Source organism: Hyla sarda, chromosome 1, assembly GCF_029499605.1.
Source record: "Hyla sarda isolate aHylSar1 chromosome 1, aHylSar1.hap1, whole genome shotgun sequence".
Classification (NCBI taxonomy): domain Eukaryota; kingdom Metazoa; phylum Chordata; class Amphibia; order Anura; family Hylidae; genus Hyla; species Hyla sarda.
Genome location: NC_079189.1, coordinates 402,749,346 through 402,821,434, shown reverse-complemented (window position 1 = coordinate 402,821,434; position 72,089 = coordinate 402,749,346). Strand labels below are relative to the sequence as shown.

Below are 72,089 nucleotides of genomic sequence, written 5' to 3'. Positions count from 1 at the left end.
GAGACTGTTACAGTGCAATATTGAATCAGAAACTAAAGCCGGAAGAATCTTCCCAAAAAATGTGAGTTGTATCATAATTTACTCAAGCACTATATTGTTTAAATGTTGGCGTGCTGACAGCACTTTGCCCTACATACGTGTTTAATTCAGTTGAGAGTGTGAAGTAAACACAGACAGTGAGGGAGCCCATCACAACAGCTTTAGATCTGCAGACCTGTCAATCATGAAGTGGGTCCATGACATAAGTGATGACGAGTGGACACAGTAAGGCTGGTATGTATCCCAGGAGGCAGGGAGGCAGTCTTTTGGCTGGCTTTCTCAGTATGAAATACTGAAATGTTTTTCATAAAAGCAATTGCAAAACCTATTGGTTTTGCATGCTTTACAACATATCAAAAGTTTTTTTGACTGACAGTGCCCTTTAATGTTGGGCCATTTACTAGTATATGATCGATCTTGGAAGCGGTTTTATAGGATGCATTAAAGCAGGAAAAAGCCTTCTTATTTGGATATAACCCCCACCATGCGTCTTCCCACCGCACCTCTTGACACCATTTATATAGGAGGGACTTACTACTTCCTAAATCTCTCCCCTGCCAATCCATCACTTTATCCATAACGCAATTCATATCTCCAAGCACATATAAATCTAGGTATTCTTTATCTCTCTGAAAAACCAAGTGCCTGGAGCACATTCATTGTGAATGGTGAGAAGAATATATGTAAATGCCAGTATAACCAGTCTCCCCTCCCATTTCTCATATAGAAACACAAATCTCCCTCTATGGTCTAATTGGGATTGGATTATCTGGATATCAATTGCCCTATGAATCAATGCTGAAACTCCTGAGGAGAACTCTGAAAAGGTAGAGTGAAACTCTTTCTTTGCCCACTTCTACTCAGGAGTTTCTGTGTCTCATTAGTCAGATGTGTCTCTAAGAGGCAGACAATAGCCGGAACAAATTTATTAAACAGTCGTACATGGCAACCTGTTTATTTTTAGTTTTTTAACCCCTCTTATGTAACAAGCTAAGAGTTTATTCATCATTGCCTCAAATTGTTCTAAAAATCCTTTTCCTCGAGAAGACTTCATTAAACTTACGCGTAGCCCTAGCTGGCTCCCCTCTCCCCCCCCCCAGCCCTCCTATCCCTCCCTTTACCCCCCAACGCCCATCCCACACGTCATGATCCATGCATTTGACACAAATCTCTACACTACACTTTACTCCCATCTCCAGGCCCGTCCCCCCTGACCATCAATCATTCTGTCCCTATATCCCCATATCCTCCATTCATTTATTGATCTCAGTATCTGAGGAGAAAAAGAGAGTCTTGTCCTTATAGATGATTCTAAGTCTTGCAGGAAACAGAAGAGAGAATTGTATGCCAGCGGTGTATAGCCTCTTCTTCACATTACTAAAAGTCATCCACTTGGGTTGTGTGTCCCTCAAAAAGTCGAGGCATATGAGCGCTTTGGAATTCCCATGGGGAATGGCTCCCTTTTCTCTTGAGTTTAAATAACTTATTCCAATCCTGGGAACTTAGAAGCTTGACCAATAGAGTCCTAGGGGAAAGTCCCGGGGTTATTATCTTCATAGATAGTCTGTTGGCTCTCTCCACATGAAATAGCGGAGAGAGCATCTCCTTCCTGAAAGTGTCTCTAAACCATTTGTCCACAAAAGCCACAGGATTCTCTCCCCACTATCCGTACATTGTTACGACGGGACCTATCTTCTAGGTCCACCACTTTTTCCTTTAAGTATTTGTTGTCTTTCTTCATGTTCTCCCATTCCTTTATCATATCCCCTAGTTCTTTCTCCATTCGAGGCTTTTTCTATTAGTTTAACTCTACCTTTGATTTTATTAGTGTCTTCCCTTATTAAGGAGACATCGGAGCTAACAGACCCAAACTTCACTGGGAGCTCATCTAAGGCCTTATTACACTTCTCCTCTCCACTCAGTATTGTGTTCAGCACTTGAGCATAGCACCTATCCCTCTCCTTCCACCACTCCTCCACTTGAAGTGCCGCGTATCTTGATTGACTAGCTGCATTGACATTCTCTAGTTCAAACCCATATGGGGATTTAAGAAACGTATCCATCTTTACGCCATGTGTGGATTCACTCCCTCACTCCCTCCCCCTCCAGATCTTCTGGCATCTCAATGTGTTCCTGACTGAGGGTTTCAATAGGTGCTTCAGTAGAAGCTGATTTTCAATTTAATCCGACTATACTTGTCACGGTACTTGTGACCAGCAAGAAATTTACAGGAGAGGGGAGATGTATGAAGAGTCTGCCGATAGAACAGATAGGGGAAGAAGGAGTCTACTTAGTGGATTCTGGCTGGGCCCAGAGTATTATGATTAAAACTGCCGTTATCAAGCCATAGTCAATCGCTAGATTACACAGTAACAATATTTAACCCCTTTTGCAGTGCCCATATCCCCTAGGTTCATCCTCCTCATATAGAATTGTGGCGCTTACAGTTTTACTGTGTTATCCAGTCCTATATCCCAAGAGATGCAAAGGCATCTGTGTCTTTAAAACGTGTCCATACACAAAGGCTGCAAAAATAAATGAGACAAATGAGTCCTATGTCACCTTTTCTATAACCTCCTTCTGGTGAGTAACAGACTAGGAATAGTTTGGCACTATATAACCGTGTATTTCTCCATTTCTGTATCCTTTTTTCTCTTTTCCCCCTTGCAACGTCTGATAGGTTCCTCTTCAGGGCCCCCTGTTGCAAAGAAGTACCAATTCCCCTCTATCCTGATATTCCGGCATACTGACAGTTTTATCAAAGTAAATGTCCTCCATCTTACTTATTTTATAATTCCACAGAAGACTTGAGAGGGGTGAGAAATAGCAGGAACTTGTTTAACCTCTTAAGGACGTAGGGCGTATGGATACGCCCTGCATCCCGAGTCCTTAAGGACGCAGGGCGTATCCATACGCCCGTGGGAATTCCGGTCCCCACGGCTAGCCGGTTGGGGACCGGAGCCGGATGCCTGCTGAAATCGTTCAGCAGGCATCCTGGCATATCGCCCAGGGGGGTCATTATGCCCCCCCATGTCGGCGATCGCCGCAGATCGCTGGACAATTCAGTCCAGCGATCTGCGGCGATTCCAGGTCAATCGGGTCTCCAGTGACCCGGTGACCCGGAATTACGGCCCCGAACAGCCAGAGCCTGCAGGGGTGAGGTGGCACTGGTGCCACCTCACGATCGCCCTGATTCGTCGGCCGGAGGGCGTGAGCGGGTGCAGGAAGACGACCCCGGGTGCTGGGGACCCCGATCCCCGGCGTCAATGTTGGGATCGGGGCCCCAGGAGCGACGGCGGCGGCGAGGGACAGTCCTGTGATGAAGCAGCAGCAGGAGGTGAGTTACAGCCTCCTGCTGTTGCTTAGCAACAGCTCCCAGCATGCAAAAAGGGCATGCTGGGAGCTGTAGTTATGCAACAGCAGGAGGCAGACCACCACAACTCCAAGCATTCCCTTATGGGCATGCTGGGACTTATGGTTTTGCAACAGCTGCAGGCACATTTTTTCTATGGAAAAGTGTACCTTCAGCTGTTGTATAACTACAACTCCCAGCTTGCACAAACAGCTAAAGTGCATGCTGGGAGTTGTAGTGGTGCATCTGCTGGTTGCATAACTACAACTCCCAGCATGCCCGTTGGCTGTCGGTGACTGCTGAGAGTTGTAGTTTTGCAACAGCTGAAGGCACACTGGTTGTGAAACTTAGAGTTTTTTTTTTACCTAACTCAGTGTTTCATGACCGGTGTGCCTCCAGCTGTTGCAAACTACAACTCCCAGCAGTCACCTTACACCATGCACCGTACATGCTGGGAGTTGTAGTTTTGCAACAGCTGGAGGCACACTGGTTTTGAAACACTGAGTAAGGTCACAAATTCCGTGATACATAACCAGTGTGCCTACAGCTGTTGCAAAACTAAAACTCTCAGCATGTACAGTCTGTCAGCGCATGCTGGGAGTTGTAGTTTTGCAACAGCTGGATGTCCCCCCCAATGTGAACGTACAGGGTACACTCACATGGGCGGAGGCTTACAGTAAGTATCGGGCTGCAAGTTTGAGCTGCAGCAAATTTTCTGCAACAGCTCAAACTGCCAGCGAGAAACTACTGTGAACCCCCGCCCGTGCGACTGTACCCTAAAAACACTACACTACACTACCACAAAAAATAAAATAAAAAGTAAAAAAACACTACGTATACACATACCCCTACACAGCCCCCCTCCTCTCCCCAATAAAAATGAAAAACGTCTGGTACGCCACTGTTTCCAAAACGGAGCCTCCAGCTGTTGCAAAACAACAACTCCCAGTATTGTCGGACAGCCGTTGACTGTGCAGGCATGCTGGGAGTTTTGCAACAGCTGGAGGCACCCTGTTTGGGAATCACTGGCGTAGAATACCCCTATGTCCACCCCTATGCAATCCCTAATTTAGGCCTCAAATGCGCATGGCGCTCTCACTTTGGAGCCCTGTCGTATTTCAAGGCAACAGTTAAGGGTCACATATGGGGTATCGCCGTACTCGGGAGAAATTGGGCTTCAAATTTTGGGGGGTATTTTCTGCTTTTACCCTTTTTAAAAATGTAAAGTTTTTGGGAAAAGAAGCATTTTAGGTAAATTTTTTTTATTTTTTTTACATATGCAATAGTCGTGAAACGCCTGTGGGGTATTAAGGTTCACTTAACCCCTTGTTACATTCCCCGAGGGCTCTAGTTTCCAAAATGGTATGCCATGTGGGCTTTTTTTGCGGTCCTGGCACCATAGGGGCTTCCTAAATGCGGCATGCCCCCAGAGCAAAATTTGCTTTCAAAAAGCCAAATGTGACTCCTTCTCTTCTGAGACCTGTAGTGCGCCAGCAGAGCACTTTTCACCCCCATATGGGGTGTTTTCTGAATCGGGAGAAATTGGGCTTCAAATTTTGGGGGGTATTTTCTGCTTTAACCCTTTGTATAAATGCAAATTTTTTGGGAAACCAAGCATTTTAGGTACATTTTTTTATTTTTTTTTACATATGCAAAAGTCGTGAAACACCTGTAGGGTATTAAGGTTCACTTTACCCCTTGTTACGTTCCCTGAGGGGTCTAGTTTCCAAAATGGTATGCCATGTGTTTTTTTTTTTTTTGCTGTCCTGGCACCATAGGGGCTTCCTAAATGCGGCATGCCCCCAGAGCAAAATTTCCTTCAAAAAAGCCAAATGTGACTCCTTCTCTTCTGAGACCTGTAGTGCGCCAGCAGAGCACTTTTCACCCCCATATGGGGTGTTTTCTGAATCGGGAGAAATTGGGCTTCAAATTTTGGGGGGTATTTTCTGCTATTACCCTTTTTAAAAATGTAAAACTTTAGGGAAACCAAGCATTTTAGGTAAAAAAAATTTTATTTTTTTTTACATATGCAAAAGTCGTGAATCACCTGTGGGGTATTAAGGTTCACATTACCCCTTGTTACGTTCCCCGAGGGGTCTAGTTTCCAAAATGGTATGCCATGTGGGGGTTTTTGCTGTTCTGGCACCATAGGGGCTTCCTAAAGGTGACATGCCCCCCAAAAACCATTTGACGCTCCTTCCCTTCTGAGCCCTCTACTGCGCCCGCTGAACAATAAACATAGACATATGAGGTATGTGCTTACTCGAGAAAAATTGGGTTTCAAATACAAGTAAAAATGTTCTCCTTTTTACCCCTTGCAAAAATTCAAAAATTGGGTCTACAAGAACATGCGAGTGTAAAAAATGAAGATTGTGAATTTTCTCCTTCACTTTGCTGCTATTCCTGTGAAACCCGTAAAGGGTTAAAACGCTTACTGAATGTCATTTTGAATACTTTCGGGGGTGCAGTTTTTATAATGGGGTCATTTATGGGGTATTTCTAATATGAAGACCCTTCAAATCCACTTCAAACCTGAACTGGTCCCTGAAAAAATGCAAGTTTCAAAATTTTGTGAAAAATTTGAAAATTGCTGCGGAACTTTGAAGCCCTCTGATGTCTTCCAAAAGTAAAAACTCATCAATTTTATGATGCAAATATAAAGTAGACATATTTTATATGTGAATAAAAAAAAATTATTTGGAATATCCATTTTCCTTACAAGCAGAGAGCTTCAAAGTTAGAAAAATGCGAAATTTTCAAATTTTTCATAAAATTTTGGGATTTTTCACCAAGAAAGGATGCAAGTTACCAAAAAATTTTACCACTACGTTAAAGTAGAATATGTCACGAAAAAACAATCTCGGAATCAGAATGATAATTAAAAGCATTCCAGAGTTATTAATGTTTAAAGTGACAGTGGTCAGATTTGCAAAAAATGGCCAAGTCCTTAAGGTGAAAAAGGGCTCAGTCCTTAAGGGGTTAAGTTACTTGTTATCAATAGAGATGAGCGAACTTACAGTAAATTCGATTCGTCACCAACTTCTCGGCTTGGCGTTTGCTGACTTTAGCCTGCATAAATTAGTTCAGCTTTCAGGTGCTCCAGTGGGCTGGAAAAAGTGGATGCAGTCCTAGGAAAGAGTCTCCTAGGACTGTATCCACCTTTTCCAGCCCACGGGAGCACCTGAAAGCTGAACTCATTTATGCAGGCTAAAGTCAGCAAACGCCAGCCGAGAAGTTCGTGACGAATCGAATTTACTGTAAGTTCGCTCATCTCTAGTTATCAATATAAGTCTGCCTTACCACATTACGTTTATATCAAGCACCATTTCTTGCTCTAGTCCTCTTTACATTATCACCGGAAAGGAAATATAGAGTCTCACTCACTTAAGCTCCTCATATGGTACCTTAACAACTGAGTTGCTTGCGCTTTAGTTGTACTCCATGCCACAAGAGTACTCCCGGCGTCTTCCTGGTGCGTTCGTGCGGCAGTGTCACGTGGCCTACCTCCACCAGTCATGATGTTCCTTTTCAGGGCCCCTTATGCATTGAGAGGAGGGCTCCACAGTGTCGGTGGCGGCCTCATGCCGAGCCGGCCAATGTCTCCTAAATCGCTGGTCTCTGCCAGCCTTAGCCGTCCAGACCCAACTTCTCTCCGCCCGCAACGCAATCCAGGAGAGGGGGGAGAGACAGAGACGGTACCAGCCCAAGGATCCATCAGGCGGCCATGAGGATGGCCCGGAGCAGGAGCCGAAGGCGTCATGTCATGCCGTCATGTGACCCCACCGTCCATCAACATCATGTTTAAGTGGAACATAATCCAAAATCATAAACTTCAAATCTTTTTCACTATGTCCCATCTCTGAAAAATGTTTGGACACAGATAGATCTAGTTTTTTCTTCTGTATAGTGTATCTATGTTGGTTCAATATTGTCTTGAGGTCCCATGTGGTCTCCCCCACATAGAGGAGGCCACATGGACACCACAAGACATGCACAACAAAAGAAGTACTGCATGTGAGATAAAACTTAATCGGATAAGTGATCTTAGTTGTTGGATGAGTAGAACTATTATCTTTAGCATTAAAGAACAATTAATACAGCTCCTACAAGGGAAGCTGCCCTTATTCACAACCTTAAGATATTTCTGTGTGCTTGTATTCTTAGTAGAAACATCAGCTCTAACAATTCTATCCTTTAGGTTAGTCACCTGCCTGTATGACATTAAAGGAAAATCACGGAATTCAGGAACATCATAGCTATCTTTTACTATATGCCAATATTTATGTATCACATTACAGATTTTCACTGATGAATCACAATATGTAGTCACAAATGGAAATTGCATCATGTCATTTTTCTTACTTGATGCTGTAAGATGTCTACCAAGTGCTGTCACTCTGTCTCTCTATGGCTGTATAAGGTCATTCGGGTAAACCCTCTGTCTAGAACTAGAAGTAATTTTTTTAAAGCAAGTTCCAACTTATCAGTAGTATCAGTAATTCTCTGTGCCCTGAGCATTTGGCTAAAAGGTAATGACAATCCAGAAAATGTATAGAATCTGTGGAATGAGTAAGGGTAAAGAAAATATCAGGATCATTGCTGTCTAAATACCTCTGAAACTCATGCAACTCCATCAACTCCTGCCCAAATGAGGAAGATATCATCTATGTACTGCCACCACCCCAAGACTTTCCTGAAGTGAGGCGATACATAGATGAATCTCTCCTCAAGATGCACCATAAAAATATTTGCATAAGTGGGTGCTACATTACTTCCCATCGCGGTACCCCTTTTTTGCACAAAAAATTGATCATTAAACATAAAATAATTATTTTCAAGTACCACTCTAAGTAGGGAAGTAATTAAATCAATCTTCTCAGGGTAAAATTGTGCATCAATAAGACATTTCATGACAGCCTCCACACCCCCATCCTGTTGTATGGAGGTATGGAGGCTGACAATGTCAAAAGAGGCAATCAACACACCCTGTGAAATAACAACCTGTGAAATTTTATGGAGGAAATCTCAAGTGTCCCATACATAAGATTTACTATTCATAGCAATGGGGCTCAATAATTGAGCCAGAAAAATGGAAAGTCTAGAAGTTATAGAATTCCTCCCCGAAACGATAGGACGTCCCTGTGGATCCACCAAACTTTTGTTGATTTTGGGTAGTAGATATAATAATTATATATATATATATATATATATATATATATATATATATATATATATATATTATAACTACCAGAAATCTCTTAGTTTCCTCATCTATCAAACCAGCATTGAAACCCGCCTCATACAGTGACTGAATCTTTCTTTCAATGATCCCCCTTGGGTCTTGTGACAGACATAAACAGTTTCATAATTCAATTGCCTCTCAACTTCTTTGACATATTGAGCCCTGTCCATGACCACGATTGACCCTCCCTTGTCTCAGGTTTAATCACGCGATCACTGTCATGGACAAGAGACTTTAATGCATCTAATTCCGAATGGGTCATATTTGGATGTGTAATACAGCCACTGGAGCTTTTCATTTTACACCACTCCCATCTAACACAATCCACAAAAGTGTCAATGTTATGTGTATCAAGAACTGGGTGAAAATCGCCCAAATCCTGTAACTTAATACGTGGAGAATGTCCAAAGTCCTCATTATGTTCAGTTGGTAATGTAATAGCAGGTACATCTTTCTTAGTAGAAAACTATACTTTCAATTTAAGTTTTCTGATAAATTGGAACCAGTCTACTGCTGTACTTGGACAAAAATTAAGTCCTTTCCAATAGCTGTAACCGTTCAAAAGTGAGTGCCTGTAACGAGATGTTAATTACTGTATTACCTATTTCCTGTTAAGACCCTTGTTCCGGGGGTTCCTCTGCATTATCTTCTGGCTTCTTGTTTTTTTTCCATCTGCGGTGCTTCCTGCCACCTCTCCGTTATCTTTTTCTGGTTGATGTAGTTGTCCTAAAAAACATTAGACTGTTGAAAATAATTTACATCCTTAGAAAGATTAGTAGTTTCTGAATTCCTTCTTTCATCCATTTTATTAGTGAGATTCCTATTGCGTTTATTCCTCCTAAAGTTCATAGAGGTAGACCCCCAGTTGTAGACACTCATCTTGGAGGTCCCTATGCCATTTGCATTTTTTTTTTACAGTCTCTAATTCACTTCTGAACTTAGAGAGGAACTCATTTTGTTGAGTAATAAAATTCTCAAAATCAGTATTCGACAAAGTGCCCTTGAGTACAGTCTCTAATTCCAAAACATTTCTCTAACTATTGCAAAAACTCTATTTGCAGCAAAATCAAATCAAATGCATACTTATTCGAAATAGATTCAAATTTATCCGGTAAATTTGTGAAATATTGGGATAAATTTGAATCTATTTTGGATAAGTATGCATTTGATTTGGAAGGCACACGCTCTATTTCTTCACTATGGGAGTGCTGGGGATACCAGAGTAAAGCAGGGAGATTCTGGGCCCTCTTCTAGAGATTGCAAGGAGTCCCAGAGGTCGGAATCACTGCGATCAGGCACTTATTTCCTATCCTGTGGATAGGGGCTAAGTTTTTTTACTGCTAAAGTACCTCTTTAAAGCTGAAAGTCTATACTTCAGTTACATGTTGATGGCGTTATTTTATATCCTTTGCGGTGGTGAACAGAAGTTTAAAAATGTTGTCTATTATACAAATTATGCAACAAGTACACCATAACCCTATTCATTCTATTCAAGTCCCTCTACTATTAGTATGCCTTGCAGCTCTTTCTTGCATCAGAGGCATCACTTTATATGCAAATCCATGTTTGGAGAGGAAGCCTTTAGATAAACATTAACATTTTGCAAATCATTTTCCAACAAAGATTTATACAAGAGACTAAGGTAGTCTAAGAGCCGATGTCACCGAGTATGTTAGGTAATAGATTACCCAAATATCCTCTGAATGTCTTCAGAAGTCACCAACACTGAATTACTGCTTACACAACTATGGGTGATATGAATTGCAGTTTATCAGTATTAACCCCTGCACAGTATCATTAGACTGACACAGTCACAAAGTCCACCTAGTTAAGATGCGTAATATATTTATGTAACATCAGTAAGAAGTTCTTGCAGTCAATATCACAAGTAAATAAATAAGCGGTGCAGAATTGTGCTGCCTGCAAATATAAGTTTTATATCAGTTATCATGTAATGAAATATAAAAAGTTAAGTTTCAGAACTCTATCTGGTTTTTCCAATAATAATCAGTGACAAATAGTGCTTTATTGATTTGTCTGCCCATCTGAATTTCCCTGGAAGTTCCTACAGGACTGACTGCAATAAAACTGTATGTCCAGAACTATATCAGCAGTAGTGTAAATAGCCTTTATGTCAGAAAGTTAAAAAAGGTCTAGGAGCTTAGGCTGTCTTGCAATATGTATAAGGTCTTCCTCAAGCAGTGGTGTAGCTATAGTAATCACTGAGGTTGCAGTTGCGACAGGGGCCCTAAGCCATGTTAAGACTGACTGCTTCTGCCTGACTGGCTGTTCTAATGTTATGCAGTATAATAAGGTACAGCAACAGACAGGTAAGGTGTGTATTATTTGATTGCTCAGGCCCAGAGTACAACTCAGTCATTGATCGGGGTGGACTGACATTACTCAAGGCCCCTGGACCAAAAAAAGCAAGGGCCCCTGTGAGGCTCTGCCGCTGGTCACACTTATGCCTCTATTCCATTAAAATCTCTCCACCACCCCTACACACAAAATAAACTAAAAAAAACACTTTAACAATGTAAAATAATTTTCCATGACCAATAATACCAGTATACAAGAAGGTTATGAAATATATATATACCACCACACAATAACTGGAGAATACCACCATACTGTACTGAATAAAACCACTATACACTGACCAGTATACTATACAGGATCTGTATACTATATATGCGATTATATACAGTGCCCATATAGTGGTAGATACCAGCAATTATATAAAAGATCATATGGTGATAGATATCAGCTGTACACAGGATGTGTTTACCATATAAGTGATTACAGTTACATCTAGGGACTCACAATTACGTATTTTCTGATCGTCGGTGTCCTCTTTCCTTTTCTTTTCCATCTGGATAAGACCATGTCGATCTCTTAACATCTGCAGAACAAACATGTTAGACTATACATTTTTCCATTGCCCTCCCTCTTCTATACAATATTCCCCTCTATAGGTAGGCCCACTCACTTTAAAGATTCCCTCCTTAGTGTCATGCACAGTAAAAGGGCAGGTAGGTGGGTAGTCAGGTAAATAGGCAACTAGGTAGGTAGATCAGGAAGCTAGGTGACTAGCTAGTTAGGCAGCCATGTATGAAGTCAAGGTATGTACGTAGTTAGGTAGCCAGGTATGTAGGTAGGTAGCAAGATATGTAGGTAGCTAGTTAGGCAGCCAGGTATGTAGGTAGGTAAATAGCTAGGCATGCACTGTAGGTAAGTAGTTAGGCATACATGTATAAAATTAGGTAGCCAGGTAGTTAGTCAAGTAGGTAGCCAGCACCCCCCTCCACTCAGTGGCAGATCCAGTCTCTAGTCTCGGGGGCACTATAAAAGTATTTTATGTTTGCAGGCAGAAATTAAGGTGTTGCTTACAGAACTTACAGGTAGGTAATGCCCCCAGGTAGGTAGTGTTCCTGGAAGGTAGTGGTCCATAGTGGGTCATGAACCCAGGTAGGTAGTCATGCTCCATGTAGGTAAATCCCCGAGATAGCTGCCCCCTGTATGAAAACCCCCTTATGTAGGTAATAGGTAGTCCCCTATTAGTTTAGTAGTTTTTCCCTATATTAGCTAGGCAGGAACATAGTAAACAATCCCCCACATTAGCTAGGCAGCAGAGTTTCCCACATTTGGAAGGTATCAGAAGTCCCCCAAATTAAGTAGGCAGCAGTTCCCCCAAATTAGGTAGAGGCAGCAGTTCTCCCCCCCCCCCCCACATTAGGTACAGACAGCAGTTCCCCCACGTTAGGTACAGACAGCAATTCCCCCACATTAGGTATAGGCAGCAGTTCCACAACATTAGGTATAGGCAGCATTTCCCCCACATTAGGTAGGCAGCAGTTCACTCCACATTAAGTATAAGCAGCAGTTCCCCCACAATAGGCACAGGAAGCAGTTCCCCCACACCAGGCAAATAGGCAGCAGTTTCCCCACGTTAGGCATAGGCAGCAGAGTTCCCCCACATTAGGTATAGGCAGCAGAGATCCCCTACATTAGGTATAGACATCAGAGTTCCTCCACATTAGGTATAGGCAGCAGAGTTCCCCCACATTAGGCATAGGCAGCAGAGTTTCCCCACATTAGATAGAGGCAGCAGAGTTCCCCACATTAGGTAGGCAGCGGACATTAGGAAGGCATCCATGCCCCCCCCCCCCCCGGATCCTCTACTGCCTCCACTCCAGCCCCAACACCCCCCTCACCCCCAGAGTAAAATTCTTTTTGGTCATCTGATTATGTCCTAAGCAGCGATCTCCTCCTAAGCTCAGCTGGGGACCGCATCTTCCATCCTCCACAGGCAAGCACCGATGAGTAATGTCATCTTTGCAGCAGGGGCGGTGGTCACGTCTCCTCTTTGCGTAGACCTCAGATGCAGCTTACATAGAGAGGAGGCTTTTTAGCTATATGCATGCACTGTCTGCCTGGGGAAACACAACCAAATGTACCGGCCGATCAGGCCAGGCAGCAGTATTGTTGCCTATTGAGAGGTCCAAGAAGCAAATTCATAAAACAAGGGGCTGAACCGAAAGGAGCAGAGAAGAATTGTGTCTTTTCTGTAGAATGAATTATATATTTTATTATAGAAAAGAGTAATGGCTGCAGCAGGGGACCACACAGGTTCAAAACTCTGCAGGGGCTTTTACTAAGATTACATATGTATAAAAGAAAAAATGGATGTTGGGGTGGGGTGGGGTGGAGGTGGAGGCAATCTGAACTTTTGCACCAGGGCCAATTGATCTTTAGCTACACCCTTATCCTCAAAGCCAGCATGCATATGTATGCAGAAGCACTAGTTACTGGATTACAAGGTACACAGAGAGTGACATGAGTTAACTGGAAACAGAACAGAGTTTGAACCTGTTCAGAGCCACTGTTCTATGCATGGGCATTTGCAGGGAAAGGGGCGTGGAGGGGTCATGAAGGAAAAAAGCACACTCCTGTTACCCTTCGGCAGCCTATACATGCTGGAATCAGTGGGATCCTTTAAGCATGCATAGGCTGCCTGAAAGTTATAGGACTCAACCTACTGGAGGCATCTACCTAATTTGGGGGATTAACTACCTACCTGCACACTTACTAGGGGCTTCTACCTAATAAAGGAGAAGGAATTCCCTAATAGTGGGGGATTACTTACTTATTGGGGCATCTAACTTATAAGGTTGATTAACAACCTACTGGTGACTTCTACCTGATAAGAGGAATTGCCTACCTATTGCCGGCATCTACCTAATAAAGAGGGAATCATCCACCTACTGTGGGCTTTTTCTAATGAGGAAGGGGATTCTTTTCCAACTGGGGCATCTACCTAATATGAGTGAAATTACATATCTACTAAGCACATCTACATTAAGGTGGTGGTGAAATCACCTACTTACTGGAGCATACATCTAATGGGGGTGTTTTATAACCACCACTCCCACAATCTTTTCACCCAACACACTTACCTACTTATACCATTCAGGGCCTCTGAGGAGGCATTATTTTGGGCACTGACAGTAAAAAAGGGTGAGTAATGTGCTAAAAACCTTAATTTTTGTCAGAATTTTGACAGATTTTGCCGAGACGAGACAAGGTTGGAAGAAGTCTTCATGGCTGTCTGAGTCAGATAGAGAAAGGAAATAGAATGACTCCAAGAAGACATCACCAGAGAGTACAGTGTCTTCATTTCAGTATCCGTATGGTAGTGTTTTTCTAACAATATGTGTCGGTAATGATAGTTGTCATGGTGTGGCAGTATTTTTAGTCCCGTGTATAGTGGTGTTATTGGTCTGTCTATAGTGTTATTTATTTCATAACAGCATGATGACATTTAAACACTGTAGTAGGAATATTTTGTCCTGGTGTGAAGGTGTTATTTTATGTTTCTCCTTTAGAAAATGCTGTGTATATGGCAATGCATACACTGTATGCGCACACTGCTTTGCCTTGCCCTGAGTGTCACCAATCACTGGAGCTGATTCTGATTAGAACATGCAACACTCAAAGCGCAAAATGGGCAAAATGGCAGCTTGATTCTTCTGGTAAGCTTTTGCATCAGTTTCCCAACCCTTTGCATGCCAGTGCTTCATGTGATACTAACTATGCCCCACCCCTTAACTACATTGTCAAGAAGAGGCAGAGCATGGATGAGTTTAAAATTATGCCCCTCCCCTAAAAAAATCAGTGGCCCCCCATGGTTTTCTGTACTGACACTGTAGATAGCAGGTCAATGCAATATGGTCATGAGTCTCTATATGTCTCACTATGCTACAGGGGCTGTAAAGTAAGTGTAGTTCATAATATAGTGTCTGTACCTGTGTGTGATGGTTTTCTCACAATTCTTATGTGATTTTCACCCCAATATTTATTTTTAACAGCATACAAAATGACTGTTGTCTCAGGTTTTTCCAAGGGTGCAATGCGTCCTAGACCTGACTCACTAGTCAGCTGATAACAGGGAGCCTGTCTGCTTCAATGGGTGGAGGGATCGCTTGGTGGAAGAGTGGTCAATCTGCAACTAATGCAATAGCTGTAGGCACCCTGATTGAAAACCATAGGTCTTTTGAAAGGATGCAGCTCATTTATGTTTCAATGGGTGGGGTGGCTGATGTGTGGGAGGGAGGGAGGAAAATGGAATTATGAGATTTGTAGGCAAAAAATAAATACCAGTTCACAAAAAGCTAGCCACAATGTTATGGTAATCTCACAACATAGCCATTTAGCCCCAAGACAAGTGCAGATCCTTCCTAAGCATTAGACATGTGCAATTCGGTTCGGCACGAATGTTATATTTAACGAAAATTACCGTTTTCGTACATTCGGAGCGATTCGAATGAACGAAAACATATCTTGAGCATCTCCGAATAGCGCCGATAATACGAACAGGCAAACAACGAATGCCTTCGGTGAACAACGAATGCGTTCGGTGAATAACGAATGCACTCGTTAAATAACATCGTTCGGGGAATAACGAATGCATTCGTTAAATGACGAATCATTCGGAAAATAACAAATCATTCGGGAAATAACATTCGGGAAATAACGAATGTATTCGTGAAATAACGAATCATTCGGGAAATAACGAATGCATTCGTTGTCCGTAAACGAAAGTAAAGTAATAATTCTGCATTCTTTTAATTGGTCCTTGGGAGGTCATATGATCGGAGTTCATTGTCACATGGTACCATATGGTAACTTTTAGCCAATTAACTTATTCCATTCAATCCCTACTGTATTGCAGACAGTAAGGCTGTTTTATTCAGTTGTGAGGTAGTCCTGTGAGACTGGCTGGTGGTGTTACAGTTGCAGTGTGTGGAGAGAGTCACTGGATTTGCAGAAATGGACGGTTTACCTGATGATAACTTGGCTTCTGGCACAGAGACAACAGGCAAACAAGCTAAGGTAACACCTGTACTTTTTTACAAAAGAGGATCAGCAGCAAGGCCTGCAGCAAAGTCCCATGCTTCATCAAGTGGCCATACTCATCATATCCAAGAAAAAAATAAGACAGCCACCACTAGTGCTGCTACTGTGGCCCTTAATGTCTCGCAATCTGTTAGACACCAAGAAGGAGAGGGAAACAAGAAGCAGGGCTCACAATCAGACATGGACATAATGCATTTAAGTACGCCTCTTCAAGGTGTAGACATTGGAAGCATAGAAGAGGAGGTACCCCTTGATTTCATTCATGATGTGTCCAGTCCTGAACAATATCAAAGTCCTGTATCACCACTCCTATTTACAACTGACCTTCCAGAATCATCACCACCATCATCCTCTGGCTCTTTAGTTGTAATGGATACACCACCCTCCCATTCAAGTAGTGCCACCGTCCCCAGTACAAGGCCTCCAGCTTCCAAAAGCAATCCCCTCCTGCAAAATGCCCCATCTGCACAACCCGGTTCCAGTTCCAGCCGGAAATCTAAAGTTTGGGAGCATTTTTCAATAGTTGGTGATGGTAGATCAGCTAAATGTAAGCTATGTGGCAGGGAAGTCAGTCGTGGTAGAGTTATAGGGCATCTGACTAATTCTGGCATGAATCACCATTTGCGCACACACCACAAGCCAGTCCTGTTAAGAGAAGACAGTGGGTTGTTGTCACCTCCACCCAGTAAAAAAAGGGCAAGTGCTAGTTCCAGTGCTACCATCAGCTCATATAACCTGGACAAGGGGCACAGAGGTGAAGCTGTTGACCCCAGTCAAGCAAAGCAGCCCACCTTGGATCAATTTAGTGGATTTCATTCCAGGGGGATTTCAAGACAGCAGTCCCGTAAAATTACCCGCCTCATTGGCGAGCTCATAGCCGTCGGGGGAGCTCCCTTTAACATGGTGGAGGGGGAACCGTTTAAACGTCTAATGCAGGCAGTTGCACCCCAGTATGTTATTCCATCCCGTACCACATTTAGTCGCAGTATAGTACCCTCCTTACATAAATCTTGTGTGGAGTTAATAAAACAGGAGCTAGGCAGAGCCACAGGACAGTCTGTACATTTCATCACAGACTTGTGGAGTGCTCCCAGTGGGCAGCATGCCTTCTTATCACTAACAGCACACTGGTGGCAGCCCATTGTAATGGAACCAGCCCAAATTACATCAGGGCCAAGAAGCACAGGAGCTGGTGTTGTAGAAAAACTAAATCAGGGGCACTGCTCATTCCTACTGCATGCAGAGGTTTTAGATGAGCAGCACAGCTCGCATAACATAACCCGTGCATTACAGAAAATGGTGGCAGAGTGGCTTGGGGAGCAGGCAAATACACAGGCGAAGATGGGGTTTGTGGTCACTGATGGGGCAGCCAATATGTTAAAAGCTCTGCGGGATGGCAAATTTGTTGGTGTCCGATGCTCCGCCCATGTCCTCCATCTTGTAGTAAAGGCAGGTATAGATGACACCACTGAGAGCAATACAAAGCTCTCTGAAGTGTTAGACTCCTGTAGGAAAATTGCAGGACATTTTCATAGAAGTGTGAAGGACAGTCACATTTTCAGGCAGGAGCAGATTAAGGCAGGTCTTCCTCAACACCGCCTGAAGCAGGATGTAAGCACCAGGTGGAATTCTACATTGGACATGCTTGAAAGAATTCTGGAGCAACAAAAAGCTATACATGCAATGTCACATGAGCATGTCATCGGTGTGGCCAGACCACTTAGCAGGGAGGAGTGGAAAATAATAGCTCAGGTGGTGACTGTACTAAGCCCCTTTCGTGCAGCCACAGAAAACCTAAGTCAAGAAAGTGCAAGCTTGGCTCAAGTCATCCCCCTCTTTACCCATCTTGTTAACAAAATGGATGCCATCCTCAACCATAGAGAAAACTTGCCTGGAGGATACATAGTACCTGATGTTGCCACACTTGTCAGGAAACTGCATGGACAATTAAACCGGAGGATCACAGAGCTCACTGATGCTTGCCCTGAATTGATGCTTGCCACCATGTGTGACCCCCGAATTAAGGGCAAAATGGCACTCCAAGCCAATTCCCTAACAGGCTGGAGAGAGAAATTAATCAACAGGGTGTGTGACAGGCAAAGACACTTGGTTGTGCCGTCAGAGAGGGACGATGAGGATGATGAAGAAGAAGAGGAGGATGAGCCTGCTATGTCATCATCATCATCCATCACAAACACTGCTGGACATTCATCAAGAGCTGCTGACTTTTGGGCAGAAACTTTGCAAACCTTGGTCGGACACACCAGACAACCCTCAAGGATACCCAGAGATAAGGTTGCAGAGACTGTAAAAAGTTATTTGTCTGAACCCCATCTGGCACCTACAGCGGATAGTCTCAAGTACTGGGATGAAAGGAGGGCAATTTGGCCTGCTCTCTCCATGGTGGCCCAGGAGCTCCTATCCTGCCCCCCAACCTCTGTGCAAAGTGAACGGGTATTTTCAGTCACTGGCAATATTCTCTGCCCACAGCGTTCACAGCTGGCCCCTCAGCTCATGGAGCAGATGACTTTTCTTAAAGTAAACATGCCCAAGCTGGGATACCCTGCCCTAAGCTTTGACACCAATTAGTTATGAGTTCTACAGTTCAAGTTAAAAGTTGAAGTTCTTGGTTACAAGTTGGAATGTTGGATCCCGTTGTGTTATCAGTTGTTTGAAAAAGTTAAGAAAGTGAACAGCACCATCAAACAGGTTAGTGGTCTGTCAATTTTCTTCTTAGCCTCCTAACATTACATTTAGAATGCTAATAATTTCTATTTAATTTATATCTTTCCCTCCTTCTTTTAGGATTTAGTGGACATTTAGTGGACATTTTTGTGGATACAACAAGGACGTCCATTTATGTGGTAAAGGAGATCAGCAAATCAGTGGTAAGTAAATGACAATTTTTTTTCTTAAAGGGGTACTCCGGCACTTAGACATCTTATCCCCTATCCAAAGGATAGGGGATAAGATGCCTGATCGCGGGGATCCCGCCGCTGGGGACCCCCCTCATCTTGCATGCGGCACCCCAGTTAAAATCAGTCTCCGGGGACTGATTTTAACTGGGGTGCAGTGTGCAAGATCACAGGGGTCCCCAGCGGCGGGAAACCCGCTATCAGTCATCTTATCCCCTATCCTTTAGATAGGGAATAAGATGTCTAAGCGCCGGAGTACCCCTTAAATGACAGTAGTGCTTTACAATGCATCTGACACTTAAGTGACCTCTATTAAATGGAGCACAGATCCCAGCAGCATATTAAAAGTCACAGTGTAATAAATGTATAGCTTTAGTACCTTAAAGGGGTATTCCAGGGAAAAACATTTGATCCCCTATCCAAAGGATAGGGAATAAGATGTCTGATCGCGGGGGCCCACTGCTGGGACCCCCAGCGATCAGACATCTTATCCCCTATCCTCGGCTAACACACTCGCCTAACACATGTGTGAAAGGCTTAACTCTTCCACGCCTGGAAGAAAAGCACAGAAAACATATAATGCATGAAAAACAATGTCTGAACAGGGCCTGAAACGGGAAAATGCAAAAACAAATAAACGGACATTACACCCAGGTTCACAATGCCTCAGGACCCCACCTCTCCAACTGTTGAGGTAAATAATAATAAATTAGAGTTACTATTGCAATACACATTTCATGCACTGGTGGAATCTGTGCTCTGCTATCAAAGTTATCATCAATCATGTAGACACCACAACAGGAGATCAATTTTTTCTTACCTACAATTTTTTTTTATATTTTGATGGCAAAGGCCTTGAATGCAAATGTAGCAATAAATAACAACTGTAATCATCATTTTTTGCCTTGTATGCCTGCTGTCTACAATCAGCCAGCATAATCATACCAATTGCATGTTTATATTGTAGGAAGGATTTGGCACCATTTTGTATGAGGTTACAATATACAAGTCAACATGAAACTTTGGTAATAGAATACAGAGGTAATACAATAAACCTAAACATTGCCAACATTTCTTACATAACAAAACTGTCAACCAGCCTAAAAATAATGATTCTTTAATCTTTTAGGTTTGTGAAGGTTCCCCATTGTTGCTGCTGCTGCTGTCAGCCAATGGAGGTGATTGGCTGATTCTTGATATTGCCGTCAGGAGGTCCACCCTTAGCTGTGCTGTGGCCTGAAGGTGCTGCTGGCTGACCCGGGCCAACATCACTTGGATGTCGTCAGCCTGCCGTCGGTGAAGTTGGTGCATGGTCCTATTCAAGCGTCGCATCTCCCGTGCAAGGTGCCTCGTCTCCCTGGACAACCTGTCCCTTTCTTGGAGTACCCTAAGGTACGTGTCCATTGGGACAGATGCGGGTGCTGGGGTTGGAGATAGTGGACTGGGTGGACTGTGGATAGCTGGTGAACAGGCAGCTGAGCTCAGGGGTTGGCCCATGTCCTCCTCAGGTACTGGCACATTATCATCTGCCTCAACCTCACTCCGGCTCTCCAAATGTGACAGGACAGGTGATGGTGGGGAACTGTCATGGTGACTCCTTAATGAAGCCTGGCCTTGTTGATCTAAAAAAAAATTATAATAATGAAAATTAAAAAAAAGTATTTTAAAATAAAAATCAAGTGACTGAAAACAGTTGTGTTGTTGACCATTACATGATACACAACATACTCTCCCTAAGGCTTAACAATATAATAATTAAGTTATTGTACTGGTGTATATTTGTCATCTAACCCTATAAATGTTATACACCATTATACACTACAAATATACACCATTGCAAATAGCTAACCATGCTTTTTATCACAATAGGCAATTTAGCTGAGTAATTTACATAATATCCACATTGCTATCAATATAGAATTAGAAAATACAAATTTACGAGTTGTGTGGACATGTCAAAAGATGACATTACAGTGTGTCTCATTCCTTTGACTCGCTGCCAAAGGAAAGGGGTGGCCGTAGATCACTCTATTTCCAGGCTTTCAATCATGTGACCATTTCTCAACATAGCTTACCTGTCCTTGGGGCTCCGGCGCGTCCTCTTCAGGATCCCCTGCATCGTCAGCGCTCTCCATCGTTGTCATCACATCGCTGTGCATGCCATCCTGTCATCCAATAGGAGTGGCTTGCATAGCGGCGTAATGGCGGCGACGGAGAGCGAGGATGCCAAGGAAGCAGAGGCCTTGCCGGAGCGTCGGGGACACAGCGACAGCGATGGCAGGTGACATCCAGGGCAGCGGTGACGGTCCGTAGTGGCGGGTAAAGGTGAGTATAACCTCCAATACCAGTGGTCTTCAACCTGCGGATCTCCAGATGTTGCAAGACTACAACTCCCTGCAGTGCCCGGACAACAGTTGGCTGTCAGGGCATGCTGGGTGTTGTAGTTTTGCAACATCTGGAGGTCCGCAGGTTGTAGACCACTGTCCTATACTTTACATTGCACGGATCCCTGTTGAGGGATCCGTGCAATGTTAAGTATAGGAAGCTGTACTCACCTGTCCCCGCCGCTCCAGACCGCGTCCTCACCACTCCCGATGCAGTCCCAGGGGCTTCCGATGCTGTCCCGCTGCTCCGGGTCCACTTCACGGGTCCTCTAAGAGGCCATCATATGTCAATTTGATCATATGTCGGGGCCATCGCATATCGGGGGGTTACTGTATAGGACAACAACGGGGTAGACTAGATTCCCTGACATCTGCATGTCCCAACATTACAAATAGCATAAATGCTTTAAAGGGGTACTCCGGTGAAAACCTTTTTTCTTTTAAATCAACTGGTGGCAGAAAGTTAAACATATTTGTAAATTACTTCTATTAAAAAATCTTAATCCTTCCAGTACTTATTAGCTGCTAAATACTACAGAGGAAATTCTTTTCTGTTTGGAATGCTCTCTGATGACATCACGACCACAGTTCTCTCTGCTGATGTTATTATAACACTTATCACACTTTATTTATTTTTGACCTTAGTGGGATTTGAACCCAAGTCCCCAGCACTGTAAAGCAGCAGTGCTAACCACTGAGCCACCATGCTGCCCTTTGCATACATCTGCTATGCATCTGCTATGCATGGTTGCTAAAATGGACAGAGATGTCAGCAGAGAGCACTGCGTTCGTGATGTCATCAGTGTTCCAAAAAGAAAGGAATTTCCTCTGTAGCATTCAGCAGCTAATAAGTACTGGAAGGATTAAGTTTTTTAATAGAAGTAATTTACAAATATGTTTAACTTTCTGCCTCCAGTTGATTTAAAAGAAAAAAGGTTTAGGTTTTCACTGGAGTACCCCTTTAAGAATCATTATTGAGCTAGGGGGGGAAAATACAAATATATAGTAATACAGTTATTGTATAAGTTCTAATAGTTATTTTTTTTATTTTCTTGTTGTTTTATCAATTAATATTATTGTAATACGTAATTAATCATATATATAATTTTACTCACCAGATCTCTCTGCCTCGGATGTCTGAGCCTCTGGCAGGAGGTGCTTCTTCAACTCCAGCTCCCAGTTCTTGAAGTTGATGTTCCTCCTCTGCTGCTGCTTTTTTATTTTTTTGAGGACTGATGCCCTGCAGTCATAGTACCTGTTTGGGTTTTACATAAAATAGTTTATTCAAGTTTATCATACCATTTCCGTTTTATGACAATAAACAGTTTTGTTGAGAAACAATTTTGTTCTTTTGCTTCAATGCTCATATTTCTGCATTTATACCACACTACACAGATATAGTCAGACTTATCCTCTTTATCTTTACTGGCAAAATATACTATAGCAGTGTTTACCAACCAGGGGTGCCTCCAGCTGTTTTAAAACTAAAAATCTGAGCATGTTGGACTATGCTAGTATATAGTCCATAGGTCAGTGTTTCACAACCAGGGGTGCCTCCAGCTGTTGCAAAACTACAACTCCCAACATGCTGGGAGTTGTAGTTTTGCAACAGCTGGAGGCACCCCTGGTTGGGAAACACTGACCTATGGACTATATACTAGTATAGTCCAACATGCTGGGAGTTGGAATTTCATTTGGAGCAGCTGATGAGCCACATGTATGAGGGCATGATGGTAGTTGTAGTAACTAACTGCAACTCCTGACTTAAAAAAAATTACAAAAAATACATTAAAAAAATGTCACATTAAAAGGGTACTTTTTTTTTAAATCAACTGGTGCCAGAAAATTAGGCAGATGTGTACATTTTAATTAAAAAAAAAAAAAAAATATATATATATTATTCCTTCCAGTACTTATTAGCTGCTAAAGAGGAAATTATTTTCTTTTTCAAACACAGAGCTCTCTGCTTACATCATGAGCACAGTGCTCTCTGCTGACATCTTTGTCCATTTTAGGAACTGTCCAGAACAGCATATGTTTGTTGTGAAGATTTTCTCCTACTCTGGACAGTTCTTAAAATGGAAAGAGATGTCAGCAGAGAGCACTGTGCTTGTGATATCAGCAGAGAGCTCTGGGTTACAAATAGTAATGAATTTCCTATGTAGAATTCAGCAGCAACTTAATACGTACTGTAAGGTTTATGGAATCTGATCAACTTTCTGGCACCAGTTGATTTAAGAAAAAAAAAAAAGTTTTCAATCAGAGTACCCCTTTAAAACAAAAACGGTACTGTCAAAAACTACAGACCGGGGTGCAAGGAGAACTAAGAAAGTTATAGGGGTCAGAATACAAAAAAATTGCCCCCTCATATGTGTATCCTCATGTCACGCATACATAATTACCGGTAGTTATGCAGATGAGCAAGTCCACTATTTTTTTGCAAGAAAGGTGGTTCCCCACTTATGGAGCATTTGTTTTAGGGGCGAATCCACGGATACATCGGTATACACTAGATGTAATTACAAATCTAGTATGTAAAGGACATATGTGTAACAAACAATAAAGGTTATAGAATGGTATACCTGTCCTAGACCAAGACCAGCATAGTTTATGCTTTGCAATATGTCTTTGCCAACACATTGATGATGATATCATAATGAAATATTTACTCACCGATGCCTGATGCTGAGAACTGTCCTGTCCGCTGTGCCACTTGCAACTTGGGACACTTTCTCCCTCACCCGGCTCCAGGCGGCCATCTTCTCCTGGGTGCCCACTGTCGTGTTGAATAACACGGATTTTTCTGTGCTAACAGCAGCCACCAGTGCTACGTTCTCTGCCTCCGTGAATTTCGGCCCTCTTTGTTTTTTGGCTGGTGGGACTCCCACTGAGTGCAGACTCTCAGACTCAGATGTATGGCTGCCACTGCCAGAGTCCGATATTGTCCAACCACTTTGTCTTGCGATTGGACATGCTCGGACTTTACTCCTCCTCTTCTCTCCTCTCCTCTCCACGCCACCACTACACTCAGACACATCATCCGCACGCTCACTCACACATGCTCTATCACTCACATCCACAACAGCACGCTCACTCACACATGCTCTATCACTCACATCCACAACAGCACGCTCATCCTCACCATCGTCTCTCCCAGACACCACAGACACAATTTCTCTCATTCCAGACATTGTTTTTTTCACACAATTTACGCACAATACAATCAATTTCTCACTCTCAGTACACGCTGGCAAGATTTATCAATCTGTGTGAGAGAAAAAGGGGAGTGACCACAACAGCCAATCACATGTCAGATAATGAACTCTGGTAAAGTGAAAGCTGAACTGTGATTGGTTGCTATGGGAGACCAGACCACTCCACTCTTTCTCTCACACAGTTTGATAAATCTGGGCCACTGGGTGAAAACTCTGAGCCCCTGACTGACCTGGCCTAACTTTACTTCGGCTGTTTTCGTTAATCGTTAGGAATACAGCAACATAAAACGAATAATGTAATTTGCCGAATTCGAAAGTAAAACGAATGCGGCCGAAATAACGAATGCGACCGAAATAACGAATATGTCCGAAGTAACGAATGCGCCAAATGTAACGAATGTGTACGAAATAATGGACGGGTGTGATATAACGAATGCATCCGAAATATATTTCGGATTGATCCGAAAATGTACGGATGCATCCGAAAACAGATTGAAACGAATTACTCTATAACGAATGTGCGACAGAACCGAATTTTTTTTAATACGAATATGTACGAAACGAAAATAGACGAATTTTTTGGTCGTGCACAAGTCTACTAAGCATGTCCATTACTGTCTGGCAGGTACGTACTAAAATCACCTCATGGTGGATAACCCCTTTAAATACAAAGTTATAGGGGGAGATTTATCAAGGGATTTAGATCTGTTTATTTTGCTTACAAAAGTCGTACAAAAAGTCGCACGTGCGCCTAAGCTAATTTTTGTGCGACTTTTGGCTGTAAGCAAAAATGAACAAAAGAGCTTACTAAAGTAAATTTCAGTTTTCACTTTGCCGTGGTCAGGGATTTATCAAGTGTGAAAGTCGCACAAAAAGTCGCAACCGCCTCCAAAGCAGCGTAAATGTAAGCAAACCCAAAACTGGCTTAGGAGAGTGGTATTTCATATTTCCTGCTGGGAGCCGAGACCACGGCTCCAGCAAGAAATATGAAATCACAGCTGTACAAAGGAGCCCGGACTGGTACCACTGTGCAGCTGCCCGGGCTCCATCTTACCCCCCCCCCCCACCCCACCGTCATCTCCTGCCGACACCCTGCACCCCCTCATCTCTCCTGGTCATCCCTCGCCCCACCCCCCGCTCATTCATCTTTCCCCCTGCCTGGTCATCTCCCGAAACCCCCCCCCATATTTTTACTCCACCGGTCCCCACAGCCCGTCTCCCCCTGCCCAGTCCTCTTCCGCAACCCCCCCGCTTATCTTTCCTGTACATCTCCTACCCTGCTGCTTGTTGTTACAGGACTACAACTCCCAGCATATCCTTTCAGTGAGGACATGCTGGGAGTTGTAGTTTCAACAGTGTCATTTCATATTTCCCGGTCTGAGCTGTGATTGGCTGAGACTGACCAGCCAATCACAGCTCAGACCGGGAAATATGAGATTACACTGTAGTTTCATTTTCTGGGGAGCTGGCTGGCCTGCATCTCACCACTACAACTACAACTCCCAGCATGCTCTCACTGAAAGGACATGCTGGTAGTTGTAGTCCTGTAACAGCAAGTGTCGGGGTTGGGAGATGTACAGGTGGCAAGGTGAAGTTGGCCAGCGGAGATGACCAAGCAGGGGGGGAGACGAGCTGGGGGGACCGGCGGCAGAGGAAAGATGCGGGAGATGAGCTGGAGGAGGAGGAGGGAGATGAGCTGGAGGGGAGGGGGGGAGAGATGAGCTGGGGGGGAGATGAGCTGGTGGGCGGGGGGTGCCTCCGGCTGTTACTAACCTAAAACTCCCATGCCTCCAGCAGTTGCTAAACTACAATTCCTATTACGGGAGTAGTAGTTTAGCTACAGGGTGCCTTCAGCTGTTGCTAAATTACCACTCCCATCACAGGAGTTGTAGTTTAGGAACGGGGTGCCTCCAGCTGTTGCTAAACTACAACTCCCATCACGGGAGTAGTAGTTTAGCTACATGGTGCCTCCAGTTGTTACTAAACTACAACTCCCATTACGGAAGTAGTTGTTTAGCTACAGGGATCCTTCAGCTGTTGCTAAAATACAACTCCCAGTATGGGAGTTTAAGTTTAAGAACGGGGTGTCTCCAGCTGTTGCTAAACTACAACTCCCATCACGGGAGTAGTAGTTTAGCTACAAGGTGCCTCCAGTTGCTGCTAAACTACAACTCCCATTACGGGAGTAGTAGTTTAGTTACAGGGTGCCTTCAGCTGTTGCTAAACTACAACTCCCATCACGGGAGTAGTAGTTTAGCTACAGGGTGCCTCGAGCTGTTGCTAAACTACAACTCCCATCATGGGAGTTGTAGTTTAGAAACAACAAGACTTCAGCTGTTGCTAAACTGGAGGCTCGATGTTCTGAAAAATAGATGGGAGTTGTAGTTTAGCAACAGCTAGAGGCTCCTTGTTTGGAAATGCTGGTTTATTGATGTTTTCCCAAAGGAAGGGGGCCAAAAACGTACAAACCAATTTCCGTGTTATTTTCTTATCATTTCAGATCATTGTATGCAGAATGCTTCTTTGGATTTGGTGAACTATGTTGATGACCAGCGTTTTTTTTGTTTAATATCAATAAAATGGCTAATGAGGACTGTGGGGGAGTGTTTTTTGGAATAAAAGTGTTGTTGCTTTTTAAATTTCCTTTACAGACTTAGTAGTGGAAGTCGTCTTATAGATGGAGTCCTTTACTAAGCCAGAGCTTAATGCCAGCCCCAAAAACAGCTAGCTCTAACCCCCAATTATTACCCTGGTACCCAATGCCACAGGGGTGCCAGGAAGAGCCGGTACCAACAGGCCTGGAGCATCAAAAATGGCTCTACTGGGCCTAGGGGGTAACAGGCTGACGTTATTTAGGCTGGGGACGAAGAGGGTTCCCTGTATTTTCAGTATCAGCCAGATACCAACCAAGCAGCAACCGCCTGAAGTTACCCGGGTGGGCGTGGATCATTGTTACTGGCCCTCGCCAGCCTAAATTACGCCAGCCTTTTACCGCCTAGGCACAGGAGCGCCATTTTTGATGCTCCGGGCCTGTTGGTATCGGCTCTTCCCGTCACCCCTGTGGTGGTAGGTACTAGGGTAATATTTGGGGGTTAGCGCTGTTTCTGGGGCTAACGCTAAGACATGGCTTAGTAATCGATTCCATCTATAAGACAGCTTCCATTACTAAGCCTGCAAAGTAAATTAAAAAAACACAAAACGTTTAAAAAGCTTTTATTAGAAAAAAAATATTCCCCCACAATTTTATTAATATTAAACAAAAAATAAATAAACGCGGGTACTCGTAGTCCACCGAATCTGAAGAAGCCCACAGTATACATGGATGTGAAATGAGAAGGAAAAAAAATTGGTTAGTACAGTCAGGGGGAAAAAAGTTGTAAAAAAAATGTAATAGACACACACACACACACACACACACACACACACACACATATATATCACATATTTTCACAGCTGTGACTTGAGGTGGTGTTACAAAGTTCTACTCTGAAGTCATTTATTGGTTTTTGCTTGTGTGTGCTAAAAAATTGTATTCAAAAGTGATTTATTGTTTTTTGCTTATGTAAGCCAAATTTATCAACCCCCTGTAATAGTATAATAAATGTGTCACACATAAGCAAAACCAAAGCAAGAAAAAAAATGCCTACAGAACTTGCTTACCAAAGCAACGATGATAAATGTCCCCGATACTGTTCATACTCTAGAATGATATCAAGTAAACTAAAGTGTATTTAATCTGTTTATTCTCACTCATTTCCTTCATGGTATAGTATGCCTCTATGACGTGCGGTGTAATCCAAACCATCAGTGTCACATTCCAATAACAGATGTTTGCGTGTACACTTGTGATATATTTATTTGTTGTGTATTACTGTTGTTAAGGTATACACTATCTTGTGGTGGTGTACCCTATTTTTTGTAATATTTACCTACAGAAATGCACCATTTTTTTTGATGAATGTCACTGTTTTTATGTGATTTTATATGATTTTGTATCTACTAATAAAGTTTTTAATTTGCGATATTATATTGTAGTCTGGTGTTCTCTGACAGTATAATTGTCATCAGACATGTATAAGACAACACAAACACAACATGTACAGTATTTGCAGTATATAAATCATTATTATTAGGATCTCATAATAACTGCAAATAACTGCATTTTTTCAGCAATGGTGAATCTATAAAAAGCAACGCTCATCAATCTAATCCACCAAGCACATAGCTCTCCTCACTGCTCATCACTCTCTTCAATCAAGAAGTGTGCTGGTTCTGGCAGCATATTGAAACATCAGAGAAAAAGCATCAAAATCAAAGGTTCTTTTCATTTTAGCAGGAGACAGTTTATTAGATGAAAAATTCCAATCTGTTTTAATATTTTGCTCTGTTTGAAGCTCTTTATAATGGTATGGAGATGTAGAAATGACAAGTGTAAAGTGCATTCTGTTGGAATAAAAGGTAAATTAAGTGACAGTGGGGTGTGGCGAAGCGCCAACGTATGAGCCTGTTGCTTCTGCTCCAAGTGGCCTAAAATTTTATTGAATTGGCTCTGCTATTATCTCACACAATTATCTCCTTGTTGTCAAGAAGGGGATAAAACGAGAAGGGTCATAGACCTCATAAATGTGGTTACTTGTCAGTCTAAACAGGCGCTTGTGTTTAGTTTGGACTCCAAAAACGCTTTCGATAGACTAGATTGAGTTGGCCTTTTATGATTGCTACCCTTCAGAAGTTTGCCATCTAAGGTGGTTCCTGACTGCTACTATTCTAACCCTACAGCCTCTATCAAACTCCCTCATGTCAACTCTCCTAGCTTTCCCTTGTATAAAGGGATGTCCGTTGTCTTTCTTGATGTTTGTTATTTGTATTGAGCATTTCATTTCCTTGATATAGGAGGACAGGACATCTTTGGTGTTCTGGTTCAGGATAGGGGATTTAAAATCAATTTTTGGATGACGTCCTCCTTACTCTGACCCCTGTTTTGCTCTCTCGACCCAATCTGTATAGAGTTTTGCAATCTCATAGCATATTTTCTGGCTATAATGTAAATATTTCCAAGACTGAGGACATGCCGTTAAATCTTCCTCCCTTCTCCGGACAGATTTTGATTTCTCCTTTAAGTGGTCCCCTTCCTTTAATAAATTATTGGGGATTTGCCTTACCCCTTATTATGCCTCCCCTTTTCCACAAACTTTCCTCCCTTATTACATGAGGTTTAGGCCATCATGGACCGCTGAAGGTCCCATTTTATTGTGACAGTTATTTCTTTGAGACTTAACCTGTCAGGCTCCCTCTTTCCACCCTCAGCTCCTTGCAATTGCAGATTTTTCATTTAATCTTGGACACTAAGAGGCATTGGTTGCCTATGTCCATAATGGTGGCTAGTAAGTCCATGGGAGGCAGTACCGGACTAGGTTAAACATTATTTGGCCGCCCACCTTCGTCATCTGTCCTCTTGGTCCTCCTATCATGCATACAATAGGTGGAGAGAAATGGAAAAAATTGCTGTTGATCCCAGCCTAAGTCCTTCTTCTCTAGTCCTAGCCCTCTGTCTGTTTATTTCCTCTCCTTGGTCCCATGGCCTTTTCTTAATATTTTTTTGGGGGGGATCTTGTGCCAATAAATATGGGTTCTGTTCTCCTTCCTCTTTCTTGTACCATCCTGAAATACCAGCTAGTATGAGCTCGGGTATGGTCCGAGTCTGGGGCCTTAGAGGACTCTTCTGTTACATTGATGTAGTAGATGTACAGTATTATCCTCTACTTTACCTTCTTTTGAACAGTTTATGTCAGAATACAGACATCGCTCCTCCAAATGGCTACATTATCTGCAGTTCAGCCATCATATGGTTTCTATATTGGGTTCGATGGTGGTCTCCACAGCCTCAAGACTCAATTTAAACTGATTAGTGAGCTGATATCATACTCTGGAGCAATTACACAGGTTGAACCTGGCCATCTCTTCACACTGCTGGCACTGTGGGAGGGGGGTGACATCGACCTTTCATATTTTCTGGTCATGTCTACTGATTTTGGGTTATTGGTCTGAGGTTGGCCGTTTGGTGTCAGTGGGGGTTATTTACTAACGTGATCCCAAATCAAATTGTGTCGCACGGAATTTGCGACTAAAAAAACAAAACCTTCCATTTTACAAGAAAAACCTGAAAAGAGGGTGTGGCCATGGGAGAATGGGGGCATGGTCCCGACCAAAGGGGCGTGCCCCCGAACATTTGGAAAAATCCCAACATATTTACTAAGGTTTCCACATAAAATGTGGTGGATTTGAGCTGGGAAAAAACCCGACAGATCAGAACAGTTGTAAAAAAAAAAAAAGCAAAACGTAGGGAAAAGTGCAAAATGTAGGAAAACAGTAGTAAATAACTTGGGAAAATACCTGTTGGGAATCAAAATTCACAAAGAAAACTTGACTTGACTCTTAGTAAATAACCCCCAGTGTCTTTGATGTCTCTGTCCCCCTGGACCCCATGGCATAAAAACATAAAAAAAGAATGTCCACTGAATTCAATGGTAAAACGTATTAATTCACATTCAGTTTAATTTTATGTTCCCAATTATTGGAAATGTAAAATTAAGTGCAGTAAATGTATTTTTTTTTTAAATCATATTTTGGGACATTTTTTAAAAATTGGAAAAAAATCTAAAAAGTCTAAAACTAAATTTGAAATACAACGTAGAGGGCAAAAGAAATACTTTGGGGGCATTTACCAGCCTTTCACACACCAGTCTAAAGTGAATCTTCGCCACAGCAGGAGTGTACTGAATTTATCAAGAGGCGCACACCACTTCATAAATCCAGTTGTATGGGAGGCAGTCTCAAAAAATTTTCGTGGACAAACGTTTAGTGGAGATAATTAGTGGATAAACGTGTGGTCAATTTGTAGTAAAGTGTGACCTTGCCCACTTCACACACAACCACGCCCCTTCTCATATTTTTTTGCGAAAATCGTCTGCTTTCACCTGCCTTTTTTTCCACAACTATTGAGCATACCCCTACTTACCATCCGCTACAACTACTATTGAGCACATGCCCTGCTGCACTGTTTATACAGATAACACACAAAATAAATGTGCACCCCCCCAATATGAAATAAAACATTTTTTAAAAACAAAAAATAAACAACTGCAAACAACAGCACATTTTGTCTACATTCTTAAATCAATTAAATACATGAGATTCCTTTAAGTTCACATGGACCATTTTCATTTAAGCACAGTATTTACATTTTTAAAATCACATAACATTTTTTAAAACTAAACATTAAGTTAAAAAACAACCTCCTCTCTCCCAAAGTAGTGAAAAAAGTCATTGCCCTGGATCTTTCATTGTGGGGTCTTCTGTGGTAGACTGGTTGCCATGAGATACTTGTGTGTTGTTTGCATTACTGGAATTGTCTTCAGTTCTGGTTTGTACTGGATGGGTGTGGGATTGTTGTTGACTCTTATTTGAAGTCTCTTGTTTGCAAGGCTGAGCAGAAGAAACTCCTTTTGCTGGCATGTTGGAATAGCCTCGAGTAGTCTGTTTTTGTTGTGGGCTTATTGAAGTAGGATAGCGACTTCTTATGGTGCTCATGTTATGGTATGCTCCATTGTCCGTGACATTCATGATGCTGTTATCTCCAATTTGAAAATTTTTACTATTGGAAATATGTATTGTAGCAGCTGAAATGAGACGAGTTTATATTATTTCTTGTACTCTGAATGGAAAATACTTGTTACAAAACAAATAAAATTACTAAGGGCTTTCTAAGATATGGTGCTAAACAGTGGGATTCCTGCCTCTGAGCAGGCTGGCACCCTGATGATACTAATGGGTGGATTAGAGAAGGAACTCTGGAGTACATAAAAGAGAAGGGGCTCCTAAACTAGCTAGAAATGGCAAAGGTCGTAAATATCCATATATCATCTTTCAATCAACCTTTATTAAAAAATATATATATGCATATATTACAGTGAAAACTAATTTTTAGTTAAATGGGCACTACCAGATACAAAAAATTGTTATATGTTGTACATTTTGGCAAAACATTAAAGGAGATGTCCGACGCAGACTTTTTCTATTCCGTCCGGCCCAGGCTGCAAAAAAAGACAAAACAAACTTTCACTTACCTCCATATGTTGCCCCGGAGCTCCCCAACAGCTGATCGGTTGGCCGGGCTTTCTGCTTCCTACTTCCTTTAGCCGGTACTTCAAACAGCGCTTCATCCTATCACCAGCCGCAGCGATGTCCCACCTCGGCCGGTGATAGGCTGAAGCGCCACGTGACGTACCGGGCTAAAGGATGTAGGAAGTAAACAGCCCGGCCGACCAATCAGCTGTTGCGGAGCTCCGGGGCAACATATGGAGGTAAGTGAAAGTTTGTTTTGTCTTTTTTTGCAGCCCGGGCACGACGGAATAGAAAAAGTCTGCGCCGGACATCTCCTTTAACCTTTCCTGTATACTTCATAAGATAATTATATTTCCTTTTTTATAGAAGTCATGGCTTATAACATCAAGCTGAAGCACAGGCATAAACAAAGTCCAGTAAGTGAGGGTGGGCGAAGCACTCCTCTGTGCTCTCTCCTGTCCTATCAGACAGAGAAGCGCTAGCCCACCCTCACTTACTGGACTTTGTCCATGCCTGTGCTTCAGCTTTGACAAAGCCATGATGTTATAAGCCATGATTTCTATAAAAATGTTATAAAATGTTCTGATAAACTATATTAGAAAGGGTAATATTTTGCCAAGATGTAAAACATATAAAAAGTTTACCAATCTGACAGTGCCCATTTAAAACTGATTTCTTACTGAACGTTAAAACTAGAATTTACTGCTTTTAATTAGTCAAAACCAGTTTTACTGAATGCTTTCATTCAAATTAGAATTTACTGCTAATCAAAAACAAATGTCAGTTAAAACTGGTTTAAGCTAACTCTTTTAGTTGAAACTAGTTTTCTCTAGTTTAAACCAGTTTTAACTGACATTTATTTTTGATTAGCAGAGCACTGGAGGGACCTCAATTAGTATTGTGTGCAGTACTGGAGACCGTATCTCCAGAAGGATATAGATATTTTAGGATATATCCAAGCAAGGAAGCAGCACAACCTGAAATGTCTTTAGATGTAGTGGGTACAAGTAGGAATAAACAGTCCAGGTCACGGTCTGTCACAGTTAGCCAAATACAAAAGAGGTTCTGCAGCAGTCCAGTAGTGAAAAAAATGTGTATTTTATTCACCCATTTCTCTGATAAAAAGTTTCTCCGACCTCACGTCGGCTTTCTCAAGTATAATTGAGAAAGCCAGTGTGAGGTCGGATAAACATTGTATCAAAGAGATGAGTGAATAATATACACTTTTTTTCACTACTGGAGTGCTGCGGAACCTCTTTTGTATTTTAGGATATAGATACTTTGGAGAGAGTTCAGAGAAGAGCCACTAAACTAGTACATGGATTGCAGGATAAAACTTATCAGGAAAGGTTAAAGGACCTTAACACAGAAAGCTTGGAAGAAAGAAGAGACGGAGGGGATATGATAGGTGGGAAAGTGAAGAAAAAATAATATGCATAAAATTCATAGTGCAGCATACAGGGCAGAGACAGGGAAGCTCGTCTAGCTAGCTTTCGCCTCCATTGCGCACTAAACAAAACTACAATTCTAGCAATGGGGGCCGTATCTTCACAATGCGGGGACCAATTTGAGTAAGTGATACCTCATTTTACTCTTGTTCACCCACACTATAACCTTGTGTATTGGATTTAGTGTGGGTGAACTGCTCGTCAGTTTCCCTTTTAAAAGAAGAAAAACTTCCACAAGAGGACATAGTTTTATATTAGAAGGGCAAAGGTTTATGCAGTAATATCAGGAAGTATTACTTTCCTGAGAGAGTAATGGATGCATGGAATAGCCTTCCTGCAGTGGTAGCTATGAATTTGTCTGGTTATTTAATTTCTTGTTATTTTATTTGTTAGATACTTTACTAATTGTGAACTGCTGTGGGATATATTTTTACCATATAAAAAAGAGCCTAATTGTTTTGCCACTGGAATTTTTTCAAGTCTGGGTGTAGTTAATTAAATGTACTTACGATTAGGTTGTAAAGGCTGAGGAACGTAAAAGTGTGTCTGAGAAGAGGAACAAAGACAGTTAATGCCTAATAATGTTCATATGTACACATCTGATTATTACGCTTAAAGCGGCAGATATCACTTTAACAACTCAGTCCGACCTCTATGGCCACTACGATAATCTTAACAATTAAGAGGCTGCACTGCTAGTTTAGTGCTAAGACCCTTTCAGTTATTCCCCTGCACAGCTGCTGATTTACTGTATAAAGTGGTTTCCACTCTGTTACAGTAGTTTATGTGAATAGAATCAACAAAGAAAAGTAAAAAGCCAAAATTTTGACAGTTCCTAGGGTGAGGCCACATGGGGGCAAATGGTCTCATATCTCCAAAACCCCACCCACATGTGGTGGACAATGCATTAAGTTAAACTGTTAACCTCCACAATTTTGCCAGTAGCACTTACACACAACTTTGTGTCAATTAACCGAGTGCCGCAATTAATTATAGACGCGTCTGTAAGACGTGCTTATAGTTAAATACACCCCGGACTGGCCCTAGCAACGGCCATTGGAAAAACACAGGCCATTGCATTGCCAATATTTTTTTAATATAAAAATACTGGTAGGGTGTCCAAAATATTGGCTGTGAGGGTAAAACACTGGCTAGGTGGCAACCCAAACAGTAGTACAGATCAGTATGTTGTGTATTCGAGCCTTATATTAGGATCGCTTTTTTACATATTTTATTAGCCTCTAGATGTAAACAAATACTGTTATTATCTGATTGACAAAGCTGATTAAAAACTATTTTATAGTCAATACTGATTTTATTATGAGATGGCTAAAGGAGAAGTACCATGTAGAAAAACTTAATTTATGGGGGGTCCAATTGCTGGGACCCCCCGTGATCTCCTGCAAGGAACCCCGGCTCCCCCTAGGAATGGGGCGTGTAAACGCCACATAAGCAGCGCCCGACATGTCCCCTCCATGTATCTCTATGGGAAAGCCGGAGATAGCGAACGTTGTATCTCCAGCTCTGCCATAGAGATACATGGAGGGGGCGTGTCGGCCGCCACTTAATGCAATGGTCGACACGCCCCAGTCCTAGGGAGAGCCGGCGTCCCGTGCAGGATATCGTGGATAATGCGGAAGGTCCCATCGGTTCAATCCCTCACAATCTAAAACTTATCCCCTATTTTTTGGATACAGGATACATTTTTCTGCATGATAGTTCTCCTTTAACCTCTTCAGGACATAGGGCGTATGGATACGCCCTGAATCCCGAGTCCTTAAGGACCGAGGGCGTATCCATACGCCCGTGGGAATTCCGGCCCCCACCACTAGCCGGTTGGGGACCGGAGCCGGATGCCTGCTGAAATCGTTCAGCAGGCATCCCGGCATATCGCCCAGGGGGGTCATTATGCCCCCCCATGTCGGCGATCGCCGCAGATCGCTGGACAATTCAGTCCAGCGATCTGCGGCGATTCCGGGTCAATCGGGTCTCCAGTGACCCGATGACCCGGAATTACTGGCTATTCGGGGCCGTCTCTGACGGCCCCGAACAGCCAGAGCCTGCAGGGGTGAGGTGGCACTGGTGCCACCTCACGATCGCCCTGATTCGTCGACCAATCAGGGCGCCTGCTGCGGGTGTCACTCCCGCACCCGCTCCGCCCCTCTTCCGGAGGACGTGAGCGGGTGCGGGACGTGCACCCCGGGTGCTGGGGACCCCGATCCCCGGCGTCAATGTTGGGATCGGGGCCCCAGGAGCAGCTGCGGCGGCGGAGACGACGAGGGACTGACCTGTGCGGCGAGGATCGTTGGAGGTGAGTGACAGTCTCCTGCTGTTGCTTAGCAACAGCTCCCAGCATGCAAAAAGGGCATGCTGGGAGCTGTAGTTATGCAACAGCAGGAGGCAGACCACCACAACTCCCAGCATTCCCTTATGGGCATGCTGGGACTTATGGTTTTGCAACAGCTGGAGGCACATTCTTTCTATGGAAAAGTGTACCTTCAGCTGTTGTCTAACTACAACTCCCAGCTTGCACAAACAGCTAAAGTGCATGCTGGGAGTTGTAGTGGTGCATCTGCTGGTTGCATAACTACAACTCCCAGCATGCCCGTTGGCTGTCGGTGACTGCTGAGAGTTGTAGTTTTGCAACAGCTGAAGGCACACTGGTTGTGAAACTCAGAGTTTTTTTTTACCTAACTCAGTGTTTCACGACCGGTGTGCCTCCAGCTGTTGCAAACTACAACTCTCAGCAGTCACCGTACACCATGCACCGTACATGCTGGGAGTTGTAGTTTTGCAACAGCTGGAGGCACACTGGTTGTGAAACACTGAGTTAGGTCACAAACTCAGTGATACATAACCAGTGTGCCTACAGTTGTTGCAAAACTGCAACTCTCAGCAGTCACCGACAGCCAACGGGCATGCTGGGAGTTGTAGTTATGCAACAGCTGGATGTCCCCCCCCCCAATGTGAACGTACAGGGTACACTCACATGGGCGGAGGATTACAGTAAGTATCTGGCTGCAAATTTGAGCTGCCGCAAACTTTCTGCTGCAGCTCAAATTGCCAGCGAGAAACTACTGTGAACCCCCGCCCGTGCGACTGTACCCTAAAAACACTACACTACACTAACACAAAAAATAAAATAAAAAGTAAAAAACACTACGTATACACATACCCCTACACAGCCCCCCTCCCCTCCCCAATAAAAATGAAAAACGTCTGGTACGCCACTGTTTCCAGAACGGAGCCTCCAGCTGTTGCAAAACAACTCCCAGTATTGTCGGACAGCCGTTGACTGTCCAGGCATGCTGGGAGTTTTGCAACAGCTGGAGGCACCCTGTTTGGGAATCACTGGCGTAGAATACCCCTATGTCCACCCCTATGCAATCCCTAATTTAGGCCTCAAATGCGCATGGCGCTCTCACTTTGGAGCCCTGTCGTATTTCAAGGCAACAGTTTAGGGTCACATATGGGGTATCGCCGTACTCAGGAGAAATTGGGTTACAAATTTTGGGGGGTATTTTCTGCTTTTACCCTTTTTAAAAATGTAAATTTTTTGGGAAAACAAGCATTTTAGGTAAAAAAAAAATTTTTTTTTTTACATATGCAAAAGTCGTGAAACACCTGTGGGGTATAAAGGTTCACTTAACCCCTTGTTACGTTCCCCGAGGGGTCTAGTTTCCAAAATGGTATGCCATGTGTTTTTTTTTTTTGCTGTCCTGGCACCATAGGGGCTTCCTAAATGCGGCATACCCCCAGAGAAAAATTTGCGTTCAAAAAGCCAAATGTGACTCCTTCTCTTCTGAGACCTGTAGTGCGCCAGCAGAGCACTTTTCACCCCCATATGGGGTGTTTTCTGAATCGGGAGAAATTGGGCTTCAAATTTTTAGGGGTATTTTCTGCTATTACCCTTTTTAAAAAAAAAATTTTTGGGGGAAAACAAGCATTTTAGGTAAAATTTTTTTTTTTTTTTTACATTTGCAAAAGTCGTGAAACACCTGTGGGGTATTAAGGTTCACTTTATCCCATGTTACATTCCCCGAGGGGTCTAGTTTCCAAAATGGTATGCCATGTGGTTTTTTTTTGCTGTTCTGGCACCATAAGGGCTTCCTAAAGGTAACATGCCCCCCAAAAACCATTTCAGAAAAACGTACTCTCCAAAATCCCCTTGTCGCTCCTTCCCTTCTGAGCCCTCTACTGCGCCCGCCGAACACTTTACATAGATATATGAGGTATGTGCTTACTCGAGAGAAATTGGGCTACAAATACAAGTAAAAATTTTGTCCTTTTACCCCTTGTAAAAATTCAAAAATTGGGTCTACAAGAACATGTGAGTGTAAAAAATGAAGATTGTGAATTTTCTCCTTCACTTTGCTGCTATTCGTGTGAAACACCTAAAGGGTTAAAACGCTGACTGAATGTCATTTTGAATACTATGGGGGGTGTAGTTTTTATAATGGGGTCATTTATGGGGTATTTCTAATATGAAGACCCTTCAAATCCACTTCAAACCTGAACTGGTCCCTGAAAAATACTGAGTTTGAAAATTTTGTGAAAAATCGGAAAATTGCTGCTGACCGTTGAAGCCCTCTGGTGTCTTCCAAAAGTAAAAACACGTCAATTTTATGATGCAAACATAAAGTAGACATATTGTATATGTGAACCAAAAAAAAATGTATTCATAATATCCATTTTCCTTACAAGCAGAGAGCTTCAAAGTTAGAAAAATGCTAAATTTTCAAATTTTTCATCAAATTTACGGATTTTTCACCAAGAAAGGATGCAAATATCGACAAAAATTTACCACTATGTTAAAGTAGAATATGTCACGAAAAAACTATCTCGGAATCAGAATGATAACTAAAAGCATCCCAGAGTTATTAATGTTTAAAGTGACAGTGGTCAGATGTGCAAAAAACGCTCCGGTCCTTAAGGCCAAAATGGGCTCCGTCCTGAAGGGGTTAAGCGTTACTTACATAAAACAAGAATCTCCTCTAAGGACATTTTCACCATCCGTAAATACATTGCCTGTGTCTGATAAATAGATATTCTGCCATACTTTGCATTCACAATGCAATTACTAGAGATTTATTAAAACCTGTGTAGAGGTAGAGTGGTGCAGTTGGCCATAGCAACCATCAGATTGCTTGTTTATTTCAGAGGCCTTGTTAAAAATTTAAGAAGCGATCTGATTCATTGCTATGAGAAACTGCACCACTCTTCCTCTACACAGGTTTTGATAAATCGCCCTCTATTCTCATAATAGCTTTTTTTTTAATCATCTCTGCAATTCATGTGTCGTACTCATTTAATTCTTTGTAACTTACTGGTGCAAAGGGATATCCTGAAAAGTTCTGAAACATGGATGGATGAGGACCTACAATAAAGCACATATTAGGTATGATCTTTCTATCCATATCATATAATACGGTAAGAGTGACTCTACACGTTTAATTTATATTTGGCTGTAAAATATTGGATTCTATGTCCTCACTCCGTTTCTGTTTTAATTGACATTACACTTTAGATTTTATTGTGTGCTGCTGACTGATCTTATTATTTTATTAAATATTAAATATATTAAATATATGAATGCATAATGCTTAATGTACGACGTAGGCTAACTTTGATCAGTGTTTACACTGTGTTATAACCATTTTGTGGATACTCCACATTAACTACAAAAGCCACATTGTATTGTTGAAGCTAAATCCATACCAATGCTATCCTATGTTCTACACTTCACTTTTTTCCCTAAAATGATAAGAGTTTAAGGCAATGTTTCTTTAATGGTGATGGACACTTTTGAAAAGTACTTTTCTGTACTTATTATGGTGCAAAAAAAAAAACTAAAAACTTTCCACTGCAGCTTGTTGTGTGAGCTCTCTTTTCTCTCTACACTTTTGCTGTTTCCATCCTGTGTATGCTGTCTTTCAGGGTTTTTCTCCACATGTTTAAAGGGGTACTCTGCTGCCCCAGCATTTTGTTCCGAACACTCGGAGCAGGCGGTGGGGGGCGTGATGTCACACCACGCCTCCTTAATGCAAGTCTGTGGGAGGGGTGTGACATTGAGGGGCATGATGTAACATCACAAGGGGCGTGGCCGTGACATCACGATCCCCGCTGACTGCACCAGTGTTCTAAATAAATGCTGGGTGCTGAACAAAGATAGTGGTGGTCCCTGCAGTGGGACCCCAGTGATTAGACATCTTATCCCCTATCATTTGGAGGGGATAAGATGTCTAGGGGTGGAGTACCCTTTTAATATCTGAGCTGCCATGCAATCACTCTCATCCCCACTTTTATCCTTTAATGGGCACTGTCAGATTCAAACACTTTTTATATGTTGTACATCTTGGCAAAATATTAACCTTTCTAATATGCTCCATAAGGAAAATGTTATTTCCTGTTTTATAGAAATCATGGCTTATAAAATCAGGGCTTTATCCAAGCTGAAGCGCAGGTATGGACAAAGTCCAGTAAGTGAGAGTGGGCTAGCACTCCTCTGTGCTCTCTCCTGTCAAATAGCACTCCTCTGTGCTCTCTCCTGTCTGATAGCACTCCTCTGTGCTCTCTACTGTCTAATAGTACTTCTCTGTGCTTTCTCCTGTCTGATAGTACTCCTCTGTGCTCTCTCCTGTCTGATAGCAGTCCTCTGTGCTCTCTCCTGTCTGATAGCAGTCCTCTGTGCTCTCTCCTGTCTGATACGACTCCTCAGTGCTCTCTACTGTCTGATACGACTCCTCTGTGCTCTCTCCTGTCTCATAGCACTCCTCTGTGCTCTCTCCTGTCTGATAGTACTCCTCTGTGCTCTCTACTGTCTGATATGACTCCTCTGTGCTCTCTCCTGTCTGATAGTACTCTTCTGTGCTTTCTCCTGTCTGACAGTACTGCTCTGTGCTCTCTCCTGTCTGATATTACTCCTCTGTGCTCTCTCCTGTCTGATAGGACTCCTCTGTGCTGTCTCCTGTCTGATAGTACTCCTCTATGCTCTCTCCTGTCTGATAGTACTCCTCTGTGCTCTCTACTGTCTGATAGGACTCCTCTGTGCTCTCTCCTGTCTGATAGTACTCCTCTCTACTCTCTACTGTCTGACAGTACTCCTCTGTGCTCTCTCCTGTCTGATGGCACTCCTCTGTGCTCTCTCCTGTCTGATAGCACTCCTCTGTGCTCTCTCCTGTTCTATCAGACACAGAGGAGTGCAAGCCCACCCTCACTTATTGAAATGTGTCCTTGCCTGTGCTACAGCTTTGACACAGTCATGATTTTATAAGCCATGATTTCCATAAAAAGGAAATAAAATTTTCTTAGGAAGTATAATAGAAAGGTTAATTTTTTTGCCAAGATGACAACATATAAAAAGTTTTTGTATCTGACAGTGCCCATTTAACACTGAGAGAGTAAAAAGTTTGTGTAAAAGACCTAACTGAACTTTGTCTGAGTAACAGCTAAATGGTAAGGCATTTCTAATGAAGACTATTTAGAAAATAAGCAATACAAAGAATCAGTGCAAAGGTGTTTATATCCCTTTTCTTGAAACGCTATGTAAAATTTCTTCAGGAGAGATTAAGCCCTGACTATAGATGGGAATATGGATCAAATAGGAGAGTGTGAAAAAAAAAAATAATAATAAAAAAAAAAAAAAAATAATAATAATAATAATAATATATATATATATATATATATATATATATATATATATATATATATATATATATATATATAGCACGGCAGTCTCATTTTCAATTAGATGGTAATCCAAAAAGTCCAATACCCTTTAGGGCTTGCTCCCCTCAGGGTCTAGTTCCCTCTACTAGGCATCCTCTTTAAAAGTTCAAATTTATCATCCTTTAAAATATAATTGTGAACTAAAATAATACAAAAATGTGTACCTAAAAACAGGGGGGATGCTATGGAGCTCAGTTTTTAAGCAGCACACTTTAGGATTGGAGACAAAGAGGGGAAAGAAATAGAGAAATTGGTAAACCCTTAGGGAAACATTTATAAAGGAAAGTAAGGATCAAGCAATAAAGTGGTTTATGTCATATTTGCTGCTATATATAATAATATAATATCTATATGGATATGAAATCCAATCCTAGGTTGTGTTTTTAGATACACATTTTTTGTATCATTTTGGTACACATTTATATTTTAAAGGGTAAAATAAATGTAAAGTTTTAAAGGGGATCCCTAGTAGAGGGAACTAGTTCCTGAGGGGGCAAGCCCTAAAGGCAATTCAACTTTTTGGATTATAATCAGACCCTGGGTACCCTATGGGATATTTAGTTGTGAAAAGTTTAGATGGCACCAGGTCTTATTCCTGAGACCCACTGTGATTATGAGTTATAGACAGCTGATGCACCGGGCAGTGTACTTGTATATTAGAAAACATATTATACCATACATGTATTAGGGCTCATTCTCGCTGCTGTATTTATGCTATGATTTCCATTCATAATTTTTTCCCAAAGGGGATAGGGAAAAGGTGCCTGGCTTTCTGGTTGAGATTTAGTCCTAACTTCAGAAAAAATAAAAATAAAATTGACTGTGTGAATGAGCTCTGAGGATTTAAGCAAATAAGTAAAGAAATGTAACACCACAATACCATTATATATTTTCATTCATCTCATTCTCATAGTAATTTGTTAGGTGATCTTTATATTTACCTGGATATTGAGGTCTGTTGTGCGATCCCTGGAGGAAAAATGAATACATAAGATTTAGTGAATGTTTAAGGGGTACTCTGGCGCTAAGACATCTTATCCCCTATATAAAGGATAGGGGATAAGATGCCTGATCACGGGATCCCGCCGCTGGAGACCCCCGTGATTTTCCACGCCGCACCTCATTAGAATCAGCGCCCGGAGCGTGCTTGCTCCGGGTCTGATTACTGGCGATCACGGGGACAAAGCATAGTGACGTCATTGCTCCCCCCCCGTGTGATGTCACGCCCTGCCCCCTCAATGCAAGCCTATGGGAGGGGGTGTGATAGCTGTCACGCCCCCTCCATAGGCTTACATTGAGGGGGTGGAGCGTGATGTCACACGGGGGCGGATGCATGACATCACTATGCTCCGTCCCCGTGATCGCCAGTCATCAGACCCGGAGCGAGCACGCTCCAGGGGATGATTCTAACGGGGTGCGGCGTGGAGGATCATGGGGGTCCCCAGCGGCGGGACCCCTGCGATGAGGCATCTTATCCCCTATCCTTTGGATAGGGGATAAGATGTCTTAGCGCTGGAGTACCCTTTTAATACATAAACACAGAAACAGAAAAGATTTGTCGTGACTCATACCATCGGTGTTCTTAGATGAATCCCTGAATGCTGACTTGGCACATATGGAAAATTCATTGCATGCCCTAAAGGACAAAATAGAAATATAAGGAATTATTTGGATGCATTAAATATATTGTATAAATATACTGTCACGCCGAGCACTCCGGGTCCCGCTGCCTGCCCTGACCTTCTGCTACGTCTGACCTCGCCTCTGTCTAGTCCTTGTGTACCGCGTCAGTCTCAGCTGCCAGAGAGGTCGAGTCGCTACTGGGGAACACGACCTGGTAGTTACTGCCGCAGCAAGTCCATCCTGCTTTGCGGCGGGCTCTGGTGAACACCAGTAACTGCTTAGAACCGATTCCCCAGTACGGGCCGTGTCATCGCCTCTCTGGCACAGAGGATCCACCTCTAGTGTCTTCACCAGCCGCTAATCCGGACCCTGACAGTAGAGGCACGCTGTGAGCGCTCCGGGGAGGCAGCAGGACCCGGAGCGCTCGGCGTGACATATACAATAAGGTCCTCTAGGACATGTATCTTTATCATATGTTAATCTCATGTTTAAACTAACTATATCCCCTTGGGGTACGTTCACACATGTGTATTTTCTGCTGCAGATTTGCTGTAGCAGATTCTGCTGCCCATTGAAGTCAATGGGCAGCAAAATTTGCAGCAGCAGATCTGCAGCCCAAATATGCACGTGTGAACATACCCTAAGGGTAGGGTCACACATAAAGGATTAACAGTGTATTTTAGGCTGTGGATCTACAGTTATACAACCCTATAGTGTGCCCCCCCCCCCCCCGTGTCAGACACACAGGGACGAGCATAGTCAATTATTAAAGAGGGTTATTTTGTATGCCTTGTGCTTACCTCTTTTAGCATGCATAAATTGCGCCCAATGTTGGATGCGAATTGATCACTAAAATCCCTTGCTTATGCTGGCTACATTTTCTGGGAATCCTCTAACTCATCCAAATGATTGCTTGTGGCATTTGATCATTTCACCTGGTCATCTCATTATGCTGAGAGTTGAACACATTAGACTTATAAGTGAGTTGGTGCCAGTTCACATTATGTGCAGTTTGGATGCTTTTTCTTATTCAAAATGCGTTTTTAGAGAAATATTGCCAAGAAGCAAAAGTGATTTGACCTAAAATCACATTTGAGGTGTTTTATGAAGAATTGAAGTCTTTATGCTGTGTTCTCATGTTGACTTCTTACAATTATTTTTTTAATTCTGCATTTAGGCTGTTTTGCTGTGATTTTCCAAAATCACATTAAAAATGACACATTTGTACAATTACAAAAATGTAGCAATTTTTTTTTTTGCTGCAATTTTGGTAATAACATAAAAAATGCCACAAAAAATCCAATGTGTAAACAACGGTGGGAACATCTCCCATAGAGATATCAGACAGAGCTAGGTGTGGAGGGATCTGATAGCTAGTAGGAGGGATCTAGTAGGTAATGATGTCATCCTGTAGTTCACAGGAAGTCAGCGGACATCTTGCTCTGGCACATTAAGCACTGAAAGGTTTGGAGAGTCAGACTGGTGACCATATGACTGATATGAACCGTATAAATGCAGCTGTTTTGTACTACTAGTATGCATAATATAGGTAAAACAAAAAACAACAAGAAAAACAGAGTGCTTCTTTAATGATCCTGAAGAGGCTAGGAGTAGATTAGTGCCGGAATAAAATACAATACCATGATATATTTTCATTTCCTTATTAACCCCTTCTCACTCTGCAATGTAACAGTATGTCGCAATAGGCATATATTTACCTGAGTAATATGTAGGTTGAGGTATGTAGTTAGATCCCTGGATGACAAAATGAACACATACGAGAATTAAACCTGATGCATACTGTACATACACAAATATCTTTGCGTACAGTATATGTGTACATTGGGAATAATGTTGTCATCATACCACAGCTCCTTGTGTGGGACCTTGCTTTAAGGTTTCTGGATTAACCCTTGCATGCTGACTTTGCCCATTCGGAGTGGTCCTTACAGGCACAGACTCTGGCAAATGGGAAAATATAAGGAATCACTTATATGAAGAATTATGTCTTGAGCAATATGAAAGTGGTATCCCCTATTAACATTTATGACCAATTCACAGAATAAGTGATATTTGTTAGGTTGGTGTGTGCTGGGATTCCAATGATTATCTGAACAGGGAACCCTTGTCTGTCAGTTCTCTGCCCTGTGTGGCTGCATTGAGGAGTTTTATGGAGTTACATAATAGGTCATCTCTCCATGCAACTACTCCTAAATGCGGGCAAACACATGAGAAGAACCACAGGACGAAGATTCATCCTTGTAGCAATCTTGAGAGCCAAAGGAGCCTGATCCCCAGGAACCTAACTTTATCACTTATCATATGGATACGTGGTGATAAATGTTAATAGTAGGAAACCTCTAAAATATTTATGGCTATTTACCCAGTAACACATGTGGTCTTTCAGAAAAATTCATAGTGGCTAATTTGTGAACCATTTCCGACATATCTTTAGTATTGACAGATGACGTGTCTCCAGTATATGAAGCATTTGGTGTCTTACCAGAAGGCATAGAAGAATCCTTAGGAACATGAAAAGGCAAGATCATTTGTTAGTGCACATCAAGGCCAGAAAAACATCATTAATAAATATACAGATAAAAGGGGAAATTTCTCATTGATTTTATCCTGTTTTTGTGGTGATGATTTGTCTCTGCTTTTAAGAGACTTTTCATTGCTACTTTCACTTTAGATGCCTTTTCTAAAATTGTGTAGCTATGTCATGTTCTGGTTAACGTTTTGCAGTGATCATAAATTTCTCATGTTAACAATTTGTCGCACTGCCCTCATTTTGTCGCAAATCTACAACAGCCCTGACCTGGCTGCCAAAACTGTCTGTGGACAGCCTTTGTAAAAAGTCACACAATGTGGTGCCACGGGTAAACAAAAAGTTGCAAAAAAAAAGTTGCAGAGGAGGAACCAAAGTGGTTACTGAAAAAATGTGTACTAGCACCATGTTTATCAGATGTCTCCATCATCCTCGGGCAGCGGGGCATGGGAGCAGGCCTCTTCGGCCCCGATGGAGATGCACTGTAGACGATCTGCCAGCTCCTGAAACATTTGCTACGTGGTAACTTTCCGGGCCTCCGGTACCATCTTGGGACTCTCTGCATGTGTGCTTGCCTGTTCCGCCATGCTGCTCCTCTTACTGACTTCCGGAAAACTGCGAGGTTCCGGTGGCGCTGCTCCTTTTATACAGGGCTTCGGGAAAATAGCCGTCAGCCAAAAGTGCATCAGTGGTGCAGCGCTGACTTCCGCTCCCCCGGGAACAAGAGGCGGATCTTCACAGTTCCACTTCGGCATTGTTACAACTACATGGTGTCCACACCCAGGGTCGGGACGCTGACCAGTGCGGGACATTTTTACGTGCTTCTCTGGCACATCTTTAACCCTTGCAGGTACAGGCAATACTTGGCAGCGCTCAAAGAGAGCATAAAGAGAGAGAAGCTACCAGGGCTTATATGGGGGAGACTAGCAGGGAGCCCATAGGTCTCTCTTGGGATCACCTGGTCACTGGTACCTCCTGCGGATCAATCACATGACATATCACATGGTATAACTATTAAAATAACATTACATTTAAAAAAACTTTACATAGTAAAACATATTTACAATGGAGAATCAAGTGCAGGGGGCCTTGGGGACACTGAAGGAGGCTGCCTGACTGAACAGCAGGAGCATGGGGTAATACCTCCCATACTGGGCCACCACACACACACACACACATATATATATATATATATATATATATATATTATTTAATATGTCATCAGATTTTGACACAGTATTAATGTGGATATCACAGTTAAAGGATTATTACAACAAAATACTATTATAATCTATTTACTAAATAGATGACCTCAGAGATCCACACCAATCACCAAAATAAGGGGCCCTGTCACCAGTAGTTCTATGCACACTACATAATTTTTTCTTCTAATAATATGCCTTCCAATCCTTCCTCTAGCCCAAGCACAAGTCCTCCAGGACATCCATATACTGTAACTGCTTCTGACTTCATAGATAAAGCATCCCTGCCCTGCTCTCTCCTAGGCCCTTACATGAATCCTTCTCTATGACTACTACATGTATGACTACTATGAAAAGATACTAGACTCCATTGTAAATGAGACCAGATAGGTAACATCATTTGGAAAAGCAAGGGTAATGATACAGTACAATAATATCATATGGCATGTTGGATCTCTATAATTCATATCTAGTGACAAAGTAACTTTGAAAAAAATATATAGCATAAAATTCAACTAGTAGCTAAGATACTTTATACGTTTGATCATTGTTGTTTCTCTTGTTTGCAACCTTTTAACCTCAAGGGCGTACTTTTTATGAACCAGTGCTCATAATTCAAATCTAGGAAAAGCCAAACTAATGTTTGTGAGTCTATGTATCTTATAGTACCAAAAAACAGCTGCCACTGGAAACAAGATGCACTCCACTAGATTTACAACAATATCTTTATTAATACAAAACAACAGATCAAGTTAACAGACATATTAAAACCATTTAAAAGGCTCCTGAAGAGCCTCAGAGCAGGGCCATGACCCCCTGCTCCGGGTAAATGACCCCGTCCTACTGAAGATGTAATATTAATAAATGGTGTCAACCCAATGTGGCTGCACAAGACAAAATAAGGGCACAGTAAAAACCACAATAATGTAGCATAAGGAATGTTTCTATCTAGAATGCAATGATAGCCTATAATACTGCCCTATTGCCAATATACAATACCACACGTAAATGTACTCCACATGGGCCTACGACACAGATGCTGTGACAGGGGACCGGGTTACTAAACCCCACGCGTTCCGTCGCAAGGCGACTTCCTCAGGGGTGTTGTAGTCACTGTGTGTAGAACCTACTTATATACTAATGCGGTGGATGAAAATTTATGAAATACCTGGCAGGTGCGCTCCATATGTTCAGGCTTGGCGTAGAGGTGGGGAGATCAGTGCCACAGCACAACTCCCACTTCCTGTGTAACCTCTCAATCCACCCGTGTAGTTCCAGGAGCCTGATGCCTAATCACATGACCCGGGTCACGCGACACGCCTCTTACAACGCGTGCCATGTGACCCGTCTGCGCCAGGAAACATAGTTTCTATTGAGTAGTGCGCATGCGCTCTCCCCGTCACCACCGGGTGACAGGACATCATACTTCATCTGTAATGCGGATGAACATGGGAGCGCATGCGCAGCTTATTTTTATTTTTATTTATATTTATTTCTTATACTTTAGAAAAAAAAAAAAAAACAATAAATGAATTTATTTTCTAAAGTATAAGAAATAAATATAAATAAAAATAAAAATACCCAACAAGAATCAAATATCAAAAAATATAAAACAGGTATTAGAATTAATTTATTAATCCAAAAAATGACGGGATAATCTACAGTATATTGAGTATTAAATTTATGGTGTTAGGGATTCAACTCAACCTTTAGGAGTCACATATAGTAATATTTTCTTTGACACTAGTAGTTGGTGGCAGCACTTCTTATTGTACACATTTTTTCTTCGTTATTTTGGTGCTTTAACGTTGGTTGCCAGGGGTTACCGCAGATAAGCTGCGCATGCGCTCCCATGTTCATCCGCATTACGGATGAAGTATGATGTCCTGTCACCCGGTGGTGACGGGGAGAGCGCATGCGCACTACTCAATAGAAACTATGTTTCCTGGCGCAGACGGGTCACGTGGCGCGCGTTGTAAGAGGCGTGTCGCGTGACCCGGGTCATGTGATTAGGCGTCAGGCTCCCGGAACTACACGGGTGGATTGAGAGGTTGCACAGGAAGTGGGAGTTGTGCTGTGGCACGGATCTCCCCACCTCTACGCCAAGCCTGAACATATGGAGCGCACCTGCCAGGTATTTCATTAATTTTCATCCACCGCATTAGTATATAAGTAGGTTCTACACACAGTGACTACAACACCCCTGAGGAAGTCGCCTTGCGACGGAACGCGTGGGGTTTAGTGTCACAGCATCTGTCACAGCATCTGTCCCCTGTCACAGCATCTGTGTCGTAGGCCCATGTGGAGTACATTTACGTGTGGTATTGTATATTGGCAATAGGGCAGTATTATAGGCTATCATTGCATTCTAGATAGAAACATTCCTTATGCTACATTATTGTGGTTTTTACTGTGCCCCTATTTTGTCTTGTGCAGCCACATTGGGTTGACACCATTTATTAATATTACATCTTCAGTAGGACGGGGTCATTTACCCGGAGCAGGGGGTCATGGCCCTGCTCTGAGGCTGTGTTGTGGCTCTTCAGGAGCCTTTTAAATGGTTTTAATATGTCTGTTAACTTGATCTGTTGTTTTGTATTAATAAAGATATTGTTGTAAATCTAGTGGAGTGCATCTTGTTTCCAGTGGCAGCTGTTTTTTGGTAGTATGATGTATTGCACTGAGTTGCACCCACATCTATATATTATATTGCGGTGAGCCCCCCCATATTGCTCTCTCTTATGTATCTTATAGTGCATAACAGTATCCTGCAGGCCTTAAAGGGGTATGCCAGGCCAAAACGTTTTTATATATCAACTGGCTCCGGAAAGTTAAACAGATTTGTAAATTACTTCTATTAAAAAATCTTAATCCTTCCAATAGTTACTAGCTTCTGAAGTTGAGTTGCTGTTTTCTGTCTAACTGCTTTCTGATGACTCACGTCCCGGGAGCTGTCCAGCACCTATGGGGATATTCTCCCATCATGCACAGCTCCCGGGACGTGACATCATCATTGAGCAGTTAGACAGAAAACTTCAGAAGCTAATAACTATTGGAAGTTGTTTAATAGAAGTAATTTACAAATCTGTTTAACTTTCCGGAGCCAGTTGATAAATAAAAAAAGTTTTTGCCTGGAATACCCCTTTAAATAGCAGCTGACTGGCATTGCCTGTTGTTCAGCTTTATTTACCTATGCTTATATAGCATCCAAATATTCCACCACGCTGTTGAGTAAAAAGTACTCAGCTCACTTGGGCAGCTTCCAGCTGACCTTATGTAGGACAAAACCCAGGGGCATAGCAGTAAAGGGTGCTGAGGGAGCAGTCGCACTGGGGCCCTGGTCCCATAAGAGACCAGTATTATAATTGGCACATGGGACCCTGTTGCAGATTTTGTATCAGGGCCCACAAGCTCTGACAAAACCCAAACATAACAGGAAAAAAAGATAGAAGTCTAGAGTAGACATATCATTACAGACATCACAGGACTGGTAGAAAGTAACATGTTTGAAGACTAAAACCAAGGGCACAACTGGTGCCTGAAATCCACCACTTTCTGACAGTCCTGTGATATATGAAGTAAAAAAAACATTGGAAATATTAATAATACTTCTGCGCTAGATTTCTACCTTGTTTGCCTGTTAAAGTGATGTAGTTTGGCATCTACCAGCTGCTGATACAGGATAAATCCAATACATACTCACTGTAACTGGACATTCCCCTACCAATTATGTTGGAAATACTAGGAATAATTGTAAATTTCGACTCACCATTTTATTCTGTACGTCTCTTACTGCTTGTCTAATTTCATACAGGGCAAATGCAGAGAAAAACCACTCCCAGTTGGTACAGCATTCTGTTATTGGGGGAAAATGACACACTGGTTGAATTCCTCAAAACCACACACATGTATTCAGACATTTCTCTAACTGAAAAAAAAAAAATTTCATTTACCCAAATGGATTTCTGAAAATGTCATGGCCGTAAATGTTGGTACCCCTGAAATTTTTCAAAAAAAATAAAACAAGTATTTCTCACAGAAAAGGATTGCAGTAACACATGTTTTGCTATACACATGTTTATTCCCTTTGTGTGTATTGGAACTAAACCAAAAAAGGGAGGAAAAAAAGAAAACTGGACATAATGTCACATCAAACTCCAAAAATGGGCTGGACAAAATTATTGGCACCCTTAACTTAATATTTGGTTGCACACCCTTAGGTAAAAAATAACTGAAATCAGTCGCTTCCTATAACCATCAATAAGCTTCTTGCACCTCTCTGCCGGAATGTTGGACCACTCTTCCTTTGCAAACTGCTCCAGGTCTCTCTTATTGGAAGGGTGCCTTTCCCCAACAATTTTAAGATCTCTCCACAGGTATACAATGGGATTTAGATCTGGACTCATTGCTGCCACTTCAGAACTCTCCAGCTTTGTTGCTTTTCTGGGTGCTTTTTGATGTATGTTCAGGGTCATTGTCCTTCTGGAAGACCCCAGATCTCGGACGCAAACCCAGCTTTCTGACACTAGGCTGTACAGTGCGATCCAAAATCCATTGTTAAAGGGGTATTTCGGGCAAAAACATCTTATCCCCTATCGAAAGGATAGGGTATAAGATGTCTTATCGCGGGGGGCTTGCCGCTGGGACCCCCCGCGATCTCCCAGCAGCAGCCTGCATTCTATGCGTAGCTGCGTCTGCAGTTTCGGGGAAACCTCCGGGTTTCCGAGACGGGGACATGATGTCACACCACGCCCCCTCCATTCATGTCTATGGGAGGGGGAGTGGTGCGACGTCACGTCCCCATCTCGGAAGCCCGGAATACCCCTTTAATCCTCAGATTTTTTTTTTTTTTTTCATATTCAAATTTTTATTGGGTATTTTCAACAAAATATATTCGCAATACTGCAATATCATAACTAATCCTCAGATTTTATGATGCCTTGCACACATTCAAGGCACCCAGTGCCAGAGGCAGCAAAACAACCCCAAAACATCATTGGACCTCCACCATATTTCACTGTAGGTACTGTGTTCTTTTCTTTGTAGAAGCGTTTGATGGGATTTAAAATAAACAAACTTTATTAGATAATGTTAAAAATCATATAGACATATATATTAACCCATAGACATGGGAAAATAGACAAATCCAGGGACTGGAACCATAGTGAGGGCTCACATAAGGTAAGTAGCAAACATTATCATTGTGTAGAACAAGAAAGTACAAGTGTACAATAACTTAGCAGCAAGCTTAATATATACGAATTGAAGAGCAATAAAAATAAGAACAATAAATTACCAAGTGGACAATGAGTATAAAGCAGTGGGCCCTCAGCACCCAACGTTTCGCCAGGGGTTGGCTTCTTCTGGTTCCAGTCCCTGGATTTGTCTCTTTTCCCATGTCTATGGGTTTATATTTATGTCTATATGATTTTTAACATGATCTAATAAAGTTTGTTTATTTTAAATCCCATCAAACACTTTTTTCTTGTTGTATTCCTATCTTACCCTGTGTGGGATTTGTTACCTGCATATAGGGGGCTATCTTTCTTTGATAATTATCTTTTCTTTGTAGGCCTCATTCCTTTTTCGGTAAACAGTAAAATGATATGCTTTACCAAAAAGCTCTATCTTGGTCTCATCTGTCCACAAGATGTTTTCTCAGAAGGATTCTGGCTTAATCAAGTTCTTTTTGGCAAAATGTAGTCTTGCTTTTTTATGTCTCTGTGTCAGCAGTAGGGTCTTTCTGGGTCTCTTGCCATAGAGTTGACACTGATGCTCCCTGAGCCTGCAGGACAGCTTGAATATCTTTGGAACTTGTTTGGGGCTGCTTATCCACCATCCGGACTATCCTGCCTTGACACCTTTCATCAATGTTTCTCTTCCATCCATGCACAGGGAGATTATTTACAGTGCCATGGGTTGCAAACTTCTTGATAATGTTGCGCACTGTGGACAAAGGCAAATCTAGATCTCTGGAGATGGACTTGTAACCTTGAGATTGTTGATATTTTCCCACAATTTTGGTTCTCAAGTCCTCAGACAGTTCTTTTCTCATCTTTCTGTTGTCCCTGCTTAGTGTGGGACACACAGACACACAATGCAAAGACTAAGTGAACTTCTATCCTTTTTGTATGCTTTCAGGTGTGATGTTTATATTGCCCACACGTATTACTTGCCCCAGGTGAGTTTAAAGGAGCATCACATGCTTGAAACAATCTTATTTTCCCACAATTTTGAAAGGGTACCAATAATTTTGTCCAGCCCATTTTTTTGAGTTTGGTGTGACTTTATGGCCAATTTGCTTCTTTTCCTCCCTTTTTGGGTTTAGTTCCAATACACACAAAGGAAATAAACATGTGTATAGCAAAACATGTGTCACTGCAATCCTTTTCTATGAGAAATACTTCATTTTCTAGAAAAAATGTCAGGGGTACCAACATTTACGGCCATGACTGTATATGCATTTTGACTGGCATTAATCACTGTTTTAATTTTGACACATGTCACTATGCAGTGCATAGAGTAGAGACATAACACTACCCTCAGTAATTATAGCCCATAGTCCCATTATTACTGCTTATCAGGTGCAACTTACCATTGAAGAGAGGCCTCTTCAACTTGTCATTATCCCAGCAGCGTTGGGTAAATTCAGCTGCCTCATGTAGATATTTAACTGACTTCTCATTTTCCAGTACCTTAAGACATGGACGCTGGCCAAGAGGAACAAGTTCACGTATCAAGATAGATTTGTCGACTGAAGGAGAGATATAAATATGGTCAGCCTTCCTTATTTTAGTTAGTATATATCATTAGAGAAATAAAATGTATGATAACTCTGTCGGCATCTGTAGATGTGTATTACATGCAGTACTGCCAGAAATGTTGTGTCCAATCTGCATACTTTTTCTTATCTTATACTTGTTTTTGTCTGGTCAAATGAATACAAGTGAGAGACTCTACTCTATGAGGGCCATATGCCCTAATATAGTATATATGGACTAGGGTTATCTTTATGAGACACCTGTAATTCTAACCTAGGGGAATGTAGGGGGTAGGGGGTGGGGCTACGCTTAAGAATGGCACATGACAGTGGCATGATACACTTGGTGGTTGCAGAAAACACATAGCAGCACTATATGCTTTATGGTTACATGTCAAACTGAAAGAGGTTATAAAGGAAAAAGAAAAACAGACCTAATACTTTCCCAAAACTGCACCATAACTTCCTTCAGGCTGTGTGTGGTTTTACAACTGTGCTCCTTTCACTTCAATGGAATTGAGCTGTAATAGCACCCGCAGGACAGGTGTGGTGTTTTTTATTTATTTAAATTTTTAATATAAATTAGCTATGTTTTTTTTAAAACCTGAATAAGGCTGGGTTCACACCACGTTTTTGCAATACAGTTTCCTTAAGCGTTTTCAATTTGAAAACTGTACGGAACCGTATTGAAAACTGTATGCATTGGTGACTCTTCATTGAAAACCGTATGCATTGGTGACTCTTCATTGAAAACCGTATGCCAAAAGATGCATCTGGTTGTGTCCGTTTTGCATCCTGTACGTTTTTGTCAGTTTTTTTTCCGTATCCAAAACCGTAGCCTACCATATTGAATTGTATACGTTTTTTTTTAACATGGAAGTCAATGGGAACCATACAGTACAGTATGTGCGTACGGTTTCATACGGTTTTCATCATATGTTTTTTTTTACTTTCTTGGAATTTCATTCAAACAAATAAAACTTTATTCATAATGGTGTAAAAAGTCAAAAAACATATACTTTTCTTCATTAAAAAAACGGATGCAACCGGACATCATTTTTCAAACCGTATACGTTTTTAACCGTATTAGGATTAAAATTTGTACACACGTTTTGATACAGTTTAGTCAGGTTTTGAGGAATCTGTTTTTTTAAATCAAAAACCTGATTCTGGAACTGTATCGCAAAAACGTGGTGTGAACCCAGCCTAACCCATTTATTATTTCAAACACTTCTGAGCACTCCCACTACAAGGGACCAAAGTCAAGTTATGGCCAAGTAATGACTTGTTTTTTCCGTATCATACAGTGCCACTGTGGGTCACTGGGAAGCTGATTACGTTCAGGTCACTAAATTGAATGGGTTCCTGACTATGGAGCATGGATACGTCAGCATCCCATTTTGAGCTCTTCCTGCTATATGTGCACCTCAGAAGCATAAATCATGATGATAAACACAACATCTCATATAACCCATTCATGTATGTAAATAATTCTGGAGGTTATCATGCCTGGCATTTTTTGTATTTCCTCTTAGAAATCCCACTACACAATGGCAACCCTGTCTTGCATTAAACTATGTAGCTGAAGTGCTTTAAAGGGGTTATCCAGGAATAGAAAAACAGAGCTACTTTCTTTCAAAAATTGCTCCCCGTCTGTCTCCAGGTTGGGTGTGGTTCTGCAGCTCAGTTCCATTGAAGTGAATGGAGCCAAGTTGTAGAACCACACCTAACCTGGAGACAGGCGTGGAGCGGTTTTTGTAAGAAATTAGCTGTGTTTTTCTATTCTTGGATAACCCCTTTGAGTTTACTGACTCTCCAAAGTAACCTCTTAGAAAATCCCATCTTACATTATACATTCCTACCAGGATAAGGATCTTCTCCTCTAAGCACCACTGCAGATAAAATGGCGAAACTAAAGAGAAGAAAAAAATGATAAATGATTGCTATCAATATTAACATTTGTTTACTTTAAATGGAATGTACCATCAGAAAACTATATATTATTTCATATCAGGTTTTTACAGTAAAACAAAAAATATATAAATGGACACAGCGTCCGGATGCATATAATATCAGTATCCTACGCTGTGCTGTATCTTGGACATTATGGGCCTCCACTACCTTCTCCTGACTTTCATGTATGTTCTCAAGTACCCCATTTGGCTATAGTACAAATCCCCACTATATCATTGGTGTTTTATTTTAACGATATCCCTTTCTGCCTATAATATTACGTCTATTGTTTTGGGGGACAGATTTCTGCACAGTGAATTGGGATATCCTACCAAATAAACCTTGGTTAGGTATTAATTGTATACTTTGTGCATCTCTACCTAATTTATTATTTCTTGTGGTGACATTATTAGCACAAAATAATATAGGGGGAGATTTCTCAAAACCTGTCCTGAGCAAAGGTTGCTGAGTTGCCCATAGCAACCAATCAGAACGCTTCTTTCATTTTTGAAAAAGCCTCTAAAAAATTATAGAAGTGATCTGATTGGTTGCTATGGGCAACTCAGCAACTTGCTGGACAGGTTTTGATAAGTCTCTCTCTTGGTCTTTACAGTAAAAGGGAAATGTATGTTTGTTTCTTCCTATTGCACATTTGTGTTTTTGCGACACTTTTACAGGACAATATCTATTTGTTGCTCATTCTCCTATACCCTACTCTCACCTTCAGCTAAAGACAGGTTAAAGCATATTGCTGGTGAGAACCTCAAAGGTCAAGCGTCACTGGACAGCTGTCCATTTTTTGTTTTGTTCTGTGAAATTCTGTTACTGACGTGTTGGAGGAGACTCACATCTAGACTAGGGACTTCTAGGGTGTCTAGATGGTGTCTAGATGGTTCCAGCATGGCATTATCTTTATTAGGAGGGCAATCTTGCAGACAATAGGCAGGGACCACTTGTTATATAGGGACTGCTATGAATATTTTCCCTTTTGTCCTTTACCTATTGGTCTATTTTTATTCAATAGGGTGTTTTTGTTTATAAGATTTTATTTTATCCCCTTAAGGACAACATGTTTTTCCATTTCTGCACTTTCGTTTTTTCCTCCTCACCTGCTAAAAATCATAATGTTTTAAATTTTCCACCTACAAACTCATATGAGGGCTAGTTTTTTGCACCACCAATTTTACTTTGTAATGACACCAATAATTTTACCTTAAAATCAGTAAGACCAGAAAAAAAATATTTGTGAGGCTAAATTGAAAAAAAAACGCATTTTTTTGCTGAAAATTATACCTTCTCTTTATTCTGTAGGTCTATACAATTAAAATGATACCCTACTTATATAGGTTTGATTTTGTTTTACTTCTGTTGAAAAATTATAACTTTATGCACGAAATTTAATAGGTTAAAAATTTCATCTTCTGACCACTATAACTTTTTTTTCTCTTGTGTACGATGTGTGTGGGCTCTTTTTTTGTGCCATGATCTGAATTTTTTTATTGATACCATTTTTGTTTTGATGGGACCAAAAATATGCAATTTTGGACTTTGGTATTTTTTGTACGTATACGCCATTGAACATGCAGTTTAATTAACATTATAGTTTTATAGTTCAGACTTTTACGCATGCGGCAATACCACATATGTTAATTTTAGCTGTTTTTCATATTTTTATATATGGAATTTTGGAAAAAGAGGGGTGTTTTAAACTTTTAATAAGGAAGGGGTTAATGTGTTTTTTTTAACTTTTTTTTTTTTTTTTTACACTTTATTAATCATTAGATTCCTCATACTGATCAATGTGATTCCACATTGATCTGTGTGCTCTGAACTCGATTGATAAAGCCTGTTCCTGCCAGGCTTTATGAATCTCAGAGCCGGGACCAGAGGGACCAGAGGAACAGAGGTAAGACCTCCAGCTGCCTCAGCAGTGGATCGCCCCCCGTGATCATGCTGCGGGGGGGGGGTCGATCCAGGGAGTGTTCACAGATGTCTTTGCCATTGTCAACTTTGAAAAGAAGGACCTAAAATTCACTAAATCCTCATGACTGAGGCCTGTGTTTGATTTCGAAAGCACGTATTGGATGTTTTAAAAAATGTCAGAATTAGGAAAATATTGATGCATTCCTCAACACCTGCTATATTACAGACAAAAATTATTAAAATTGAATAAAATTACATTTTTTAATTATGCCTCCACTTGGCGTTTATTTTTAAGGGGTAAATAAACTTAACAAATGTTAATTTGAATACTACAAGGAGAGCATATTTAAAAATTGGGTTAATTTTTGGGAGTTTCTAACGTACAAATCCATGTAAAAACTGAACAGGTCCCTAAAAAAATATATATATAATATATATATATATATATATATATATATATATAAGTTTTCCTAAAATTGCTGCTAAACATCTAAGCCCTCTAATACTCTAAAAAAGTAAAAGAATGTTTAACAAATGATGCCAAAATGTGAATTAATAACTTAGTTATTATATGTTTTTCATAAAAAAGGTAAATGTATCGACCAAAGTTTACCACTTGCCAGGGACGTTCATAAAATTCATGGGGCCCCATAGCAAAAATCAGAGTTTAGCCCTTCCCTGCACCATTATTTTAAGATAAAGTCTCCAGCCTTATGCTATAATAATGTCTGGGCATAATAAAGGGGTTTTCCGGCAAAAAGTTTTTTCTCTACATTTTTTTTTTTTTATATGCTCAGATTGCCTGCTTATACACACAAAACCTATAAATCTTTTATTAAAATTTTAAACATAACAATAAATAATTACAAAAAATAAACATACTATATCTGACCAGAACATAACAATATAATGAATCATAAGACCAAACATAAAACCAACACCATAGCATAAAATACACCCTCACACATATTCCTCCACGCAAACAAAATTATATATAAAAGTTACAAGACATTTTTCCTATAATGCCCATAACATATTAATAAACTATATACCGTAATGTATACCCCTAATGAATTCCCTGGCCAAGTTGCAATATCAAAAAAACTAAATAATTACGCAAAACGCAAAACCAGAATGAATAATATACAAACCAAGACAAACTAAATAACACCACTTTTTTTTTTTGCCCATCAGTTGGTCCCGTATCTCCTGCCCCCAGAATATGTTACCAGATGACCATAAACCATTCCAGTATTTTCTGTATAAAGTCCCATACAAAAAAGTGAAACAAAAAAACCCCCTGTACTTACCTACCTTGCTCCCCCACAGCCTGCGTTTTTGTGGTGCCTAGTGTCTGCCGCATGGACTTTCTGGTGCTGTGGTCAGTATGTCACATTGCTGCTCAGCCAATCACTACACTGGTTGAGGTGGGACACTACTGTGGCTGAGTGGCAGCGTGTCACACCAATCCCAGCAGCAGGAAGTGAAGTTCAGTGGAGACCGGGTGATTTGGTCGACACAACAAGATGGAAGCTGTGGGGGAGTGATGAAGGTAAGTACAGTTTTTTTTTTTTACTTTTTTGTTTTGTTGAAGTGTATCTTCACAACCATACAAATGTTTAATATATTAATCATTGTTAATTTACCTGTAAACATCGGTTGATGGGCCTGGCTGATAGCCTGCTTGAAAAGCTTCAGGTGGCATGTACTGCAGAGTACCTCCAACCCCTTCACAGTCTTCATGTGTATAATTGGAGGTGCCTCTTGTATACTTGGACAAGCCAAAGTCTGAGATCTAAAATTGTAGCCATGTTTTAACAACATTGCAATAAAAATTTTTTGTTCAATAATGTTTACACTTTTATTACACAATTATTATTATTTTAACTGATATGTGATGGCTATGATACTAGGTAGAAATACATAAAATGGATTTGACTTTAGATTTAAAAACTTAGATTTTCTTCAGGCTAGGCTAGGTTTCCAGATTTTTTTTACTGGTGGTTTGTGAGCCAAAGTCAGAAGTGTATTCAAAACGAATGGGAAATGTAAAGGAAGGACTTATTCTTCTCCTTCCTGCTGGATCCTTTTCTGGTTTTGTCTCAAAAACTGCAATGGCAGTTTTCCAAAAAATGCCAGTAAAAAACCTGTGTGGAAACTTAGCCATACACCCAGCATCAAGGGGGCTGTGATCATTTTGCTCTTGTTCATACATGCTTCTGCTTTTTTCATCTAAAAAATTTAACTTTTTGTTTACACTGTACTGATTTAGAAAAAGAAAAAGCTAGCAACTATGAATGATGCACTCCAAGAATAGAAATGTATATACAAATAAGTATCTTTATTCACATGTATAAACTGACAAAAAAGAGAGCATACAGACCTGTGACCACAGGCCTGTGACCAGGCCCGTCGCTACAGGACAGGCAAACCAAGCAATTGCTTGGGGCCCCCTGCTTGCCAGGGGCCCCGAGCAGAGCCGGTGCTTGCCCGTCCTGTAGGGACGGGGCAATTCCTCCCATCACTATTAAGGACATCCCTGTGTCCCGAAAGATGTTAACTCTCTGTGGCCCCACGTTAAGTTTAAAAACGCAGGGGCCGCCGGGTGATAGTGCACGCCGGGACGTCACTGACATCCCGTGCGTGCGCCCATAGCAACGGAGACGCAGAAGACCAGAGCATTGAGGAGGAGGAAGACGTGCGCTGGCCAGCTTGGTAAGTGACCAGAGGCACGTCATCTTCGGTGTTCCGACCACCGCTTCTCCGGTCCCGGAACTAATGCTATGGCCGGACCAGAGGAGCGGTGGTCGGAGCACTGAAGTGGGGCAGTACACAGGCATACAGCCTTCAGCCATACACTGTATATGGCTGGAGGCTGTATGTCTGTGTGGAACACTGCCAGCCTAATGTGGGGGAACACTGCCTGTCTAATGTGGGGGAACACTGCCAGCCTAATGTGGGAGAACACTGCCAGCCTAATGTGGGGAACACTGCCTAACTAATGTGGGGGAACACTGCCAACCTAATGTGGGGAGAACTATGTGGCACCTAATGTGGGGGGAAGACTTCGAGCCTAATGTGGGGAGAACTCTGCTGCACCTAATGTGGGGGGAACTCTGCTGCACCTAATGTGGTGAGAACTATGCTGCACCTAATGTGGGGGGAACACTGCCAGCCTAATGTGCGGAGAACTATGCTGCACCTAATGTGGGGGGAACACTGCCAGCCTAATGTGGGGAGAACTATGCTGCACCTAATGTGGGGGGAATTAAGCTGCACCTAATGTGGGGGGAACACTGCCTGCCTAATGTGGGGGGAACTCTGCTGCACCTAATGTGGGGGGGGAACTCTGCTGCACCTAATGTGGGGGGAACTCTGCTGCACCTAATGTGGGGGAACTCTGCTGCACCTAATGTGGGGGGTACTCTGCTGAACCTAATGTGGGGGGGAACTCTGCCGCACCTCTGCTGCACCTCGTATCGACGTTTGCTTACGTCGCACTCCCAGAATTCAAGGGCCGGCGTTACTACATCCTGACGCCGGCCCTAGAGCGTGACGTGCGTGAACATCAATGGGGGGGGGGACTCCATGTCCATTTTGCTTGGGGCCCCCAAATTCCTTCAAACGGCCCTGCCTGTGACCACAATGCAGCAAATAATGCCAGTGTACCTAAACGCTATATAACACCATATCATGAATCACTAAACAATATGTATAACGTGTAGTCTGGCTGCAGAACAATAGTTATAAATGTAAATAAATATAAGGTGCTATACTACAGGCCTGTGAAGTGCATGTGCTCCACTTGGAGCCCAATGTTCTGTTTGTATAGATGCCGGGACCACCTATATATCAGTGTGGGGGATAGCTGACCCCACATGTTCCACCTCCAGCAACGGAGGCTTCCTCAGGAGTGCACTTAGGCTCCGAGTAGCTATCATTTTGCACATGTACTTCACAGGCCTGTAGTATATAGCACCTTATATTTATTCACATTTATAACTATTGTTCTGCAGCCAGACTACACCTTATACATTGTTTAGTGATTCATGATATGGTGTTATGTAGAGTTTAGGTACACTGGGATTATTTGCTGCATTGTAGTCACAGGTCTGTTTTGGATTCGAAATATTGGAGCCTTAGTGTGATAAATATTTTTCTGTATTGTTTCTTTGCTTGGGACAGCCTCCATTCTCTTTTGTGGGTTATTTTCCATAGAGTGGGGTGGGTGTTGAAGGATTATACTCCTCCGCCAGATTATCATGTGTTTTTAAATGATTTTAATTGTCTGTATGCATTCTTTTTTGTCAGTTTATACATATGAATAAAGATACTTATTTGTATATACATTTCTATTCTTGGAGTGCATCATTCATAGTTGCTAGCTTTTTCTTTTTCTGAATCAGTTCCATGTCATTATAGAACTGGTAGCACCCAGTGAGTATTTATGGTTGTAGGTGGTGCCCGTCTTTGTATATATAATGTTCAAACTGTACAGCATCATAATTTAAGCTCTCTGATAGCAATTCCTAAGAAAGTAGTGCAACTTCCAAACAAGTGTTGTTTTGGGGATTTTGCATTACAGAAATCTGGTAGGAAGGAGTTTTAATACCACACAGTAATACTAATCTTCTTGGTGCCCACAATCGGTAACAGTGTCTACCTTTGTGTCTTCTACACAGTAATAATACCAATTTGGTCCCCCCTACAAAATATTAATTAGCATCTCTAAACACTAAAAATGTGCCCTCTCAGTTGAAGTGGCCCTTCCCTAGGAATCTGGAAAACCAGGCCATTGTCTGGATCCCTGGGGGGGAGTGGGACTCCTTCTGGGTTGGGGGCAATGACCAATTGCCAAATTTGCCTCTCTCTTCCCAACATTGACACTAATGAAAAGACCCAGAGTAAATACTACTCATTTTGTAATTTTAGGGTTTTGGTAAGAAGTTCACCTTTTAAAAAATGCAGATTAATGGAATCGCTCATTTGGTCTTTGAGGGCTCAGACTGTGTTGTCTAAAGGTTTTTCTGAAATTGTCAGTTTGGTTCAGCTTGGTTTGACGCAAACCAACAAAAAATAAACCCGTTAACATGTTTATAACACTGCCTAACAGCTCTAAAGTCCTGTACAACATTGCTTGGAATGTATTCAACTAGTTTTAAAGTGATTATTTAGGCTTAGTTATGAAGACATGCGGTAACCCATGGTAACTAACAGCTTGTTTTATGTGCTCGCAGATTTTTAAGGCTTATTATCACTAAAATAAAGCTGCATAAAGTATCCCTAGTTGTTAATAGATGCCTGCCGGTGTTAAAATGCACACGGAGGTATTGGAAGACGCAGTGGCTTTTTCCAAGTGTGCCAAAAATTTTCATTTTTTGGGAGTAGCATTAGGTTTTGAGTATGCCAAGTGAAGAAGAAAGCATGGATTTTTCCAAGCGTTCCAAAAATGTCTTTATTTGGGGTATTGAAACAGGATTGAAGTCCTAAAATAGGGAAGAAGAATCAGCTTTTGTATAAAAAGTTGAAAAACATTATACTTTTTTTCGGGATCACGGGTTGTGTATGTATAGGCCTGGTTGAAACTACCAGTTGCAAGGGTGACGGCGAACTGGTGGGGTTGCTAGAAGCCAGCATACAGCGAACGGTTTAGAAAAGGGTTTTACATTTTTTTTTACAAATTAAGCTTTTCTAATTTAACAGGCCTGGCTGGAAGTAGCAGCAACAAAAGTGATGGTGGACTAGAGGGGCTTGTGATATCCAGCTTACAGCAGGAGGAAGCATTCTAATATTAGCCAGTGTACAGCAGGAAAAGGAGGTCCAGTAGTAGCCATCATACAGCAGGAGTGTAAGGGTCATGGCAGGTAGTGGATCCTCTGGGCCTGTGTGGATGATGACGTGATTAGTGCCAGGGAGCAGAGTCTAAGGTGCCGCTGGTTTTCACCAGAGCCCACCGCAAAGCAGGATGGTCTTGCTACAACAGGCAGCATCCAGGTCGCTACCCCTGGCACGACTCATCCACAAAGGTTGCTGGGATGAAGCCTGGTACAGATGGATAAGGACAAGAAGAGGTCAGGATAGCTGAAGGTCAGGGCAGGTGGCACAGTAGCAGAGTCAGGTCATGGAACAAGGATCAGGAACGTGGATAGACAGGATCACAGGAATACAGTAGCTTTCAGTTAGGCACTAGGGCAACAAAGATCTGGCACAGAGCAGGGGAAGGTGCAGATACTTATAGACAGGGTGCAGGTGATGACACTAATTAGGGTGTAATGGCCCTTCAAATCACAGAGCTCAGACACGCACACCCTAGGCGGCAGGGGCACGCGTTCCGGGAATGAGAACATGGAAGACCAGGGTGGTGAGTGACGGGCTGGGAGTCGCATGCTGGTGCATCCCGCGATGCGAATGCCAGCAGTGAGTCTGGCCGGAACGCTGACATTACAAGAAGGTTTAAAATATTTGGTTTTTCACATTTTTAAGGCTCAGCTGAACCTAGCAGCAGCAGAGGTGAAGGCAGACTAGTGGGACTGGGCACAGGCTAGTGTGCAGAAGAAGGAAGTGGACAGGTAAAAGTTGCAGTAGCCAGCGGGCATCATGAGGAATACAAACTGAAGTTTTTTACATTCTCATGGCCTGGCTTTAAGTAGCAGGAGCAAAGATGAGGCCAATTAGAGGGCCTTGTAGTAGGCAAAGTACAGCAGGAGGAAGCAGACTGGTAAGAGTAGTATTTGTTTTGAGCTCTGGCAAAGAGATTGTCCATAATAGAAAATCTGAACACCATCGGAACACCAACAGGTCCTGATGGGTCCCATTGACTCGGAATGGGATCTGTCTAATGTTCATTGTTTTGCAGAATTTAAGTAGCGATAAAAATGATCAGCAGTATTTTTTTTCTCCGCTCATATCCCTAACAGATTCTGTAAATGGAGTTCCCTGAACAGGAGCATTGATGAGAAGAAATAACAGCTGCAGTTTTGGTAGAGCAGGGGAGAAAAGTATGACAGCTTTCTTTGTTTGCATGGGAAAGCATAGAGCTAACTATTGGCTTTTCTTGGAAGACCCCATTAAATATGTTCACAGTGCATGTTCAGGCAAGTAAAATGAGCCCCCCCCCCCCCCCCCCAGCCATTCACTCACATAGGCTGCAGGCAATGTATCAGTGTCTTCAGGCCTGCAGCCTATGAGTCAACGGGACAGGATCTCAGCAAAGGCTGATGAGATAAGACATTATTTTGCCTGCTTTGGGAACCCATGTGGCACACTAAAGGTGGCAGCACTGCATAGCAGTTGTAGTTCAATATAATTCAAACGAGAAAATAATACGTAATACAGAGATATATTGGGGCATAGCATGGCCATTTTACACCTAAATAGACATGTCAAAAACTATGTGTGAACATAGCATTAGGTTGTAATGCTTGGCCTTGTACACATTTAACAACCCTCCCCTCGACTCCTGCATCCTGTAGCAGTTATTCACCCCAGGTATGACATTAGGTTCTTGACATTTACTGTCCTCAACATCTTTAATTTACTATAAAAAGCACATCTCAATGATAATTGCATATCGCTATAATATTAACCTTACCTTTATATGAAGATCCTCAGTTAATAGAACATTTTTTGTTTTGAGGTCCAGGTGTAGTAGAGGAGTGGGCAGATTATGCAGCCAGTTCATACCTAATGTCACTTGATGAATAATGCGAAATTTCAAGGGCCAAGGAATGGGATTAACTTTCTCCATTAGGGAGAATAAACTGCCATATGACATATATTCCATCACTATACCCGGAAGGGGTTTTGCATTATCCTCCAAGATGCCATATAGGCGGATTACATAAGGATTAGAGGCAGAAGCCATCTTTTCTGCCTCCGATATAAGTTCTTTGAGACCCTGTGATACATTCCTGTAATAAATTACAAAGCACAATGATACCAGCACTCCATTTTTACTGCAATACAAGTTACATTTCTCTCTACGCATTGTATGAATGTTGCCAACATTCAAACATTCATCATAGAATTTTTGTGGCAGATTGTATACATCTTTTATTAGCCCTCATTCACACTGGCATATTACAGATAGCATGCTATGAGCCCATTCTGTAGATGATTACATGAAAGTTCCCAAATTCACATATTTTATGGATGTATTCTTCTTAGTAACAGCAGCTTCTACAAGAGATTATGGTATTTTACTGACAAATGCAAACCAATAGGTAGTGTGTTTACCGTGTTTTTGCTGCAATTTTATTAAATTGCAGTTAGGACGATTGCAGTAAAATAGCACTTACGAGGTAGCTTGTTGCTAGTGGACCTACATTGTAAAAGGGGTTTTCCAAGGTGGACAACCCCTTAAACAAGATATATTACATAACACTTTAAAGAATAATATAAGAAGCATAAAAGAAAATTTTCATATTTGATCTTTTTGTTTTGTCCGCATTAATCCCAACACTGTATAAAGCCCCTATTTATAGCAAACATTATAGTACAATTAAGCTAGGCCAGCTATTAAAAACATATCCCTTATTCACAGGTTAGGGGATAAATGTCTGATCATGGGGATCTGACCACTGGGACCCCTCATGATCTCAAGAACGAGGCTCCGACTCTCCCTGCAGAAAGCTGTGGGCCCTACCTACCGAGACGGCCCATTACTGTCGAGATGAGTATGGGGAGATTCCCTAAAACCTGCTCAGAGGAAAAGTTGAACAGTTGCCCATAGCAACCAATCAGATTGGTTCTTTTATTTTTAAAAAGACCTCTGAAAAATGAAAGAAGCAATCTGATTGGTTGCTATGGGCAACTTATCTACACTTCCTCTACCCAGGTTTTGATAAATCTCCCCCAATGTCTTGGAAGGTGAAGGTTGGGTTGCTGAGCATTCTGGAGATCGCAGGGGCTTTCAGAGGTCAGACACTCTATGGACTGGAGATATGTTTTTAATAACTGGATAACTTAAAGGGGAACTCCGGTACTTAACAATGTATCCCCTATTCACAGTATAATGTCGGATTGCAAGGGGTCTGACTGATGGGACCCCTCGATCTCTTGCCTTGCACCGTGCACGGAGTGGTGTCAACTGCCGTACAGAGCAGCTCCCGTGTATCTCCAGCTCTCCCATAGAAATGCATGGAGGGGGCATGGAGGCCACCTCTTCGTGCGGCGGTCAACACAGCTCTATGCACAGAGCAGTGGCCATTCCATGCATGGGGATAGTAGGATTTAAAGGGGAACTTCGGTACTTAAGAAATTATCCAGAATCCACAGGATAGGGGATAAGTGTCTGATCATGAGTTGTCCGACAGATGGGTTGTTACATATTGGAGTTCCCCTTTAAATTCTGCAAGGATGTTTTAAAATGGAGTGTAGAGAATGGTATATTACTGTCCCTGACTTCCCGATTGCTGCATTCATAGAGCTCATTTAGGGCTTACTGCTTGGCGTTCCTGGAGCACATGTAATCGCCAGATGCCTAGTGGCTTCAGTGAGGTGCGGGGTCTTAGCAGAGCTCAGCTCAGCAGTGAGTGTCAGGGGACTGTATTCTCCCTGTAACTGGAGTTAATATGTCAAGTGGGAAATCAGCAATAAATGTATTATTTTAATTCCCCCCCCCCCCCCAAATGTCTTTTATACGTAAGATTTAAAAAAATCTATATGTGTGTAAATGAATAATGTTTTGTTTACAGCTTTTAATTTACATTTAAAAAATAAATGAAAATGTTTCTAGTCAGGAAGGGGTTAATGAGCCCTGTCTGGTGGTGGTTAAACTTACCCTTTAAGTTTTTTAACTGCCACAGTTTCTCTATAACCATTATGCTTTGCTTTGTACACAGACCCAAACTGTCCCTCATCAATTGGGTCCCAGTCAGTTAGAAACTTGACTGGTACAAGATTATTCTTATTCATCCCTCTAGAGAGGATCGTGCCATTTCATCTGAAGAAAAGAAATGTGAGAAAAGTAATGAGAATCTTTGTAAAAATGTGGCCATTTGCTTTTACATTTTCGTTAAAGGGGTACTCCAGTGAATTTTTTTATTCTTTCATTATGCCCAGGCTGGCGCAATAAAAAAAAAATAAAAAATTTTCAACGTACTACCTGCTGCTCCCATAATGCAGCTGGAATAACCCTACCATCATCCAGTGCAGTCTTCTTCCTTCTTTGGGGACTAGACACGTTACACTGCACTCAGCTGCTCACCAGCCGCAGCGGTTTTACACTGATAGGCTGAGTGGCAGCATGATGTATCGGGCACAGGCATCAGTACAAAGACGGGGGCTAGGTCCAATACATCACACTGTCGCTCGGCCTATCACCAGCCAAGGCAGGACATTGCTGTGGCCAGCACTAAGCTGAGTACAGTGTGACACTGTGGTCCCCCAAAGCAGGAAGAAGACCACACTGGTGGATGGAAAGCGATTCCAGTGGCACCTGGGTAAGAATAATAAATAAAAAAAGTTCACCGTAGTACCCCTTTAAATTGTACCAAAAACATTGAATGGTCTTATCAATTTGTGTTGGAATAGCAGAAAAATAATAATAATAATAATAATAATGTGTATGTGCTACCAGACTGTCCTCTGATTTTAATACGCCTGAAGAGTTGTGGCTGCAATAGCCTTACCGTGGCTTCCCATTGAAGTAAAATGTATGAATGAGATTGCTATGCACGATTATGGCAGAGTAGGGAGAAGTAGCTGTGAGACAACCGATATCTCACGTATGCTTCAGTTTTATAAGTAGCCAGTATTTGTACTTACCTATGTCAGGAGAAAGGTGCAGGCTATATATTCATGCATATACAGTATACACTGTAGGTGCCTGGCTGGAAGACATTTAAAGCTAGAAATAAGTGTGAACATAGGTTACTATCTATACGAGGAAGACCCCACATCACTTTCTAAAATAAAGGGGCTCTGTTGCTCTAAGTATGGAACATAGACAGGATATTACGTATACCCTGAAGAGAGTTGTTGGGAGAAGAAAGGGCAGTACAGATAACTCCTGACAGCTCTATGACAGAGATCCCATATATACGTAAAGTACATACGGCAAATATGTGTACTGATTTACATCTGCGTTCATACAATAAGATAAAGCACTAAAAAGCCCAGCAGGTATGTCTGTCTCATTATCCAATATGCTTACACTACTTATTGTTTAGCAGATATCTATACAAAGCACCCAGAGCAGAGGCACAGAATGTGCTGACTAAACAGGAAATGAAACGTATCACAGAGTTTCTTGGAAGTCGGGGTTTACTGATGTCCCCTGTTCATTTCTACATGATATGGAGTATATCGAGTAGATGCCCCTCTGGCATTGAAGCATTTCACATATCACCACTCGAAAGTATACACGGGTAATGTAATACTCACCTAATTTTCTAGAAACACATACAGGGAAGTGTTGGTTAATGTGACGTAATGTCCTGCCCTCCCCTTAAGAGGTGTGACTGGCCAAGGATTCTTCTCTGTGCTGAACGCACACAGACTGTCTGCTGCTTCATCACCGAATATGTTCATACAGGTTCTTTTTTCCCTTTCTTTTATTGTAAATTGACCTCCTCACTCACTAAGAAGACATGTTCCAAAAGCAACCGTTAACCTTTGAGGAAAACAACTTTTCAAAAGTTCGAAAAAGTTTGGTTTGCGACAAACAGGTTCTCCTTGAACTGTAAATGAAATACGCCTCAAAACATGTGTGAGCTTTTAAGTATGTATAACACTGTATAACACTGCTAGGATCACCCAGGAATGTATTCAGGTTGTTTTAAAGTGGTTTTAAGGCTAAGTTAAAGGGGTACTCTGCCCCTAGACATCTTATCCCCCATCCAAAGGATAGGGTATAAGATGTCTGATTGTGGGGGTCCCACTGCTTGGGACCCCCGCAATGTCCCTGCTGCACCCGGCTGGTGCAGCGCCGGAGGCTTGTGACATCACGGCCATCCCACACTCGTAATGTATGGCCACGCCCCCTCAATGCAAGTCTATGGGAGGAGTGTGACGGCCTTCAAGCCCCCTCCCATAGACTTGCATTGAGGGTGCATGGCCGTGATGTCACAAGCCTCCGCCCCACATCGCCAGTCATCTTGCACAGAGCAAAGTGCATCAGATGTCTGGGGTGGGGTGCCGCAACTGCGTGAAACAATTGTCTCATTTGTAGTGAATGCACCTGCTAATATCCTGCAATATATAAAGTTTTGTATACAAGAATAAAGAAGGTGTTGGGTTTCAACATTGGTGAGTGCAATCCTGTTCTTACTCTCTGGACATTATCTGTGCTTGTGGACTTTTGGGATTTTATATACCACCATCTATACCCTCCCGATAGGTGACTGTACCTACACAACTGATACACAGTCCTCATGTGAGGTCCGGCTTGTTTGGATGGGCAGTGCCAACACAACTCTACACACTGCTTATAATTCTGCCACACACTGTTCCCTCTAAATATAACCTTGCTGTACAGTGCACCCTCTGAATACAATAACTCGGCATATAGCCCATAAAAAACGCACCACCCCAATAATACCTCTGAAATGCAAAACACTGTACCCTATACATAAATAAATTGAACACTAATGCCCCCCCACTATATAATATACTGTGCCTTAGACACTATATTATATACCGTGCCTCCATATTATATACTGTGCTTAAGGCTCCATATTACGGTATATACTGTGCTCCACCACCTCAGGCTTCATTTTATATACTGTGTCTTACCATCACAGACTTCATTTTATACACTGTGCCTCACAGTCTCAAGCTTTATTATATATACTATGTCTTATGCCTGCTTCCCCCGCACATTACTGAGCCTCATGCCCCCAAAGCCCCCACATTACTTTGCCTCATGCGCCCCAAGCCCCCACATTACTGTGCCTCATGCCCCCCAAGCCTCCACATTACTGTGTGTGTCTCATAACCCCCCCACCCAAGCTACAACATTACTGTGCCTCAAGCCCCCACATTACTGTGCCTCATGCCCAACCCGCCCCACTCCCCTTCCCGACTTGGGTGACTAACTAGACCAGGCAAGGTGGACTCCTCACTCTTTCTAGTGGCTTAGCTGCTGCTGTAGCTGTGCTGGCTGTTCTGTTCCTGCTACTGTACACATACAGCTCTCTACATGCCCTGCACACATACAGCTCTCTATATGCACTGCATGTCTTTAAAATAGGGAAGAACCTGGAGATAGTGAGGAAGAAAAAGCTTTTGTAAATATTAAAAAGTTAAATAAAATAAAAAAGTCTCCCTTTTTGAGGCTTGCATCAGGATTGGTAATGGTGTTTCAAAATAGTAAAGAACTTGTAGATAGTGAAGAATTCTCTTTTTTATATTTTGTAAATATTGAAAAGTTGGAAAGATTTTAAAATTCTCCTTTTTTAAGAGCTGCAACGAACATTGGTGGACTAGTGCTAGTAGCAGCCAGGTGACAGCATGTAGTGGTGGACTAGTGCTAGCAGTGGCGTAGCGTGGGTTGTCAGCACCAAGTAAGGCAAGTAATTTGCGCCCCCTAACCCGTGGATTTTAGCACTCGAGTCTCTTCCACTAGATTAGTTAAAGAAACCCTTACCCCCTAAGCACATGTATTGTTTGTAATGAAAATACTGATGTAATTAAAGTAAAATGCATCTAAATACAAGTTTATTTTCAAACACTTTATTGAGTGCGAACATGCATTACACATTCTCCACATTTTCAGCAGGTCTATGAATACAAATCTACAAATGTAGTTACCTAGCATGGGCCATGTATTATATGTCGTCTCACAACCGTCGTAAACCACAAAAAATATCAAGAACAAAAACTAAACATCAAAATGGAACCATACCCTGGAGATGATCCAAGGCACATGACTTTGGGTATTATAAGTAAGCGGCAAATGTCAGGGGGGCATTATATGTTCATTATATGGGCACATGACAGGGGGCCCCTATCATGTGCCCCCACATATATTGCCCCCTGACATGTGCCCCTCACATATAATGCCCCCCTGTCATATGCCCCCACATATAATGCCCCCCTGACATGTGACCCTGACTTATAATGTCCCCTGTCCTGTGCCCCTCACATATAATGCCCCATGTCCTGTGCCCCTCACATATAATGCCCCCCTAACATGTGTCCCTCACATATAATGCCCCCTGAAGGGGCAGGACAGGGGGCATTATATGTGAAGGGCACATGTCAGGGGGGGCATTA

At 42.0% G+C, this 72,089-nt stretch overlaps 2 protein-coding genes across 4 annotated transcripts; both read right to left on the bottom strand.

The window, feature by feature from the left end:
• Nucleotides 1-20,089: 20,089 nt before the first annotated feature.
• On the bottom strand, nt 20,090-25,074 carry LOC130367950 (uncharacterized). Its single transcript, XM_056571046.1, has 3 exons — nt 24,022-25,074; nt 22,464-22,603; nt 20,090-20,586 (listed from the first exon to the last, which is right to left on the bottom strand). Exons 1-3 carry the CDS (start codon nt 24,537-24,539, stop codon nt 20,090-20,092), a joined length of 1,155 nt encoding a protein of 384 aa, XP_056427021.1. The 5' UTR covers nt 24,540-25,074.
• A 6,631-nt stretch (nt 25,075-31,705) lies between these two features.
• RIPK3 (receptor interacting serine/threonine kinase 3) lies at nt 31,706-69,377 on the bottom strand. Of its 3 annotated transcripts, XM_056528167.1 has the most exons (16): nt 69,258-69,286; nt 68,640-68,721; nt 67,654-67,815; nt 65,464-65,782; nt 59,519-59,667; nt 55,859-55,908; nt 53,832-53,990; nt 51,006-51,091; nt 45,870-46,008; nt 45,353-45,447; nt 45,205-45,241; nt 43,435-43,499; nt 42,805-42,832; nt 39,463-39,512; nt 34,645-34,681; nt 31,706-32,242 (listed from the first exon to the last, which is right to left on the bottom strand). In XM_056528167.1, the coding sequence occupies exons 3-16, from the start codon at nt 67,785-67,787 to the stop codon at nt 31,887-31,889; spliced, it is 1,704 nt and encodes a 567-aa protein (XP_056384142.1). In that variant the 5' UTR covers nt 67,788-67,815; nt 68,640-68,721; nt 69,258-69,286; the 3' UTR covers nt 31,706-31,886. The 3 variants fall into 3 exon arrangements, with proteins under 3 accessions (XP_056384142.1, XP_056384150.1, XP_056384158.1); XM_056528175.1 differs by lacking the exon at nt 68,640-68,721 and having other exon boundaries at nt 69,258-69,377; XM_056528183.1 differs by lacking the exons at nt 68,640-68,721; nt 69,258-69,286 and adding an exon at nt 68,013-68,121.
• Nucleotides 69,378-72,089: the final 2,712 nt, after the last annotated feature.

What these genes read in the sequence shown, in the direction of transcription:
- LOC130367950 (XM_056571046.1), bottom strand. Translation starts at nt 24,539, where the DNA reads ATGTCTGGAATGAGAGAAATTGTGTCTGTGGTGTCTGGGAGAGACGAT. An exon ending in GTTCTCAGCATCAGGCATCG is followed by an intron (nt 22,604 to 24,021) that starts GTGAGTAAATAT and finishes AAACCCAAACAG; the next exon opens with GTACTATGACTGCAGGGCAT. An exon ending in ATCCGAGGCAGAGAGATCTG is followed by an intron (nt 20,587 to 22,463) that starts GTGAGTAAAATT and finishes ATTTTTTTTTAG; the next exon opens with ATCAACAAGGCCAGGCTTCA.
- RIPK3 (XM_056528175.1), bottom strand. Translation starts at nt 67,787, where the DNA reads ATGAATAAGAATAATCTTGTACCAGTCAAGTTTCTAACTGACTGGGAC. An exon ending in GCAGTTAAAAAACTTAAAGG is followed by an intron (nt 65,783 to 67,653) that starts GTAAGTTTAACC and finishes AATTTATTACAG; the next exon opens with GAATGTATCACAGGGTCTCA. An exon ending in GAAGAGGCCTCTCTTCAATG is followed by an intron (nt 51,092 to 53,831) that starts GTAAGTTGCACC and finishes CCCCAATAACAG; the next exon opens with AATGCTGTACCAACTGGGAG.